The sequence below is a fragment of the Chiloscyllium punctatum genome, chromosome 24 (genome assembly GCF_047496795.1).
Source record: "Chiloscyllium punctatum isolate Juve2018m chromosome 24, sChiPun1.3, whole genome shotgun sequence".
In the NCBI taxonomy this organism is placed as follows: domain Eukaryota; kingdom Metazoa; phylum Chordata; class Chondrichthyes; order Orectolobiformes; family Hemiscylliidae; genus Chiloscyllium; species Chiloscyllium punctatum.
Genome location: NC_092762.1, coordinates 24,915,435 through 24,987,523, shown reverse-complemented (window position 1 = coordinate 24,987,523; position 72,089 = coordinate 24,915,435).

Sequence of the window (72,089 nt, the reverse complement as noted above, 5' to 3'; positions counted from 1 at the left end):
AACTGTGAATTGGAGTGTTTCTTGTAAGTGGAAGGCTGAGGCTGATATCAGAGAAAGGAATTCTCAAGTAAAGGATAGATCAAATACACGTACAACCACCAGTGCCCATGTGGGAAACAACCTAACGAAGCTGTACAGTGTCTGAAATCTGTTTCAGACCCTGACCTTGATGACTTCCCTCCGAGACCTGCCCTCCTCCCCCCCCCCCTCCCCCCCCCCCCCCCGCCACGGGATCCGCCTGGTGAAAGTTCCACGTCAACGACCACCGTCTCAGGGCCTGCTAGATTACCGAGAGCACACCATACCCACATCAGACCGAAGCAAGAAGGCCAAAAGAAGGACGACCACTCCAAGGTGGAAAGGCATCCAAGGCCTATCCATGATCACTCCCCGACGGATGATGAGTCTCACGGTGAGGGTACTGGTGTACGATCATCTAACCAGGTCGTTCTGCAAGACCCAATGGGTGAAGTTGCAGGTCCAGAAGGGCGCCCAGTGTTGGCCCACCAGCCATGGACCATGAAGGATCTGGAAAGTGCCTGTGGGTAGTTGCCTGACCCACGCGAGGTTGGAGCTAATAAGAAGTGACAAAGTTCTGTACTGAATTCCGTCCCATGTCACAAGAGATAAGACGTCTCCTGGGATGAAAACTAGGTGCCAATGTCACCGAACACAAGGATACCTGGCCAGCTGCAAACGTCCATGCCAGAGCAGCCAACCCGCAAGTGGAAGAGAAGGGAGACTTTAATGCTTTTGTTGCAGCGCTGGGAACCGCCTGTAGGGAGGCATTCCCAGTGCGAATGGACATGACCAAAACAGCAATGTGAAAACAATGGGAATGTGAGAGAGTGTCCCAGTACCTTACGCACCTCACTGAAGTCCATAACACCCATAGTGCACTGAGACGACATGAGGACATGACGACGGCAGAAATCACACTGTATGAGGCACACCTGAGGAACAGCTTCATCAATGGAATGAAGGAAGAAATAGCGAAAAAGGTAAAAGACACATGTATTACCTGGACACGGGAAAGCTGAATTTGATAGAACAACATGCAATACATGCTGAAATATTGCTTACCCAAGGGAAGGATAAGCGGAAATTAAGATGGAACAGCAAACACATAAAGCTCAGCTTACTCTGATGCAAATGGTCACCCAGCTGTTGGAGGGAGGTGCTGCAGGAAGAGAGAGAGGCAGAGGGGGAGTTCGCGGAAGAGGAAGAGGTCAGAAAAGAGGCACTGATAGATGGAGATCTGGTGGGTGCTTTGTTTGCAGAGCAATGGACCACTGGGTGAGACGGTGCCCACACAGACAGCCTCACTCGTCCCTAGAGGTGGGACATGAGGGTGACTAACAGGGGAAGGCTGAGGTGGAGGTGGGCAGCCCACAAGGTACAGGTAAGCCTCTTTCCTTTATGCTTGGCAATGAAGACTTGCTTATGCTAATCTCTTCTATTAACCTTTCGCACACTGAGACATATCTCACCTCAATGTTCAGCACTGAGATTGCAAAGTGTGGATGGTATGTCCAATATCACAATGATGTGTATAAGTTGATGCCCACCTCTATATTATATGTGAACGTACATCAGTTACCTTTTTGGTAAAACAGGGGCAACATACTCAGTCCTTACATTAGGCCCGTTTAGACAATCAACACAAATAAAGATGAGTGAAAGGTTCCTGAACACAATGGGTGCATCAGGAGTCATGGTGCGGGAGAGATTTTCTGCACCTCTAGTAAAAGGGAAACATTCTAATTCTCCTTCTTGTTATCGGAATTTTGTCCTTTAAATTTGATGGGCCGGGATCTCATACGGAGACTGGGATTGGATTTGATCAGTACTCCGACGGGCTTGTAGATAATTCAAAGAAACGATTTACCAGTGCAGGCTGTAAAATATGACCTACGACCCCTGATGTATGTCTATGTGTTGCTATTAATCCAGAGAGCGAGAAGTTCAGTGAGCAATTCATTCACCCTGGAAGCAAGTAACTATGTTAATCCTACTAACATTGATTTTCTTGCTGGAGACATGCTGCACTGCACAGCACATATACATCACGTTGGCCCTGACGAACCACATGAGAAGGATTGGTTCAGGAGATTGGTTAAACCAGATCAGTTGTTAATGTCTGAATTTTATTGGAACTTATCTAAAGTATCTGTGACGGCAAGTCGACCCTATTTTGTTGATGTGGAAGGTTCTGCTCTCACGTGTCACTGGTGAAGGTGTCCAGTGACAGGTGGTAGGATTTAGGAGCATGGGTGCTAAAGGCACAAAGAATGAAAGGTTGGGTCTTCAGGGACGATGTGGGTATCTGATTAAATGCAGATATGCGGACATATAAGAAGAAACTAAATTGGTTACCCAGGCAGATAGGACAGTCCAGGTAACGCCCGCTAGTTCTGAGAAGCCTAGGGGGATAGCCTGGCGTTTCCCGAAGATAGAAGTCTCAAACCCAAGATTAAAAATGGTCCCTACTGAGTTGTGGACAAAGGGCAAACATGATATGGGGCTTATATGGGGTTGTGAGCCCATAAGGATAACCCCGAAGTCTGAGGATCGTCCTCGCAGAGCACAATACCTGTTAAAACCCGAAGCCAAAGAAGGAATTACTGCAGTCTTTGAATCCCTCCTAAAGGCTGGAGTGATAATCCCCTGTGAAAACTCACCGGTGAGAACCCCCATTTTTCCGTTCAAAAAGACAAACATTCCCGGTGAACCAGAGGAATGGAGGTTTGTTCAAGACCTTCTGTCAATGACGCTGTTATTCCTCGTGCCCCAAATGTTCCCAAACCCTATACTATACTGGCTCAAATTCCACCGGACAGGAAATGGTTCTCTGTTGTGGATTTAGCAAATGCCTTCTTTACTGTAATGTTAGGCGTCTCCAATAACAAAGTATTGTATCGGAGCCAACGTGCTGCTATCTGGTGCACCCAGATAGTCAATTCTGGTTCGCTTTTTCATTCAAAAGGAAATCATATACCTTCACGCGAGGTTACTGTGAGTCTCCCACCATATATAATGTGGCTCTACGCAGGAGTCTGGAGACTCTTGTTCAAACCCCGGGGTCAGTGCTGCTGCAGGATGGAGATGATTGCTTGACTGCGGCACCAACAAAGGAACAATGTGGAAGTAGACCCTTCCGTTGCTCTGCCATCTAGCGGGGGAAGGGTACAAAGCCAGTCTCGCAAAGCTACAATTTGTGCAACAACATGTGACGTTCTTATGTCACCTAATATCTGAATAAGGGAAGGCTATTGGTCAAGACAGAGTTCAAGCAATCCAGCAAATATTCCAAAGCCTCACACGAAGAGACAATTTCTATCCTTTTTGGGTATGTGCTCCTACTGTAGGATGTTTAACACACATTACACAACCCTTGAGGGTCTCCTAAGTGACATAGCCCATGGAAAAGAGTTGCAGATCCAGAGTCCATTACAGTGGACCCCAGAGGCCGAGAGTGCCTTTGTTGAATTAAAAAGGGGCGCTCCAAACTCCACCTACACTGGGGATTCTGAACCCAAACCAGCCTTTTGTACAAACGGTAGATTATTAGCGTGGCTGCATGACATCTGTGCTGTTCCAGGATCATTGGGGAAGATTGAGGCCGGTAGCATATTTTTCAGCTAAACCTGGCCCCGTAGTGGCAGGATTGCGTCAATGCCTGTGAGCTGTGGCTGCAGCTGAAAAGGCTGTTGTAGCATCCAGGGATATAGTCGGCTGTGGTGAATTAACCCTCCTGATCCCACATGCAGGATCCTGACTGCTTTACACACACATGTCAGCAGCACGTTGGCTCCAATACAATACTGTGTTATTGGAGACGCCTAACATTATAATAAAGCGATGTAACGCCCTTAACCCTGCTAGCCTTCTCCCCACAGAAGGAGACAGAGACACACACGATTGTGTTGCTGTAACTAATGAAATTTGCAGCCCCCGACCAGATTTGCAGGATTGACCATGTCAGAATCCAGAGATGGAATTTTTTGTGGATGGGTCAGCATTCAGGAGCAAGGGGACAGGCCAGAATTGTGTTGGGTATGATGCAGTGACTATCTACGAGGTAGTCAAAGTGGGATCACTCCCTTCTCATCTGTCAGTGCCAGCAGCGGAGCTGATTGCCTTGACTGAGGCCTGTAAGTTGGCTGAGGGAAGGACAGTGAATATTTACACCGATAGCAGATATGCCTTTGGGGTCGTACATGATTTTGGAACCCTGTGGAAACACAGGGGATTCTTGGCCTCCACCAGAAAGCCCATCACACACCGCGACCTGATTTCGGACCTCCTGGAAGCAGTCCTGTTGCCTAAATCAATCGCTGTGTGTAAGTGTGAAGCTCACACAAAAAATAATGATCTTATTTCCCAAGGCAATGCGAGGGCAGACTCAGCAGCAAGAACAGCAGCCCAGCAGCTGCCAACTGAGCAGATTGACATGTGTCTGATAAAAATTTGTACTCCAACAGCAGATGTACGGGAGTTACAGTCACAGGCCACACCAGAAGAAAAGTGTGAGCGGACGAAAGCAGGATGCAGTGTGGGGGAAGGAGTATGGGGTGGTCCCAATGGGAAACCCTGTCTACCACCATCATTATTTCCATTATATGCCAAACTGACACACGGTAAGGACCATGTGTCAAAAGGGTGGGCGTACGACTGTATTTTGACACACTGGTACACTAAGGGATTTACTCATTAATCCCAGAAATATTGTTTTATCTGTGTCACTAATAATATGGGAAGGGGAATACAGATAATTCATGCAGCACACCCCCAACCCCAAAAACCTTTTGAACATTTACAGATGGATTTCATTGAGCTAACACCCAGCGAAGGGAAAAGGTATTGTCTGGTAATAGTCGATATGCTTTCCAAATGGGTGGAAGCCGTTCCCCACGTCTAACCAGGATGCCAGTGCAGTAGCCAAGGCTTTGCTCACTGAGATAATTCCGAGATGGGACATCCCTGAAAGGATCAATAGTGACAATGGGACACCATTTGCCAATAATGTCTTACAGCAGATCAGTGATTATTTGGTAAAATATATGAGACAACCCTGTGTCTACCACCCAGTGAGTAGTGGGGCAGTGGAAAGTGAAAATGCTCCCCTAAAAAAATAAATGGACAAAATGTTGTGAGGAACTCAGGGTGACATGGACAAAGGCACTTCCGATTGTGCTAGTGTGTATGAGATCGAGGAGGAGAGGAAGAGTTAATCCTAGCCCGTTTGAGATTTTGTTTGGTAGACCGTCCAACACAGGAATGGGCCCAAGACCTAAGGTAACACAGATAACAGGCCGCTGTGAGGATGAGATGTTGTGTTACTGTATAAAACTCTCTGCACTTTTGTCTCAAATACAGAATCAAGTGAAAGCAGCACTACCCCAACCAGCAGGAGGGAAGCTGTATGATCTAGAACCTGGAGACTGGATAGTGGTGAAAGACTTCAGGAGGAACAACTGGAAGGCGAAGATGTGGCTTGGACCATTTCAAGTGCTCCCCACAACAGAGACAGCAGTTAAGATCGCAGAAAGAGCCACGTGGGTACACACCAGCCTTTACAAGTGTGTAGCTGGACCCGAGGAGATATCGGACAGCACCAGAACCAATTAAGGGCAAGTAGTGATTAGAAGTCTCATACGGTTATGGGGCTGCCGCAGCTCACAGACGGGCTGTGTACAGGGTACACCAGAGCAAGGGAAGGTACCACCGCAAAGCTGTGTTTCGGGGAGGTGGTATCTGAGGAAAGGCCTGGTGTTTCCTCAACATTTTTTGATGTATAGCTATTACGGCTCTGTATTTCTTTGTAGTTGTTGCTGTTGGTGGGCTTGATGTCATAAAATGACAAAAAGGGTGAAAATGAAATGGGAAATTATCCATTTACTGTGAAATTAATTATCCATTTGCTGTGAAATTTAAAGAGAATGCTTTTCTTTAATGCAATTCTGTGCTGATCTTTGCAAACGATGCTTTGATGAAGGGTTGCAGTCAGCTTAACTCTGTGTGAATTCTGTAAACATTCTACTTGACCTTGCGATAGTCGAACTTAGCGAAGGCTGAAGAACCATTATATCTGAAAGACCAGGGAGTTGCCCTTGAGAGTGTGATAAGGAACACTATACGGCAAGCATCTGTACAATGTTTCAGCGCTCTTTGCATTAAGGCATCTGGCGTAGTGAGTCAATCCTGCAGGATTCAAAATAAAGATCCTTTCTTTGCTCATGCTAATAGTTGAGGAGATTTAATTTCCATGACAATGACTCTTGATTGTATTTTTGTTGAGAAAATCTACAGGACCATCTTCATTGATCTGCTCTGATACTAGCTTAATAAACTGTCCTTTCTTTTCTATACATGTGTTTTCCATTTGCGTCACTATTCTAGTTGCTTTGTGTAAATCCAATGTTTCTGAGGAACAGATTATTCTCCCCAAATTGTAGACTCTGGAAGTATCCTCAATATTTTCATTATGTTATATTGGCTATTCTTTATTACAGGGTTTGTCTCTGCTTTTATGAAAAGAGATGGTAATTGAAAACTCTTCAGTCCTCTGACTACACTTCCATATCTATGGAGCATTAAATAGTTAAGATCAATCACTTTGCTGTTGTGTCCATTGCTCAGAAACACTCAGACATCCCATCCAGACTGAGCAAATGTATTAATTTACCATGGTATAGAACAAATTGGTTTGAATGGGGTTACGTGAACCTGCTCGTTCAGTGATTGTAGTTAATGTCAGTCTCCATGCATCAAATTATTTCACTAAAAAGTTTACTTCCTATTAATAAGGGGCTCTTACAATATTATCACATAGTATTAGTAGGAACTTAACTTGCAGCACTAACCAGTATCAACAGTTCAAGAATGAGGGACAGAAGAGATCAGGGTCTGAGAACAATGCACGAGAGTGTTCCAACAATGGACCAGAATATGGGAACAGTAGACTGGAATGTTTCAATACTGACCAGGGGTTTTCATTTGGGTCTTCACAATCTTCCTCAAGATTGGGTGGACCTTAAGAGTGCTTTGGCTGATTCAAGCTGATTTCTATCCTGTCCTCACTATTATTCCTGGTAAGTCTTTCCATCTGACTATGAATTCAATAAACTTTGTTGAACTAACTTACTGTCCTCATAACTTAAATACTGAAAAAAAAGGAAGCTGTTGCCATGAATTCTGTCCTCAAACTCCATTCCTAACCAAACAATTTTAATGCCAATATCTGAAGTGGAATCAAACTGCGTATAACTACAACGTGTACTTCGGCTCGAAGCTGATATCTATTTCCATATTCTCTCCAGCACCAATCCTGTTCACTATCAACTCCGCAATATCTCAGGTCTCCCATTTTGTCTCAGTCTAGCTGCTGAATAAACCATCATCTGCACCTTTGTTATATCCAGATTCAACTGTTCCTATTCTCTTCCTGCCACAAATAATTTGACTAGAAATATTGTGTGTTCTCCCTGAAAGGTGCTGACTTCAGGAGAGTCAGTGGGATTGTGATAATATCACTACACTTGCAATCAGAGCCCCAGGCTATTACTGTGGATAGTCAGAGCCTTTTTCCCAGGATACTAATCTCAATTACAATGGGACATAGTTTTAAGGTAAGAAAGGAAAGTTTAAAGGAGATGTGAGACAGCTTTTTTATACCGATGGTGATAAGTACCTGAAATGTGCTTCTGAAAGGTAATGGTGGAGGTGGATACAATAGCAATTTCTTGAATAGGTGGGGAATCAAGGGATATGGACCATGAAAAGATAAATGGTTTTTCATTTGGGAAGGCATCAAGTGTGAGCACAGTCTTGGTGGGCCGAAGGGCCTGTTCCTGTGCTGTACTGTTCGTTATTCATTATTCTCTGTTTCCTCTATAGTTTAGATTAGATTAGATTACTTACAGTGTGGAAACAGGCCCTTCGGCCCAACAAGTCCACACCGACCCATTCCCCTACATTTACCCCTTCACCTGTTTGAGGTTTGGGAGTTCTTTAAAGACGAGCAACAACTGCCAATTTCCGAGCACCGTCCTACAACTCATACGCTTTATCCTCAATTATAATGTCTTCACCTTTGACAACAGGTTCTTCATCCAGACACACGGTTCAACCACGGGGACCAAATTTGCACCCCAATATGCCAACATCTTTAGGCACATGTCTGAACAAGACTTCTTCTCTACGCAGGACCTCCAACCAACACTATACACCAGGTACATCAACGACATTTTCTTCCTCTGGACCCATGGCGAGGAGTCACTGATAAAACTACACAGTGATATCAACAAGTTTTATCCCACCATCAAACTCAAAATGGACGACTCTCTATTGTCTCATTCTTGGACAACTGTATCTCCATCAAGGATGGGCACCTCACTCTACCGCAAACCCACAGATAACCTCACAATGCTCCACTTCTCCACCTTCCACCCAAAACATATTAAAACAGCCAGCCCCTTTGGACAAGCCCTACGCATACACAGAATATGTTCAGATGAGGAGGAGTTGTTTAAAAGAGTTAAATCATCTCCTTGGTACACTGTGCAGTATGTTCTAAGTGCTGAATACAAGTTACTATGCAACTCTTTAGAGGGGCTGAATGGTTTATTTCTGTGCCTCAGTAATAGCCTTGAGAAATTCTGTCAGAGACGTGTTGTGTGACATTACACGGGAGGTACGAGCACCAGTTGGCCATTCGGTCTCTGATTCACCATTCAGACAGATCAGAGCTGATCTGAATGTGGCTGAACCCCCTGTCCATCTCTGTTCCCAATAATCACGGGCTCCCTTTACTATCAAGGAGCTACTGAGCTCAGCCTTGAGTATCTTCACTGCTCCCTGCAGATGAGAATGCCACAGTTAGCACATCCCTCAGGACAAAGGAGCATCCTCATCTCAATCTGAAATGGGAGCACCCTTACATTTAAAGTGATTGCCCTTGGACCAAATCACCTCCTATTTGTGACATGATGCACAACAAATCAAAACAGACGTAGACCATTCAACCCCCTCAAACCTGGCCCCCATAAGCACTGGCTGTCTAGTTGATCAAATATCTATCAAATTCAGCCTTCAATGCTCTCTGGGCAACACATTATCAGATATATCCTTATCTCAGTCTGAAATGGAAGAGGCTACATTTTCAAACATGCTCCAGTTCCCCTCGTTCGACACAACATCATGTGGGGAGCCATCCTCTCAGCATCCAGCCTGTGAAGTCCTCTCAGGGTCAGTTATGTCTCAATATGATCATGTCTGTTTCTGCTGAACTTCAAAGGGTATACATTCCAAACTGCGCATGGGATGAACTCGTCATCCCAGGAATCAACCGAGTGAGCTGTGTCCATACACTTTCTCATGTAATTAAATTCTTTCTGAGGCAAAGAGATAAAAACAGTCTCATACAGTCTTCCAGCTGCGATCTCAGTAAAACTGGGAACAGCTACAGCAACGCTTCCTTCATGGGTGACTCCTTGCAAGAAACACTAAAATTGTGACAAGAGCTAGAGGGCACTTGTTGTTTTCTCTGAAATTAGGCAACTTTGATTGGCTACAGAGATGAAGAGATTTTTCTCCTTTTCTCAATGTGCTGTGAGGCATAGAGTTACAGAATAGAATCCTTACAGTGCACAAGATGCCATGTTGCCCCTCAAGTTTGCACTGACCTCAAGCCCAGCACCCCATCCTATCCCTGCATTTCCCAGAGCTAATCCAATGAACCTGCACAATCCTGGTCACTCGAGGACAAATGTACCATGGTCAATCATCTAACCTGCACATTTTCGGACTGGAGTACTGAGTAGAAACCCATGCAGACACAGGGAGAATGTGCATACTCCACACAGACTGTTGACCCAGACTGGAATCAAGACCATGTCCCTGGCGCTGTGAGGCAGCAGTACTAACCATTAAGGTACTGTAACCTTACCTCCAAATTAATGTATAATTTGTTTGCTTGCCTTCCTCACAGTTAATGTAGTGATGATCTTCATGCTGCTTGATAAAGACAGTGGATTGTCTCGATGTGATACCCATTACTTGGTGGCCATGGGAGTGGCAGGTCGACTGGTCGTTATTCTCAACCTGATCCTGAGACACATTCGGATTGTTTATTGAAAACACCACAGTTTCCTCTTGGGCGTCCCGATGTGTAATATTTATGCTGTAATGCTTTATATCTGGGCGGACGGTCCTGTCTGGTTTGCCATCACTTTCACCTGTGATTGATTTGTGGCCATTTGTTGCCAGAAGCTGAATTTAAATATTCCAGTTAGGAAACTGATCTGGGAACAGCGACTGTGCTGAGCTGTTTAAAGAACATCTTCTGGTATTTTATTCTCCCAGCTCAGTATTGGCTGGAGAACACCCCCTGTCTTTGTGATATAACAATCGGTGTTTATTACTCCTGAGTCTGGGTCATAATCGAGTTCTTCCACCACATTCTAACCCGACTTTCCAATTTCCCCTGATTCTGCTGCTCAATGTTTTCATCATCAGACACATGTTAATGTCCAGCAGAGCCCACAGGAGACCAGTGGAGAGTCTCACAGAGACACCGAAATGCAAAGCTGAAGTAAATCTATCTTGTTACTGTTCGTGTTAACAATGTATTCAAGATGGAGCCAAATGTTTGTGATAGGGTATTGGTCTACGTATCAACATGAATTGTGCTGGAATTGGGATTCATGATGCAGTTTCTCAGTTGCTGCATGGTATTTTTGCCTTTACCCTGACAAAGTTGAGGCAGCAACTGAAGAAGGTGCTGAAATATGCCTTCACTCTAATCAATGAGTGAATCAATTAAATTCATTTGGTGTGTACTTATTGGGCCGAACTGCCTGTTTCCGCACTGTAGGGATTCTATGAGGACAGAGATGTGTCAGTGTTGGACTGGCCAAAGTTAAAAATCACACAACACCTGGTTATAGTCCAACTGGTTTATTTGGAAGTATATTAGCTTTCGAGAGCTTCATTGGGTAGTTCGTGGGGCAAGATCATGGAACACAGAATTTACTATAAATTCGGTGTCGTGTGATCCTGCCCCACTCCCTACCTGATGGAGGAGCAGCTTCCAGTCAGTCCAGGTTTTTCTCATTTTAATTCAAATTCACAGCAATGAAGCAGCCTATTACAATGGTAACAGACTGAGGATAGGTGACTGAGGTGTCAGTGGGGGAACACTTTGGGGCCAGTGACCAAAGTTTGATTAATTTTAAAGTAGCAATGGTTTTGCGTGTGGGAAATCCTGTCACACAAACCTGACTGATTGTTTTGAAGAAGTAACAAAGAGGATTGATGAGGGCAGAGCGGTGAACGGGATCTGTATGTACTTCCGTAAGGTGTTTAACAAGGTTTCCCATGGGATACTGGTTAGCAAGGTTACATCATATGGAATACAGGGAGAAATAGCCATTTGAATTGTCTCGAAGGCAAGAGGTGGTGGTGTAAGGTTGCTTTTCAGTCTGGACGCCTAAGCCCACTTATGTGCTCCAAGGATCGGTGTTGAGTCCACTGCTTTTCATCATTTATATACATGATTTGGATGCAAACGTAGGAGGTATAGTAAGTAAGTTTGCAGGGGGCAACAAAATTGGGGGTGCAGTGGACAGTGAAGAAGGTTACCTCAGAGTACAATGGGATCTTGATCAAATGGGCCAATGGGCCGAGCAGTGTCTGTTGGAGTTTAATTTAGATAAATACGGGGTGCTGCATTTTGGAAAAGCAAATCAGAGCACGTCATATCCACTTAAAGGTAAGGGTGTGTTGCTGAACAAAGAGACATTGGAGTGCAGGTTCATAGTTCTTTGTAAGTAGAGTTGCAGGCAGATAGGATCGTGAAGAAGGCATTTGGCATGCGTTCCTTTATTGGTCAGATGATTGAGTATCGGAATTAGGAGGTCATGTTGTGGCTATACAGGACATTGGTTAGGCCACGTGCAATTCTGGTCTCCTTCCAAACGAAGAATGTGGTGAATCTTGAAAGGGTTCAGAAAATATTTACAAAGATATTGCCAGGGTGGAGGATTTGAGCTGTAGGGAGAGACTGAAATAGGCTGGGGCTGTTTTCCCTGGAGTGTTGGAGGCTTCTCAAGTTTCATAAAATCATGAGGGGCATGGATCGGACAAAGTCTTTTCCCTGGGGTGAGAGAGTCCCAAATTGGAGGGCATAGGCTTAGAGTGAAAGGGAAAGATATAAAATGGACCAAAGGAGACAACTATTTCACATAGAGGGTGGTGTGTGTATGGAATGAGCTACCAGAGGAAGTAGTGGAGATTGGTGCAATTGCAGCATTTAAAAGGCATCTGGACGGGTATATGAATAGTAAAGTTTAGAGGGATACAGGCCAGGTGTTGGCAAAAGAGACTAGATTAGGTTAGGATATCTGGTTGGCATGAATGAGGTCGACCAAAGGGCTTGTTTCCATGCTGTACATCTCTATGACTAAGTGCAGTATATCAAAGCATTCAGGGCTCCCTTAGTGACAACAAGGGAGTATTTGCACTGTGGTGCTATTTACACTCTAAATCTACACATCTGTACATGGCAAACACCTCAACGTACAGAGACCAGGAGGGCAATCTGTCAAGACTTGAATTCTCTAACCAGAGACTGTGAGAACGAGAACATTTCTGGGGGGCATGGTAGATGGATGTCGCTTCACAAATCAAAATACGTGTATCCTTCAGTTCCTTTGTTTAAAAAAAACTTCCTCATTTAAACTGACTAACAGTTCCAGAATCCACTGTCGTTTGTGGAAGAGAGTTCCAAACCTCTCCCATCCTTTGTGTATAGATGTGCATCCTAACATTTCTCCCGAACGGTCTGGCTCTCATTCTCAGACTGTGCCCCCTCGTTAGAGAATTGCCAGCCAATGGAAATCATTTATCTTTTTCTGTTAATGTCTTGGAGGACTTCACTCAGATCAGCCCTTAACCTTCAAGATCCTTGTGAACACAGGCTTCGTTTGTATATCAAAAAACAGAAATTGATCAGCAGGTCTGGCAACCATCTGTGAGAGAGAAAGTAGAGTAAATGTTTCAAGTCCGGAGACCCTTCTTCAGAACTAAGTTGCATGATTTCTCTTCATACCTTCAGAACATATGAAACCAGAACAGATGAGAGAATACTGAAGTCAGGACATTCTGCAGCAGCAGTGACTTTGGGAGTCTCTGTCAATGGAAAATTGTACCATGAATGCTGCTCATTGGATTGTTATCACTGTTCTGGGGTCTGGATATGGCTGACCAGTCAATTAGATGGTGACGTTGTTGTTCAAAAGGTAAAACCAGAGAGCAGATCAGCAGCAGATTAAAGTAAGTCCAAATGTCTTTATGCCACACCAGGAAAACCAATAATAACAAGGATGGTGTTGAATACCTTCTCCACCTGCTGAGTTGGTGGATGCATGTTTCCATGTGAGGTGGTCTGTCCCTTCAGGCAGCTGACAAGCTCCTTGTTTGAAACTCTGGGCTGATGCATTCCCAGAGATGCTGCCTTATACTGTCTGAAAGCTCCTTTGGGAGATTGACACGACAGCATTGCTCAGCTTTGTGTCAAAACTCTGACAATGAACAAACTCATTACAATAACAAGTTTAATCCCAATTATGAAGGAGTGTTGCTGTTTAGTATATCATAATGAAATAACAAAAAACAGAACCTGGGATCTCTCAGCAATAATGCTGCCCACTCAAATACCATGAGCCCCATCACGAGATCACAAATAATTTCAACCAATGCTGCATCGAGCCAGTTTATTCCATGTATGAAAATATATCTCAGAGCTGTTCTTCTGTTCTCTAGAGCAGGAGCTGCCCTCTTTAAACAAGAGCATTTCACTCACTGATTGAAATGTGATTCTTCATACACACTGAATGTGTGCATTACTGCTGAGGTCAGCATTTATTCCCCATCCCTAATTGTCCAGGTTCTGGAGGAACATGAAGGGCTTTCCTGGTGGAAAGGGATTGAGTGAACAAGATGGGCTTCCAACAATGGAGGCATTACTGATGTCACTCTTATTGTCATTCTTCATCCTTCCCAAAGGGGCAACTAGGGACGAGTAATAAACACTGGCCCAGCCAGTGATGCCCACATCTCATCAATGGATAAGAATAAAGTGATAACCCTGGAGGTTCCATCTACCTTATAGCCCTGGTCTGTATTCATCAGGATCATACCCATGTGTGGGGATAGGTGCCTTTTCCAAACTACAATCATAGCCAACAGTATCCCGAGATATATCATGGGGAGTGCAGTTAGGACCACAGCTTGATGTGAGAGGAGCCGAATTCATAGACGACAGGCTATGGGCATGTGATCATATGGCCTGTTCCTTCACATTTACTTAAGGGTGGTCCCTGTCAATGTCCCCTCTATCTCCACAGTATGTGGGAGGAAGATATGATAAGCCATCTAAATACATTTTAAATATAATTCCGTTAATTTGGACATCATCCTAACTTCGTCACTTGGGATAATTGGAATCCCGAGCACTGAGAGTGCCCTTGCATTTGCCATTAAACCAGACCTTGGTGAGCTGCTGTAATTGGGGTGGATGGTGGCTCAGTGGTCAGCATTGCTGGCTTACAGCACCAGCGACATGGCTTCATTTCCAGCCTTGGGCGACTGTCTGTGTGGAGTTTGCACATTCTCCCCGTGTCTGCGGGGGTCTCCACCCACAGGCCAATGATGTGCAGGTTAGGTGAATTGGCCATGCTAAATTGCCCACAGTGATAGGTGCTTTGTCAGGGGTAAATATAGGGTGGGGAAATGGGTCTGAGTGGGTTCCTTTTCAGTGGGCCGGAATGGACTTGTTGGGCTGAAGAGCCTGTTTCCATATTCTAGGGAATGTAATTTAAACTGACAGTGAGAGATATTGGGGTGGGTCTTCTCCTGGAACAAATGTTTACACTGTGACTTACAAATTTGCTGTTGGGCTTTCCCTTGGCTGGCCTGTCTGAACTCCTCCCTCATCCTGTTCCTGCAGATACTGCACAGGGTGTCCCAGCAATAATGACGGTGGGCAACAAAACTGCATTCTGTGCTGGATCTACAGCACAGAGACCCAGAGATGGAGAGCAGAAGGAAGTCTGTGATTTTGCTCCTCACTATGTCTTGGAGCTTCATCCTCCTGTTGTTCATCTGTGTTTTAAGTGTCTTACATTATGTTATTCAAGGAGTCCAGCCTGAAGATGACTTGCTTTTCCTGCATAACTTCACAAAACTTGGTTAAATGCTGCAGACCCTAAGTTGGTGCACAAACAGGTTCATTTATGCGGCAACATTATCTCAGTACAGAGTCAAGATCACTAACACAGCACAGTAGCGAGTTACACAAATTCCTTGCATAATGAATAAATAAAACTCCTCAGTTAAGCCACAGGAGGGTCCTGTTGTTCCCGACATGAAACAATTTTTCAAATTCATTCATGGGATGTTGGCGTCACTGCCCAGGCCCAGCATTTATTACCCATCCCTAGTTGGCCCTTGAGAAGTTGGTGGTGAACTGCCTTCTTGAACTGCTATTGTCCATGTAGGTCAACCCATAACGTTGTTCGGGAAGGAATTCCAGGAATTTGACACAGGGATATATTTCCACTTCAAGATGGTGAGAATCTTGGAAGGCAATTTACACGATATTGTGTTCCCATGTATTTGTTGCCATTATCCGAAATGGAAGTGGCTGTGGGTTTGGAAGGTGCTGTCTGAGGATCTTTGGTGTATATCTGCACTGCATTTGTAGGTGGTACCAACTGCTGCTACTGAGCATCTTTGGTGGAGGGAGTGGATATTTGTGGTTGAGGTGCCAATCAAGCAGGTTGCTTTGTCCTGGATGGTGTCAAGTTTCTTGAGTGTTTATTGGAGCTGCATTCATACAGGCAAGTGGAGCATATTCCATCACATCCTACAGAGAGTCCTTATCCCAGTGTAGAGGCAGGTTTGAGCTGGGAACCGGCAGATTCCCCAATTTAGCATAATCCAAAGGAATTGTCGAGGAAAGTGGAATTTCCTACTGGGTAAGTCCTATCAGCTTGGAACCCTCTAAGTGTCCATCAAAAATCAAATTCTTCAGCCGGTACTGATACAGTTAAACAGACGAGTTAATCTGTAAATACTCCACGTCAACCAATCCTTTTCTAATGTCCTAAATAGCGATCTATGAGCTGTTTTGAAGTGAGAAATCGTGGTAGGTGATTACATGAAATTATCAGAACCCACTCACCAAAGAAATGGCTGGCCTCGATTTTTCAGCATCAAGCTTTCAGTTTCTTTGGGCTGCTTATCCATTTCAGTCTCATCTGAAATTTCCTGCCATTGATTACGATGCAGAGATCGAACCTCTCTTTTAATTAAACCAAACACCCAGAGAGTCTTGGTTCACTCTGTAATCTGTTAAAGTAATAAGGACAAAGAACTCTAAAATTCCAATACATTAAGAAAATTATAATTATTTACTTAAAATAATAGTGAACACTAAACAACAACTGTTCACAAATCCAAGTCCCCTTCTTTTACCTACTTATTATCTGACTCCAACTCCACAAAAGTACACTGTTCCAATTATTAAACTGGACACTTATTAAGTATTGCTTTAACTTAATCTCAAGACCAAACAGGTTCCTCTGAATTCAATCCTCTGGCTGCTGATCTCGCTGGGCCATCTTGTTTCTTTTTTTTAATGTGAGAAGGTTTCACATAAAAAGGTACTTTGGTTAAAATTGTTTTCTAATTTCTTTGAGAGGAAGATGTGAGATGGCCATTTAGCTCTTGGGCTCGACAGCAGTTGTTCGCTATTTGATGGCAGTTGCTCTCCCTCATACTTTCAAAACACCGGGTTTATATAACACCCACGACTCAATAAACTCTTATAATCAGTTTCAAGGTGTCAAAACGATCAAACCAAATTCCATTGGTTTCTGGTATCCTGGGCACAACTTAAACTAATTGGGTAAATTGGAATCGTGGTCAAAACAGCAGCCAAACCTCAAGTAATTGGAACATGCATCTATTTTGGAACAGCTGATCTCTCAGATGGCAGGTGTTGCTGTGCTTAAATTCAAAAAGCACTTTCGATCTTCCAGCCAACATACACTCTATTGGCTTTGGAACAATGTGGATTCGTTGGTTACAGTTCCAGATACAGACTGTACATCCATCTGTACTGTTACCAAAAAACCAGATTCACCAACACTGCAGTCACCCCCCTCCCCCCGACTGATCCCTACCCAACACTGCAATCACCCCCTCTCTGACTGATCCCTACCCAACACTGCAATCACACCCTCCTTGACTGATCCCTACCCAACACTGCAAATACCCCCCTCCCTGAATGATCCCTACCCAACACTGCAATCTCCCCCTCCCTGACTGATCACTACCCAACACTGCAATCTCCCCCTCCCTGACTGATCCCTACCCAACACTGCAAATACCCCCTCCCTGAATGATCCCTACCCAACACTGCAATCTCCCCCTCCCTGACTGATCCCTACCCAACACTGCAATCTCCCCCTCCCTGACTGATCACTAACCAACACTGTAATCTCCCCCTCCCTGACTGATCCCTACCCAACACTGCAATCATTCCTTCTCTGATTAATTCCCAGACAACACTGCAATCACCAAATCCATGTCTGGAACCGATCCAAAACTGTAATCTCCCCCTCCCTGACTAATCCCTATTCAACATTGCAATAGCCCCCTCCCTGAGTATCCCTAACCCAACACTGAAATCACCCCCTCCCTGACTGATCCCTATCCAACACTGCACTCACCCTTCCCTAAATGATCCCTACCCAACACTGCAATCTCCCCCCCGACTGATCCCTACCCAATACTGCAATCTCCCCCTCCCTGACAGATCCCTACCCAACACTGCAATCACACCCTCCCTGACTAATCCCTACCCAACACTGCAATCACCCACTCCCTGACTGATCCCGACCCAACACTGCAATCTCCCCCTCCCTGACTGATCCCACCCCAACACTGCACTCACCCACTCCCTGACTGATCCATACCCAATACTGCACTCACCCCCTCCCTGACTGATCTCTACTCAACACTGCAATCTCCCCCTCCCTGACAGATCCCTACCCAACACTGCAATCTCCCCCTCCCTGACTGATCCCTACCCAACACTGCAATCTCCCCCTCCCTGACTGATCCCTACCCAACACTGCACTCACCCCCTCCCTGACTGATCCATACCCAATACTGCACTCACCCCCTCCCTGACTGATCTCTACTCAACACTGCAATCTCCCCCTCCCTGACTGATCCCTACCCAACACTGCACTCACCCCCTCCCTGACTGATCCCTACCGAACACTGCACTCACACCCTCCCCGACTGATCCCTACCCAATACTGCAATCTCCCCCTCCCTGTCTCATCCCTACCCCACACTGCAATCACCCCCTCCCTGACAGATCCCTACCCAACACTGCAATCACCCCCTCCCTGACTAATCCTTACCCAACACTGCAATCTCCCCCTCCCTGACTGATCCCTACCCAACACTATAATCACTGACTCCCTGACTGATCCCTACCCAACACTGCAATCTCCCCCTCCCTGACTGATCCCTACCCAACACTGCAATCACTGACTCCCTGGCTGATCCCTACCCTACACTGCAATCTCCCCTTCCCTGCCTGATCCCTACCCAACACTGCAATCACCCCCTCCATGACTGATCCCTCCCCAATACTGCAATCTACCCCTCCCTGACTGTTCCTGACCCAACACTGCAATCTCCCCCTCCCTGACTGATCCCTACCCAACACTGCAATCTCCCCTCCCTGACTGATCCCTACCCAACACTGCAATCTCCCCCACCCAAGGAAAAAGGCACACCTAGAGAGAAAATAGGACCCTTCAAGGACCAATGTTGACATGTGTGCGCAGAATCGCAGGAGATCTTTCTCCTCTGTGTTGACCTTGGAGAAAGACATGAAGGCTTGGGAACTTGGGGAAGTTAGTGATGATCTCTTGGTGTCAGACCATATCACAGGAGAGGATGTGTTGAATGCATTAGAATGTATGAAGGTGGATAAATCTCCTGGACCTGACCAAACATATCCAACGGCACCTCAAGAGGCGAGGGAAGTACTTGTGGGGTCCCTGCTGATCTTTTTGCGGGTGAGGTCCTGGAAGACTGCAAGACAGCATATGTTATTCAAGAATAGCTGCAAAGATAAACCTGGGAAGTATAGATCAGTAAACGTAACATCTGTGGTAAGTAAGTTACTTGAGAAGATGCTGAGAGATTAGATAGACATGCATTTGGAAATACAACATTTGATTGGGAGTAGTCAGCAAAGCCTTGTGCATGGGAGACCATGCCTCACAAATTTGGCAGCGTTCTTTATTGAAGTGATCAATAAGTTTGACGAGGACAGGCCAGTCCATGTAGACTCTACAGATTTCAGGAAGGCCTTTGATAAGGTTCCACATGATAACTTGCTCTGGAAGGTTAGATCGCATGGAATCCAGGGAGCGTTGGCAAGCTGAGTACACACTTGGCTTGATGGTAGGAAGCAGAGAGTAACAGTCAGACTGGAGGCCTGTGACTAGTGGTGTGCCTCAGCGGTCATAGAATCATAGAATCCCTCCTCTGTGGAAACAGGCCCTTCGGCCCAACAAGACCACTGGTCCTCTGAAGATTATTTCACTCAAATCCATTCCCCTACTTTATTACTCTACATTTACCCCTGAGTAATGCAACTTACTTACACATCCATGAACATTCTCGGCAATTGAATATGGCCAATTTACTTGACCTGCAGATCTTTGGATTGTGGGAGGAAACCGGTGCACCCAGAGGAAACCCACGCAGACATGGGGAGAACGTACAAACTCAGTTGGTGTGGCATGGTGGCTCAGTGGTTGGCACTGCTGCCTCACAGCGCCAGGGACCCGGGTTCGACCCCAGCCTCGGGTGACTGTGTGGAGTTTGCACATTCTCCCTGTGTCTGTGTGGGTTTTCTTTGGGTGTTCTGGTTTCCTCCCCATTCCAAAAATGTGCAGGTCAGATGAAGTGGTCAGGCTAAATTGCCTATATTGCTAGGTGCATTCGTTAAGGGTAAATGTTGGGTCGGGAGAATGTCTCTGGATGGGTTACTCTTCAGCAGGTCGGTGTGGACTTGTTGGGCCAAATGACCTGTTTCCATACTGTAGGAAATCTAACCCTAACAGGATCTAACCCACACAGACCATCCTGTGAGGTTGGTTTTGAACCCAGATCCACCGTGCTGTGAGGCAGCAGTGCTAACCACTGAGCCATTGTGCCACTGAGCTGGTCAGTGCTAGGCCCATGGCTGTTTGTTATCTATATCAGTGATTTGGATGAGGATGTTTAAGGCATGATTAGAAAGTTTGCAGATTACACTAAAATAAGTGAGAAAGGTTCTCAGAAATTGCAACAGGGCCTTGATCAGCTGGGAAATTGGGCTGAGAAATGGCAAATGGAGTTTAATACAGACAAGGGCAAGATCTTGCATTTTGGAAAGTCACATCAAGACTGGGGTTTCATGGTGAATGGTAGGGCGTGAAGGAGTGTAGTGGAACAGAGGGACCTTGGATTCCAGGAGCACGGTTCTCCGAACTCAGGGAGACAGGGCAGTGAAGAAGGCTTTTGGCACACTGGGCCCTTCATCAGTCAGGGCATGGAATATCGAAGTTGGGACGTTCTGTTGTATTTGTGCAGGATGTTGGTGAGGCCGCACTTGGAATATTGTGTTCAGTTTTGCCCACCTTGCGATAGGAATGATGTTATTAAACTGGAAAGAGTGCAGAAGAAACTTACAAGGATGTTGCCAGAACTCAACTAGAGTTATAGAGAGAGGTTGGACAAGCAGGGACATTTTCTTTAGTGTGTAGGAGACTGAAGGGTGTCCTTATAGAGGTGTATAAGATCATGGGAGGCATGGATAGGGTGAATGCACTCAGTCTTTATCCAAGGCTTGGAGAATCAAGGATGAAAGGGCATCAGTTTAAGGTGAAAGGGAAGATTAAAAGGGAAGCTGAGGGACAATGCTTTTCCCCAGAGGGTGGTACATATACGGAATGAACTACCAGTGCAAGTGGTCGAGGAGGATGCATTTAATAACATTTAAAATGCACTTGGACAAATACATGGAGAGGAAAGTATTGGAAGGATATGGGCCAAGTGCAGGGAAACGGGGTTAGTGTGGATGGACCAGTTTGGGCCAAAGAGCCTGTCTCCATGCTGTCGAACTCTATGAACATACCGAAGTGTCCCATCATCCAGAAGCGTCCAAAGCAACACGAACACGAGCCGGTACAAATGTGAAACAGTCCTGCAGAATTTCACAGGAAGCCAGCCTGGCCTTGCAGTGAACGATTCCTGGTCCAGGAGCTGTGGTGAGATGGCCATAGAGAACTGGGGAAGGAAGCTGGAAAGCTCACTCCACTGCCGATAGCCTAGAGGACCCCTGGCTGGGATAAGGCAGCTGGGATCCGGTCACCCCAGGGAAACCTACAGGTTGTGACAGAGCTAGGTCTCCAACACAATGAGCAGGACAGAAGGTTGCAGGATTCGACTCCAGTTACAATTGGGAAGAGCCCAATCCAGTGAAAGGAGGTTCTCTGGGGATGGGGAGGCAGCCTCAGGTTACATTGACAATCTGGAAGGACAGTGTATGAGCTCCAAGCAGCTGCATGGGTCCTGTACACCTGCAACACGGAGCTACACACATCAGGCCCTAGTAGGGGGTGTCAGGAGCAAATACAATCCCTAGGGAACCAGGACTCCTCCCAGAATGGGATAATGTGTGGCTTTGGTGTTCTACCTCCCCAGGGAGATAATGACAGGCCCCACTCTGACACATCCACACCCGCTCACAGATGGGGACTCCCACTGCCTGTCTCCCAGGTAACTGCACCTTTTGCCCCCAGCCCTGAGTCACAGCTGAACTCAGATTCCATGAATCCTGTGGTTACCCAGTGTAAAGCAGCTTATGGTGTCACTCCGTACACAACAGCCATTCCAGGCACCCAGCTGGTGGGCAGCACCAAAAAGGTCCCGTCTCTGGCACGGATACTGACTGACAGTCTGTCATACACAGAGTGGACGCTGAGGAGCAAACCAAATGAATCGCCATGTGCCTTAGTCCAGCAGGCCATTCAGCCCTCCCTGAGGGCCAACAGCTAGGGAGGGGCATCCATGATGAGATGAAGGCAGCGATCCTCACTGCTCGAGGGCAGGATAAGGCATATCCTGCAGAGGCGCTACATAACTGCAGAACAACAACCAGGGGAATGCTCCCCCCTCCCCCCGTCAGCTTCACCCGGAGACTCTGGGTCCAATTTGTCTGGATTTTTGGGGATATGATCTGCACCTCTCTTAGCGATGAGAAACTGGGCCCGACCCTTTGTCTCCCATGTCTCAGAAAGGAGGAGGGACACCTGGGATTCGACCCCTCAATCGCGCCCGTAATGAGGCTTGGGTTCTCTGCTAATTAATTGCTGAATACGAAATAGACTTTAGAGATTTCCACATTGTGTTACAGGAGCTCAGGGACCAGAAGCGATTGGTAGGGTTTCCCCGAGAATGGGTGCATGCTAGTAGTATACCAAGATCCCTGCCTGGACTAGGGGTCATTTTCGGACAGTGATATCCCAGGAAGCCCACCAGGGAGGATTCCTCAGAAACAAAATTAAAAACGGGCTGTGACCTGGAGGGAAGGATCCTCCCCCAGCTTGTCCCACACATACCAGGCTCTCACAATGGACTAGTCACTAAACTCACAGGGAATTCCTTGTTCACGAACATTTATCACAAACTGACACTAATCATAATGAATGTATCAGGGATACAGTAATCAGAGTGGTGTCCTTCCCCATTAAAATAATCATGTTCCCAACTGACCCACAGGATAATGGGACAATGGACAGGGAAATTTGAGGGAAAACACCGAACCCAGAAAAGTAATTAAGAGGCAAAAGAAAAGGGAACTCCTTAATGATTTAGCCACAGTATACGAGTCCACTCCCAGGGCAGGAGTGTTACTAGTCAGGACGCTGACTTGGCTAATTTGGAGAATAAATCAGGATCCTGACCGTCTAATGAGCCTGAGAAAGACTGAACACAGAAAACCCAGAGGAGACCATGGGACAATTCGTGGAGAATTAGGCTAACCATCACTTAGTGACCAGACTGGAGGGTCACGCCAACACGATTAACCAGATCATCCACGGCCCAATCAGAGATTATGGTGAGCAGTAAAACCACACCCTGTGCAGTAACGTGATGATGGAACAGCTGAGGGAGGATCTCAGGCAGGCCAACCAAGGGAAAGTCCCATCCCGGGTTAGTGACAAACAGCATCAATATTTGTTCCAGGAGAACACCCACACCAACATCTCTCACTGTCAGTGACAGCAGCTCACCAAGGGCTGGGTTAATAACAGCTGTAAGGACACTCTCAGTGGGACACCTGGGCTTGGTATGAGGGATTCCACTTAACCCAAGTGACCAAAGTTAGGATGAAGTCCAAATTATCGGAGTTGTATAAAAAAGGTATTTGGATGGGCGACCATGATTACCTCCCAGTTACTGTGGAGACAGAGGGAACATTGACAGGGACTATACTTACGTAAATGGGAAGGACCAGGTCATACCATGACATTCCCATAGCCTGTTATCCAAGAATTCGGCTCCTCTCACATCGGCTGTTGTCCTAACCGCACTCACCTTGATATATCTCGGGATACTGGTGGTTAGGATTGCAGGCTGTAACAAATGTGTACGATCATGGTGAATAATGCCTGGACACACCCTCCAGGGGCTGGAAGGTAGATGGAACTCCCCGGGTGATCACCTTAGTTTCATTCATTTGCAGTGTTTGAGTGTTCCTGGCTGGGCCAGTATTGATTGCCTGCCCATAGTTGCCATTACGACAGATTGGCCATATTAAATTTCCCATTGTGTCAAGGGATATTCGGGCCAGCTGGAATAGCCATCGGAAATGTAGGGTTTCAGGGATATCATCGAGGGAGTGGGTCTGAGTTGGATTCTCTTCAGAGGGTCATTGTGGACTCAATGGGCTGAACGGTCTGATTCTGTTCTGTCAAGATTTTATGATATCACTTATCAGCTATAAGACTTAGGGTGTAGGTTTGCTCGGTGATAGGTTTGATATCCAGACGTTTCGTTACCTGGCTGGGTAGCATCATCAGTGGCGACCTCCAAGTGAAGCGATAAGACCATCGGTTTGGAAAATGTACACAATGGCTTTTGCACAGACAGCTGGCTACTCTGACAACAAGCATAACCAGCTTTTAAAGTTAGGTTTGTAATTTATTGCATAAGATTCTTTTCTTTCCTTTCAAGTGGATGAGTTGGGGGAGATGTCACAAACTCCTGGCTAAAACACAGATAGACAGCCAAGGTTTATTGGCCAAGGAAATCTCCCAAATCACACCAGGCACGGCGCAAACACAGCATAATGTAAAAGGCAAAGGTTATTCTGGACAGACGTATACCCCAAACAAATGACGGCCCAGACAGGAAGGCACCGGGTCCTGCTACACAAAGAAACTAACAGCAACAAGCCATCCAAATGATTGGCAATGCTTCAAACTATTAACGGATTCTCCTAATTGGCCAGAAGGATAGAAAGTTCCTGAAAACCATCCAGAAATGAACAAAAACAGGGTTTATCTGCAGACTGATTGCCTGAATCTCTGGAGGCCTTCTGAGGAGACCAGCATGGCAAGAGACAGAGACCATCTGACCATCCAGAGAGAGAGAGGAAGAGAGAAAAGAGTTTCACAGACACAGAAGCAGAACCAGAGAGAGAGAGAGAGAGAGAGAGAGAGACAGGCTGAAGCAAAACCCAGGGGCATGGGAGAGAGGGAATGTGAAAATCCATTGAGAGAGAGAGTTGGAACCAACTGGAATAACAAGTATCACCCCTACAGTCTGTCCATGTTTTAACTCCTCAGTCTTAGTCTGACTTCCCCTTCTCTCCCCCTGTCTGTCCCCTCTCTCTCTGTCCTTCTGTCCCTCTCTCTCACACATACACACTCTTTCTCTCACTCTCTCTGACTCTCCCTGTCTCTCTCTGCCTCTCTTTCTCCCAACCCCCTTCTCCATCCCCACTCTCTCCATTTCTGTCTCTTTTTCTCACCCTCCCTTTCTATTTTTCGCTATGTCAGCCCGGAAAGATCTCACCCAATTTTGTACCCCCTCAAAAACAGTATGCCCTTCATTTTCATTGTCCTCCCCAATTTATTCCCGTTCCCGAATATCTTCCCTCCAAAATAATTGCCTCACCAAAGTAGCCCCCCTCAAATATTTTGCTGCCCCCAACATTGCTGTGAGCCCTGGGGCAGAGGGAAATGAGTGGAAAAGTGTGGAGCTGGAAAAGCCCAGCAGGTCAGTCCTGAACCATCGACTCTCCTGGCTGACCCGCTGTGCTTCCCCAGCTCCACAATTTGTAACTCTGACTTTCCAGCATCTGCAGTCCTCACTTTCTCACACAGGTAAATGAGTCTGGGCTGACTGACTGGCCTGTGGCTGTTTTAATGCACAGCAAGATCCCAGTCCCAGAATTATAGAAGGCATGTATCACAGATGGAGTCCTTTCTGCCCATACACCCCCCCAACCCCCCATTAAATGATCCTGGTCCTGTTCCAGATCCTCAGGATTGTCCCCTGAATGGCCTCATTGACTATCCTTTCTGTGGAGACCTCTTCTCCGTGTTGTGGTTCTGTTCGCTGAGCTGGGAATTTGTGTTGCAGACGTTTCGTCCCCTGTCTAGGTGACATCCTCAGTGTTTGGAAGCCTCCTGTGAAGCACTTCTGTGATCTTTCCTCCAGCATTTATACAGGTTTGTCTCTACCGCTTCCGTTTGTCAGTTCCAGCTGTCCGCTGCAGTGGCTGGTATATTGGGTCCAGGTCGATGTGTTTGTTAATCACATCTGCCTGGACTCAATATACCAGCCATTGCAGCGGACAGCTGGAAATGACAACCAGAAGCAGTAGAGACAAACCACTACAAATGCCGAAGGAACCAACACATAAGCGCTACACAGGAGGCTCCCAGGCACTGAGGATGTCACTGAGATAGGGGACGAAACGTCTGCAACACAAATTCCCAGCTCGGCGAACAGAACCATAACAACGAGCACCCGAGCTACAAATCTTCTCACAAACTTTGAACACCTCTTCTCCATCCTGTTTCAGCCTTTGCGTCTCATGCTGTCCCTCCCTCAATCTCTCTGTCTCTCACAGCAGCCCCTCCTTTCTCCACCAACCCCAAAACCCCATCAAACAGTCCCCCGTCTCTTTTGTCCCACTCCCCCCCGTCTCCCAATCTCCCCCTTCCCATGTAGACCCACAGCTCCTGGGCTGGAGGACATGATGCAGAGACTAACACACCTTTTGACTGACTGCTGTCATGCACAGAAAGATCCCACTATGCAACCATTCCCCATCCACACACACTGTCCTTCTCCCTCCATATGTGTCCTTCTTCCTCTCCCTGTTTCTCACTGCCCATCTCTCTCTCTCTCCTCAATTACTCCATCCCCACTCTCTCGATGTCTCTCTTTCTCCTTTTGTCACCCTCCCCTTCTCTTTTTCTTCATTTCAGACTCAATGAGAAAAGTACTTTTATGTCCCTTACACTAACCCCCTCCCCACAGTCGGGGTAACATTCGGGAGAGACCAGGAAAAGGTTGATCCCCCGCATTAACTGTACAGCATCCAGCGACACAGAGACAAACTCTTCCCATGTCCCTTCCCCAGTCACTGGGAGAGGGGTCTAGGGAGACAGAGGGAGAGAAACTACAAGAGAGAAAGAGAGATGGGTAGACAGACAGTGAGAGGGAGGGAGAGAACAAGAGAAATACGGGCAGGCAGAGTGTTGGAGAGAAAGTGAGAAGAACGGAAAAAGAGCAGGAGAGAGGCAGAGAGAGAAAGGGAGAGAGAGAGAGAGAGAAACCCCAGGAAGAGAAATACAATGTCAGACAGATACAAGGGGGAAAAGGGGAGGCAAAGACAGGGAGAGAAGGTCAGACAGACAGCAAGAGAGAAATCCCAGGGAGAGATATAGGACAGAGAGAGAGAGAGGAGTCGCAGCAGGAGCATAGAGCTGAGAGAGTGGAGTGGGGGGTGGGGGGGGGCTGCTACGATGCAACGAGAATGATTTACAGACAAGAATAGCAAGATCCCCCAGAGCTGAGAGAAAGATGCAGAGAGAGATGAGCAAGGTGTTGGTTTTGTGGAAGATTGAATGATTAAACATTCCTGAAAAACATGATGGGGTGTGAAAGGGGCAGAGTGTTGGAGGAAGGGAATCTTCAGGGAAATGGAAACAGGGCAGAGATATGAAGGATGTTGTGAGATAGGGATTGAAGGAAAGATGTGGGAGAGATACCTGGGAACACAGAAAGATACATAAGAGCTCTCATGGGAGTGGGAAGCAGTGAGATCAGTAGGATCAGACTGTGCAGCTGCCCTCTCTAGCATTTTGCGCCTTTGTCACTCCTCATTGTAGAGCTCGCCCCTTGTGGTAAAATTCCGACAGACAGCCTGAATCCCACAATGTGTGTGTGTGTGTGTGTGCGTGTGTGTCTGTGCGTGTGTGTGTGTTTGTCTGTGTGTGTCTGTGTGTATGTGCGGGTGTGTGTGTGTGTCTATGTGTGTGTCTGTGTTTGTGTGTGTGTGTGTGTTTGTCTGTGTGTGTCTGTGCGTGTGTGTGTGTTTGTCTGTGTGTGTCTGTGTGTATGTGCGGGTGTGTGTGTGTGTCTATGTGTGTGTCTGTGTGTGTGTGTGTGTGTCTGTGTGTGTGTGTGTTCACTCTCTCTGGTTCCACCCCCTGTCTGATGATCCCGTATAGCAGAATAATTTGATTCTCTGTCTCTGTACTGTCCGGGTTTCAGCTCCCAAATTAAATGTTGAATCATCCACGATCCTATTGAATAGCAGAGCAGGCTCAAGGGGCTGAATGGTCTCCTCCTGTTCCTATTTCGGATGGTCTTCTGTCCTTAACACTACCTCCCAGCTCTTGGCCCCCACACTGGAGGTTATGACTCCACAAGGCCCTGATCTGTAGAGTGCTGCACTCTTCCGTGAGTCTCGGAGGGAACCAGCCTGATTTGGATTGGAGTTGCAGCCTCTCAGTGAGAAGTGAAATCTCCTTGAGGTTCCCGTCAGTCTCTCACTGTAAGGTGGAGCAGGCCAGTCCCGGGGAAGCAAACAGCAGGCCAGGTCTGCAATGTCCTCCAGCTCCATTTCAGAAGGCCACATGGGAGGGGCTTGTTTTCTTCATCAGCTTCCCGTGCTCTCCCTTCTGGGTTAGGGTGGGGGCCGAATGGCCTTGCTCGTGGCTCCTATTGAGGTTCAGGCTGGCAATGATTGGGTTATACAGGGCATGCCCCTGGAGTGAGGTCGGTCAGCTCAGTTGGCTGGACAGTTGGTTTATAATACAGAGTAAAACCAATACCGTGTGTTCTCTTCCCACACCAGCTGGGGTTACTCTGAAGGACTCTCCTTCCCAACCTCTCCCCTCAGCTGGGCCCTGGTGACCCTCTGATCAAATCCCCACCAGACCCCGCTCTGTAATGAGGAGCTGTCCTGGAGCACTGTGTGCAGGACTAGTTACTGCATTGTCAGAGGAATGTTAGTGTGTGGGGAAGGTTTACTGCATGAATCCCCACTGGAATGAACAGCACTCTCTTTACCCCAGTTAAGCCACCCTGACAGATTTTGCGTCTTTGGAGACTGTAAATATATGGCTTACTCGACAAACAGAAGGCTGAGTGCGACTGTGAATGTATTCAGCATTCAGAAGCCTGTGGAGACACTGCGTAACTCATGCAAGGGGGCGGTCACGTGACGTTCCGTTTCGCGGCCGGAAGAGTGCGAGGCGGTCACGTGACATTCCGTTTCGCACCCCGAGGAGGTCACGTGATGCTCCGTTTCGCGGGCAAAAGAAGCTCACGTGGGGTCAGACATCCGGGAATGCGAGGAGGTGGGAAATGGAGTCAGATCAACAGCTAATCAGAAGATAATTCTACCTCAGCATTTGTATGACCTTTTTCATTGTATAAAAGATTGGGTCAGGGACAGAACGGGGTCTTACTTTTTGAACTGGCACACTGGGTAGTTTGTCAGGGACTAAAAGGTTTAGACCCAGAGCTCTGAATGCTTTATCCACTTACTACTTAAAATAAATTAAGATTATGAGACTGAATATCTTCTCCTAGTGCTTCATTTAAAAGAACACGCAGGACTCGACTCGGTTGGTAAGTTGGTAGATTTAGCCAAAAGTCTTACAAGACACAAGAACCAATTCACCTGCAACAGCAGCTGGATTTTATATTCATGAGCACCCAATAAGATTGGCGAGTTTACACACACACACACACACACACACACACACACACACACACACACACACACACACACAGGCATGGTCTCACTATCTCTCTCACACGCACAGAGGTATGGTCTCTCTCTCTCTCACACACACACACACAGAATCATTGTCTTATTCTCTCTCTCTCTCTCTCACACACACACACACAGAGGCATGGTCTCACTATCTCTCTCTCTCTCACACACACACACACACAAACACAGGCATGGTCTCTCTCTCTCTCTCTCTCTCACACACACACACACACGCACACACACACACACACACACACACACACAGAGGCATGGTCTCACTATCTCACACAAAGAGCAATGGTCTCACTCTCTCTCTCTCTCTCTCTCGCTCTCTCTCACACACACACACTCTCACACACACATACACAAAGGACCCTGCCACAAACAGGCTCTCTCATAAACACAGACACACGCTCTCTCAAACACAAACACAGACACACTCTCACACACATATACACACAGGCACAACTCTCTCACACAAAGACACACACAAGCACACGCTATATCTCTCACACACATACACACAAAGACACACGCTCCCTCAAACCCAAACACAGACACACTCTCACACACACATACACACAGGCACAACTCTCTCTCACACACACACAGACACTCTCTCACGCGCACACAGACACACTCTCTCTCACACAGACACACTCTCTCTCACACACACATACACACACTCCCTCTCATTTACACACGCACTCTCTCACACACACACACTCTTATTCTCTCACACACACACTCACTCTCATGCACACAGACACACTCTCTCTCACACACACACTCTCTGTCTCTCACACACTCGCAGACACTCTCTCTCACACACACTCTCTGTCTCTCACCCACACAGACATTCTCTCTCACACACATACTTACAGATGGACATACAGACACACGATCCCTCAAACACACACAGACACACTCTCTCACACACACACATAAAAACACAGTTACTCTCTCTCTCACACACATACACGCGCAGACACACACTCCCCCAAACACACATAGACACACTCTCTCTCACACACACACACGGACACACACTATCTCTCACACACAGACGCTCTCACTCACACAAACATAAACACATAGTTACACTCTCTCTCACACACACATACACACGCAGACACACGCTGCCTCAAATATGCATAGACACACTCTCTCTCACACACACGGACACCCACTCTGTCTCACACACACTGACACACACACTCTCTCTCACACACAGACACACTCACTCTCACACACATATGCACACAGACACACACTCTCTCACACACACATACAAACTCTTTCTCACACAAGACACACTGTCATACACACACAGGGAGACACACAGACACACACACACATAGACACACAGACACATTCTCTCACAAACACAGACACACTCACACACACATAAACACAGACACACTCTCTCTCACACACATACACACTCTCTCACACACACCCTCACTCACACACATGCACACAGAGACACACACACCCTCAAACACACACAGCCACACACTCTCACATGAACATTCACATTCTCTCTCATGCACATATACAGACACACAGAGATACACATGCATCCACTCTTTCACACACACAAACACGGGCAGTCTCTCTCTCTCTCTCTCTGTCTCTCTCTCTCTCACACACACACACACACAGACACACATATACACACACACACACACACACACACACACACACACACACATACACACACACACACACATACAGCTGTAAAGGCATGGTTGAGGTATTGCTGGAGAAATGATTTCTCCGAGGACTGAACCCTGATCTCACATGATGACTGCTCCAGGGAGACTGACAGCAGCTACAGATGGACTTGTTGGATCTTCCTGTGCACCATCACGTGCATCGACAGCATTAGTCTGTTTGGGTGCCTGCTTTTCTAAAATGTCTCCAAGCAACAAGTAACAATAGACTGATGAAAGTTTTTCCCCAAACCATGTTTCAGACACATGCTGCTGTTATTTTTCACGGATTGTTTAAAATGATCTGAATCTTCTGAAATGGGTAGTGGCTTCCATTTCAAATTACGACACCAGAGTGCCTCGGGGACACTGAGGAAATGATCAGGAAATAACATCTGTTCCTTTCAATTCTCTGCACTCTGTACCACCTCAGACAGTTCTCCCTCAATACTTCAGAAAGTGCTCCCTCAATATCTCAGAATGTGCTCCCTCAATACCTCAGGCAGTGCTCCCTCAATACCTCAGAAAGTGCCCCCTCAATAGCTCACCTAGCTATCCCTACGTACCTCAGATAGTACTCGCTCAATTCCTGAGATAGTGCTTCCTCAATACCTCAGAAAGGGCTACCTCAGTACCACAGATCGTGCTCTCTCAATACCTCAGAAAGTGCTCCCTCAGTACCACAGATCGTGCTCCCTCAATACCTCAGAAAGTGCTCCCTCAATACCTCAGAAAGTGCTCCCTCAGTAGCTCAGACAGTGCTCCCTCAGTACCTCAGAAAGTGCTCCCTCAGTAGCTCAGACAGTGCTCCCTCAGTACCTCAGAAAGTGCTCCCTCAGTAGCTCAGACAGTGCTCCCTCAGTACCTCAGAAAGTGCTCCCTCAGTATCTCAGAAAGTGCTCCCTCAATACCTCAAAAAGTGCTCCCTCAGCACCCCAAAAAGGGCTCATTCAATACCTCAGACAGTGCTCCCCCAATACCTCAGAAAGTAGGCTCTCAGTACCTCAGAAAGTGTTCCCTCAGTACCTCAGACAGTGCTCCCTCAATACCTCAGAAAGTGCTCCCTCAATGCCACTGAAAGTGCTCCCTCAATACCTCAGAAAGTGCGCCCTCTATACCTCACATATTTCTCCCTCAATACCTCAGAAAGTGTTTCCTCAATATCTCAGATAGTGCTCCCTCAATATCTAAGATAGTTCTCCCTCAATACCTCAGATAGTGCTTCCTCAGTGCGTCAGAAATTGCTACCTCAATACCTCAGAAAGTGCTCCCTCAATACCTCAGAAAGTGCTCCCTCAATACCTCAGAAAGTGCTCCCCCAATACCTCAGAAAGTGCTCCCCCAATACCTCAGAACTAGCTCCGTGCATACCTCAGAGATTTCTCCCTCAATGCCTCAGAAAGTGCTCCCTCAATATCTCAGACAGCACTCGCTCAATATCTCAGATAGTTCTTCCTCAATACATCAGATAGTGCTCCCTCAATACCTCTGAAAGTGCTCCCTCAATACCTCCAAAAGTGCTACCTCAATACCTCAGATAGTTCTCCCTTAGTACATCAGAAAGTGCTCCCACAATATCTCAGAAAGTGCTCCCTCAGAATCTCAGAAATTGCTCCCTCAGTACCTCAGATAGTGCTCCGTCAATACCTCAGATAGTTCTCCCTCTGTACCTCAGATAATGCTCCCTCAGTACCTCAGATAGTGCTTCGTCAGAACCTCAGAAAGTGCTGCCTCAATACCTCAGATTGTGCTTCCTCAATACCTCAGAAAGTGCTTCTTCAGTACCACCGATAATGCTACCTCAATACCTCAGAGTGTGATCCCACAATACCTCAGTTAGTGCTCCCCGATACCTTAGATAGTTCTCCCTCAATACCTCAGAAAGTGCACCCTCAATACCTCAGATAGTGCTCTCTCAGTTCCTCAGAGAGGGCTCCCTCAATACCTCAGATAGTGTTCCTCAATACCTCACAAAAATCTCCCTCAATACCTCAGAGAATGCTCCCTCAGTACCTCAGGCAAATGCTTGCTCAATACGTCAGAAAGTGCTCCCTCAGTACCTCAGAGTGTGCTTCCTCAGGACATCAGAAAGTGCTTCCTCAATACCTCAATAAGTGCTCCCTCAATACGTGAGATATTGCACCCTCAATAACTCAGAAAGTGCTCCCTCAATATCTCAGATAATGCTCCCCAATACCACAAATAGTGCTCCCTCAATACCTCAGATAGTGCTCACTCAATACCTTAGAAGGTGCTCCCTCAATATATCAGACAGTGCACACTCTGTACTTCAGGCAGTGCTTCCTCACTACTCAGACATTGCTCCCTCAATACGTCGGACAGTGCTTCCATAATACGTCAGAAAGTGCTCCCTCAGTACCTCAGATCGTGCTTCCGCAATACCACATTAAATCCTCGCTCAATACCTCAGAAGGAGCTCCCCCAATACCTCAGATAGTGCTCTCTCAATACCTCAGTAATTGTTCCCTCAATACCTCAGAAAGTGCTCCCTCAATACCCCAGAAAGTGCTCCCTCAGTACCTCAGATAATGCTCCATCAGTATGTCAGATAATGCTTTCTCAGTACCTCAGACAGTGCTTCCACAGTACCTCAGACAGTGCTCCCTCAATACCTCAGAAAGTGCTCCCTCAGTACCTCAGATCATGCTCCCTCAGTCCCTTAGAGAGTGCATCATCACCATCTCAAATAGAGCTTCCTCAATACCTCTAAAAGTTCACCCTTAATACCTCAGAAAGTGCTCACTCAATACCTCAGAAGGTGCTCCCTCAGTGCCACAGATAATGCTCACTCAATCGCTCAGATAGTGCTTCCTCAATATCTCAGAAGGTGCTCCCTAAATACCTCAGAATGTGCTGCCTCAATACCTCAGATAGTGCTCCCTTTAAACCACAAAAAGTGTTCCCGCAATACCTCCGATAGTGCTTTCTCAATACCTCAGAAAGTGCTCCCTCAGTACCTCAGATAATGCTACCTCAGTATGACAGATAATGCTCCCTCAATACCTCAGATAGTGCTCCCTCAATACCTCAGATAGTTCTCCCTCAGTACCTCAGAAAGTGTTCCCTCAGTACCTCAGATAGTGCCCCCTCAATACCTCAGAATGTGCTCCCTCAAAACATCAGATAGTGCACACTCTGTACTTCAGGCAGTGCTTCCTCACAACTCAGAAATTGCTCCCTCAATATGTCAGACAGTGCTTCCTTAATACGTCAGAAAGTGCTCCATCAGTACCTCAGATAGTGCTTCCTCAATACCTCAGATAGCACTCGCTCAATAACTCAGAGGGAGCTCCCGCAATACCTCAGATAGTGCTCTCTCAATACCTCAGTAATTGCTCCCTCAATACCTCAGAAAGTGCTCCCTCAATACCTCAGATAGTGCACCCTCAATACCCCAGAGAGTGCTCCCTCAGTACCTCATATAATGCTCCATCAGTATGTCAGATAATTCTTTCTCAGTACCTCAGATAGTGCTTCCTCAGTACCTCAGAAAATGCTCCCTCAATACCTTAGATAGTGCACCCTCAATATCTCAGAAAGTGCTTCCTCAGTGCCACAAAAAGTGCTCCCTCAGTACCTCAGATAATGCTCCATCAAATGTCAGCTAATGCTTTCTCAGTACCTCAGATAGTGCTTCCACAGTACCTCAGAAAGTGCTCCCTCATACCTCAGATAGTGCTCCCTCAATACCTCAGAAAGTGCTCCCTCAGTACCTCAGATAATGCTCCATCAAATGTCAGCTAATGCTTTCTCAGTACCTCAGATAGTGCTTCCACAGTACCTCAGAAAGTGCTCCCTCATACCTCAGATAGTGCTCCCTCAATACCTCAGAAAGTGCTCCCTCAGTACCTCAGATAATGCTCCCTCAGTACCTTAGAGAGTGCATCATCACCATCTCATATCGTGCTTCCTCAATACCTCTAAACGTTCACCCTTCATACCTCAGAAAGTGCTCCCTCAATACCTCAGAAGGTGCTCTCTCAGTGCCACAGATAATGCTCCCTCAATAGCTCAGACAGTGCTTCCTCAATATCTCAGAAGGTGCTCCCTCAATACCTCAGAATGTGCTCCCTCAATACCTCAGATAGTGCTCCCTTTAAACCACAAAAAGTGTTCACGCAATACCTCAGAAAGTGTTCCCGCAATACCTCCGATAGTGCACCCTCAATACCTCAGAAAGTGCTCCCTCAGTACCTCAGAAAGTGCTCCCTCAGTAGCTCAGACAGTGCTCCCTCAGTACCTCAGAAAGTGCTCCCTCAGTAGCTCAGACAGTGCTCCCTCAGTACCTCAGAAAGTGCTCCCTCAGTATCTCAGAAAGTGCTCCCTCAATACCTCAAAAAGTGTTCCCTCAGCACCTCAAAAAGGGCTCATTCAATACCTCTGACAGTGCTCCCCCAATACCTCAGAAAGTAGGCTCTCAGTACCTTAGAAAGTGTTCCCTCAGTACCTCAGACAGTGCTCCCTCAATACCTCAGAAAGTGCTCCCTCAATGCCACTGAAAGTGCTCCCTCAATACCTCAGAAAGTGCGCCCTCTATACCTCACATATTTCTCCCTCAATACCTCAGAAAGTGTTTCCTCAATATCTCAGATAGTGCTCCCTCAATATCTAAGATAGTTCTCCCTCAATACCTCAGATAGTGCTTCCTCAGTGCGTCAGAAATTGCTACCTCAATACCTCAGAAAGTGCTCCCTCAGTACCTCAGAACTAGCTCCGTGAATACCTCAGAGATTTCTCCCTCAATGCCTCAGAAAGTGCTCCCTCAATATCTCAGACAGCACTCGCTCAATATCTCAGATAGTTCTTCCTCAATACATCAGATAGTGCTCCCTCAATACCTCTGAAAGTGCTCCCTCAATACCTCCAAAAGTGCTACCTCAATACCTCAGAAAGTGCACCCTCAATACGTCAGGAAGTGCTCCCTCAGTACCTCCGAGAGTGCTTCCTCAATACCTCAGATAGTTCTCCCTTAGTACATCAGAAAGTGCTCCCACAATATCTCAGAAAGTGCTCCCTCAGAATCTCAGAAATTGCTCCCTCAGTACCTCAGATAGTGCTCCGTCAATACCTCAGATAGTTCTCCCTCTGTACCTCAGATAATGCTCCCTCAGTACCTCAGATAGTGCTTCGTCAGAACCTCAGAAAGTGCTGCCTCAATACCTCAGATAGTGCTTCCTCAATACCTCAGAAAGTGCTTCTTCAGTACCACCGATAATGCTACCTCAATACCTCAGAGTGTGATCCCTCAATACCTCAGTTAGTGCTCCCCGATACCTTAGATAGTTCTCCCTCAATACCTCAGAAAGTGCACCCTCAATACCTCAGATAGTGCTCTCTCAGTTCCTCAGAGAGGGCTCCCTCAATACCTCAGATAGTGTTCCTCAATACCTCACAAAAATCTCCCTCAATACCTCAGAGAATGCTCCCTCAGTACTTCAGGCAAATGCTTGCTCAATACGTCAGAAAGTGCTCCCTCAGTACCTCAGAGAGTGCTTCTTCAGTACATCAGAAAGTGCTTCCTCAATACCTCAATAAGTGCTCCCTCAATACGTGAGATATTGCACCCTCAATAACTCAGAAAGTGCTCCCTCAATATCTCAGATAATGCTCCCCAATACCACAAATAGTGCTCCCTCAATACCTCAGATAGTGCTCACTCAATACCTTAGAAGGTGCTCCCTCAATATATCAGACAGTGCACACTCTGTTCTTCAGGCAGTGCTTCCTCACTACTCAGACATTGCTCCCTCAATACGTCGGACAGTGCTTCCATAATACGTCAGAAAGTGCTCCCTCAGTACCTCAGATCGTGCTTCCGCAATACCACATTAAATCCTCGCTCAATACCTCAGAAGGAGCTCCCCCAATACCTCAGATAGTGCTCTCTCAATACCTCAGTAATTGTTCCCTCAATACCTCAGAAAGTGCTCCCTCAATACCCCAGAAAGTGCTCCCTCAGTACCTCAGATAATGCTCCATCAGTATGTCAGATAATGCTTTCTCAGTACCTCAGATAGTGCTTCCACAGTACCTCAGACAGTGCTCCCTCAATACCTCAGAAAGTGCTCCCTCAGTACCTCAGATCATGCTCCCTCAGTCCCTTAGAGAGTGCATCATCACCATCTCAAATAGAGCTTCCTCAATACCTCTAAAAGTTCACCCTTAATACCTCAGAAAGTGCTCACTCAATACCTCAGAAGGTGCTCCCTCAGTGCCACAGATAATGCTCACTCAATCGCTCAGATAGTGCTTCCTCAATATCTCAGAAGGTGCTCCCTAAATACCTCAGAATGTGCTGCCTCAATACCTCAGATAGTGCTCCCTTTAAACCACAAAAAGTGTTCCCGCAATACCTCCGATAGTGCTTTCTCAATACCTCAGAAAGTGCTCCCTCAGTACCTCAGATAATGCTACCTCAGTATGACAGATAATGCTCCCTCAATACCTCAGATAGTGCTCCCTCAATACCTCAGATAGTTCTCCCTCAGTACCTCAGAAAGTGTTCCCTCAGTACCTCAGATAGTGCCCCCTCAATACCTCAGAATGTGCTCCCTCAAAACATCAGATAGTGCACACTCTGTACTTCAGGCAGTGCTTCCTCACAACTCAGAAATTGCTCCCTCAATATGTCAGACAGTGCTTCCTTAATACGTCAGAAAGTGCTCCATCAGTACCTCAGATAGTGCTTCCTCAATACCTCAGATAGCACTCGCTCAATAACTCAGAGGGAGCTCCCGCAATACCTCAGATAGTGCTCTCTCAATACCTCAGTAATTGCTCCCTCAATACCTCAGAAAGTGCTCCCTCAATACCTCAGATAGTGCACCCTCAATACCCCAGAGAGTGCTCCCTCAGTACCTCATATAATGCTCCATCAGTATGTCAGATAATTCTTTCTCAGTACCTCAGATAGTGCTTCCTCAGTACCTCAGAAAATGCTCCCTCAATACCTTAGATGGTGCACCCTCAATATCTCAGAAAGTGCTTCCTCAGTGCCACAAAAAGTGCTCCCTCAGTACCTCAGATAATGCTCCATCAAATGTCAGCTAATGCTTTCTCAGTACCTCAGATAGTGCTTCCACAGTACCTCAGAAAGTGCTCCCTCATACCTCAGAAAGTGATCCCTCAATACCTCAGAAAGTGCTCCCTCAGTACCTCAGATAATGCTCCCTCAGTACCTTAGAGAGTGCATCATCACCATCTCATATCGTGCTTCCTCAATACCTCTAAACGTTCACCCTTCATACCTCAGAAAGTGCTCCCTCAATACCTCAGAAGGTGCTCTCTCAGTGCCACAGATAATGCTACCTCAATAGCTCAGATAGTGCTTCCTCAATATCTCAGAAGGTGCTCCCTCAATACCTCAGAATGTGCTCCCTCAATACCTCAGATAGTGCTCCCTTTAAACCACAAAAAGTGTTCACGCAATACCTCAGAAAGTGTTCCCGCAATACCTCCGATAGTGCACCCTCAATACCTCAGAAAGTGCTCCCTCAGTACCTCAGATAATGCTCCCTCAGTACCTCAGATAGTGCTTCCTCAATACCTCAGAAAGTGCTCCCTCAGTACCTCATGGATTTATAGAGCAGCTGGTGCTGGAGCCGACCAGGGATAAGGCGATTCTGGATCTGGTATTGTGTAACGAGCCAGAATTGGTCAGTGACCTCGAAGTGAAGGAGCAATTGGGAAGTAGTGACCATAATACAATAAGCTTCAATCTGCAATTTGAGAGGGAGTGGGTACAATCGGAAGTGACAATATTTCAGTTGAATAAAGGGAGATATGGAGCTATGAGGGAGCAACTGGCCAAAGTTCAATGGTGCAATACCTTAACAGGGAAGACCGTGGAGGAACAATGGCGGATATTTCTGTGTATAATGCAGAAGTTGCAGGATCAGTTCATTCCTAAAAGGAAGAAAGATCCCAGGAGGAGACATGGGCGTCCGTGGCTGACGAGGGAAGTAAAGAAACATATAAAGTTAAAAGAGAAAAAGTATAACTTAGCGAAGATAAGTGGGAAAACTGAGGACTGGGAAGCTTTCAAAGAACAACAGAGGATTAGTAAGAAGGAAATACGCAGAGAAAAAATGAGGTACGAAGGTAAACTGGCCAAGAATATAAAGGAGGATAGTAAAAGCTTTTTTAGGTATGTCCAAGGCAAAAAAATGGTTAGGACAAAAATTGGGCCCTTGAAGACAGAAACAGGGGAATATATTACTGGGAACAAAGAAATGGCAGAGGAATTAAATGGGTACTTCAGATCTCTGTTCACTGGGGAAGACACAAGCAAGCTCCCTGAGGTAACAGTGGCTGAAGGATCTGAACTGAAGGGAATTTATATTTGCCAGGATTTGGTGTTGGAGAGACTGTTAGGTCTGAAGGTTGATAAGTCTCCGGGACCTGATGGCCTGCATCCCAGGGTACTGAAGGAGGTGGCTCGGGAAATCGTGGATGCGCTGGTGATTATTTTCCAGACTTCAATAGAATCGGGGTCGGTTCCTGAGGATTGGAGGGCGGCTAATGTTGTGCCACTTTTTAAGAAGGGTGGGCGGGAGAAAGCAGGAAATTATAGACCAGTTAGTCTGACCTCAGTGGTGGGAAAGATGCTGGAGTCTATTATAAAGGATGAAATTACGGCACATCTGGATAATAGTAACAGGATAGGACAGAGTCAGCATGGATTTATGAAGGGGAAATCATGCTTGACTAATCTTCTTGAATTTTTTGAGGATGTAACTCGGAAGATGGATGAGGGAGATCCAGTGGATGTAGTGTACCTGGACTTTCAGAAAGCTTTTGATAAAGTCCCACACAAGAGGTTAGTGAGTAAAATTAGGGCGCACGGTATTGGGGGCAAAGTACTAGATTGGATAGAGAATTGGTTGGCTAATAGGAAACAAAGGGTAGTGATTAACGGCTCCATTTCGGAATGGCAGGCAGTGACCAGTGGGGTACCGCAGGGATCCGTGCTGGGACCGCAGCTTTTTACAATATATGTAAATGATATAGAAGATGGTATCAGCAATAACATTAGCAAATTTGCTGATGATACAAAGCTGGGTGGTAGGGTGAAATGTGATGAGGATGTTAGGAGATTACAGGGTGACCTGGACAAGTTGGGTGAGTGGGCAGATGCATGGCAGATGCAGTTTAATGTGGATAAATGTATGGTTATCCACTTTGGTGGCAAGAACAGGAAGGCAGATTACTACCTCAATGGTATCAAATTAGGTAAAGGGGCTGTTCAGAGAGATCTGGGTGTTCTTGTCCACCAGTCAATGAAGGCAAGCATGCAGGTACAGCAGGTCGTGAAGAAGGCTAATAGTATGCTGGCCTTCATAGTATAGAAGCAAAGAGGTGCTTCTGCAGCTGCACAGGGCCCTGGTGAGACCACACCTGGAGTACTGTGTACAGTTCTGGTCTCCAAATTTGAGGAAAGACATTCTGGCTATTGAGGGAGTGCAGCGTAGGTTCACGAGGTCAATTCCTGGAATGGCAGGATTGCCTTACACGGAAAGACTGAAGCAACTGGGCTTGTATACCCTTGAGTTTAGAAGACTGAGAGGGGATCTGATTGAAACGTATTGGATTATGAAAGGATTGGACACTCTGGCAGGAGGAAACATATTTCCACTGATGGGGGAGTGCCGAACCAGAGGACACAACTTAAAAATACGGGGTAGACCATTTAGGACAGAGATGAGGAGAAACTACTTCACCCAGAGAGTGGTGGCTGTGTGGAATGCTCTGCCCCAGAGGGCAGTGGAGGCCCAGTCTCTGGATTCATTTAAGAAAGAATTGGATAGAGCTCTTAAAGATAGTGGAGTCAAGGGTTATGGAGATAAGGCTGGAACAGGATACTGATTGGGAATGATCAGCCATGATCATATTGAATGGCGGTGCAGGCTCGAAGGGCTGAATGGCCTACTCCTGCATCTATTGTCTATTGTCTATTGTCTCAGAAAGTGCACCCTCAATACCTCAGATAGTGCTCCCTCAATACCTCAAATAGTTCTCCCTTAGTACATCAGAAAGTGCTCCCTCAATATCTCAGAAAGTGCTCCCTCAGAACCTCAGAAAGTACTTCCTCAATACCTCAGATATTTTTCCCTCACTACCTCAGAAAGTGCTCCCTCAGTACCTCAGATAGTGCTCCTTCAATACCTCAGAAAGTGCTCCCTCAATACTTCAGATATTTCTCCCTCAATACCTCAGAAAGTGCTCCCTCAAAACATCAGATAGTGCACACTCTGTACTTCAGGCAGTGCTTCCTCACAACTCAGAAATTGCTCCCTCAATATGTCGGACAGTGCTTCCTTAATACGTCAGAAAGTGCTCCCACAGTACCTCAGATAGTGCTTGCTCAATACATCAGATAGCACTCGCTCAATAACTCAGAGGGAGCTCCCCCAATACCTCAGGTAGTCCTTCCTCAATACCGCAGTAATTGCTGCCTCAATACATCTGAAAGTGCTCCCTCAGTACCTCAGAAAGTGCTCCCTCAGTACCTCAGATAGTTCTTCCTTTAAACCACAAAAGGTGTTCACGCAATACCTCAGAAAGTGTTCCCGCAATACCTCCGACAGTGCACCCTCAATTCATCAGAAAGTGCTCCCTCAGTACCTCAGATAATGCTCCCTCAGTATGACAGATAATGCTCCCTCAGTACCTCAGATAGTGCTTCCTCAATACCTCAGAAAGTGCTCCCTCAATACCTCAGATAGTTCTCCCTTAGTACATCAGAAAGTGCTCCCTCAGTACCTCAGAAAGTACTTCCTCAATTCCTCAGATAGTTCTCCGTCAGTACCTCAGAAAGTGCTCCAACAGTACCTCAGATAGCGGTCCCTCAATACCTCAGACAGTTCTCCCTCAGTACCTCAGATAGTGCTTCGTCAGAACCTCAGAAAGTGCTGCCTCAATACCTCAGAATGTGCTCCCTCAATACCTCAGATAGTTCTCCCTTTAAACCACAAAAAGTGTTTACGCAATACCTCAGAAATTGTTCCCTCAATACCTCTGATAGTGCACCCTTAATTCCTCAGAAAGTGCTCCCTCAGTACGTCAGATAATGCTCCCTCAGTATGACAGATAATGCTCCCTCTGTACCTCAGATAGTGCTTCCTCAATACCTCAGAAAGTGCTCCCTCAATACATCAGATAGTGCACACTCTGTACTTCAGGCAGTGCTTCCTCACAACTCAGAAATTGCTCCCTCAATATATCGGACAGTGCTTCCTTAATACGTCAGAAAGTGCTCCCTCAGTACCTCAGATAGTGCTTCCTCAATACCTCAGTAATTGCTCCCTCACTACCTCAGAAAGTGATCCCTCAATTCCTCAGATAGTGCTCCTTCAATACCTCATATAGTGCTCCCTCAACACCTTAGCCAGCGCACCTTCAGTACGTCAGAAAATGCTCCATCAATACCTCAGATAGTACACCCTCACTACCTCAGAAGGTGCTCCCTGAATACCTCAGAAAGTGCTCCCTCCATACCACAGAAAGTGCTCCCTCAATTCCTCGGAAAGTGCTCCCCCAATACCTCAGAAAGTGCTCCCCCAATACCTCAGAAAGTGCTCCCCCAATACCTCAGAACTAGCTCCGTGAATACCTCAGAGATTTCTCCCTCAATGCCTTCGAAAGTGCTCCCTCAATATCTCAGATAGCACTCGCTCAATATCTCAGATAGTTCTTCCTCAATACATCAGATAGTGCTCCCTCAATACCTCTGAAAGTGCTCCCTCAATAACTCCGAAAGTGCTCCCTCAGTACCTCAGAATGTGCACCCTCAATACGTCAGGAAGTGCTCCCTCAATACCTCCGAGAATGCTCCCTCAATGCCTCAGATAGTTCTCCCTTAGTACATCAGAAATTGCTCCCTCAATATCTCAGAAAGTGCTCCCTCAGAACCTCAGAAATTGCTCCCTCAGTACCTCAGATAGTGCTCCGTCAATACCTCAGATAGTTCTCCCTCAGTACTCAGATAATGATCCCTCATTACCTCAGATAGTACACCCTCACTACCTCAGAAGGTGCTCCCTGAATACCACGGAAAGTGCTCCCTCAATACCTCAGATAGCACTCGCTCAATATCTCAGATAGTTCTTCCTCAATACATCAGATAGTGCTCCCTCAATACCTCTGAACTTGCTCCCTCAGTACCTCAGAAAGTGCACCCTCAATACCTCAGAAAGCGCTCCCTCAGTACCTCCGAGAGTGCTCCCTCAATACCTCAGATAGTTCTCCCTTATTACATCAGAACGTGCTCCCTCAATATCTCAGAAAGTGCTCCCTCAGAACCTCAGAAAGTACTTCCTCAATACCTCAGATAGTTCTCCCTCAGTACCTCAGATAGTGCTCCCTCAATACCTCAGAAAGTGCTCCCTCAATACCTCAGATATTTCTCCCTCAATACCTTAGAAAGTGCACCCTCAAAACATCAGATAGTGCACACTCTGTACTTCAGGCAGTGCTTCCTCACAACTCAGAAATTGCTCCCTCAATATGTCGGACAGTGCTTCCTTCATACATCAGAAAGTGCTCCATCAGTACCTCAGATAGTGCTTCCTCAATACCTCAGATAGCACTCGCTCAATATCTCAGAGGGAGCTCCCCCAATACCTCATGTAGTCCTTCCTCAATACCGCAGTAATTGCTCCCTCAATACCTCTGAAAATGCTCCCTCAGTACCTCAGAAAGTGCACCCTCAATACCTCAGAAAGTGATCCCTCAGTACGTCCGAGAGTGCACCCTCAATATGTCAGAAAGTGCTCCCTCAGTACCTCCGAGAGTGCTCCCTCAATACCTCAGGTAGTTCTCCCTTAGTACATCAGAAAGTGCCCCCTCAATATCTCAGAAAGTGCTCCCTCAGAACCTCAGACATTGCTCCCTCAGTACCTCAGATAGTGCTCCGTCAATACCTCAGATAGTTCTCCCTCAGTACCTCGGATAGTGCTTCGTCAGAACCTCAGAAAGTGCTGCCTCAATACCTCAGATAGTGCTTCCTCAATACCTCAGAAAGTGCTTCTTCAGTACCACCGATAATGCTACCTCAATTCCTCAGAGTGTGATCCCTCAATACCTCAGATAGTGCTCCGTCAATACCTCAGATAGTTCTCCCTCAGTACCTCAGATAGTGCTTCGTCAGAACCTCCGAGAGTGCTGCCTCAATACCTCAGATAGTGCTCCGTCAATACCTCAGATAGTTCTCCCTCTGTACCTCAGATAGTTCTCCCTCAGTACCTCAGATAGTGCTTCGTCAGAACCTCAGAAAGTGCTGCCTCAATACCTCAGATAGTGCTTCCTCAATACCTCAGAAAGTGCTTCTTCAGTACCACCGATAATGCTACCTCAATACCTCAGAGTGAAATCCCTCAATACCTCAGTTAGTCCTCCCCATACCTTAGATAGTTCTACCTCAATACCTCAGAAAGTGCACCCTCAATACCTCAGATAGTGCTCTCTCAGTTCCTCAGAGAGGGCTCCCTCAATACCTCAGATAGTGTTCCTCAATACCTCACAACAATCTCCCTCAATACCTCAGAGATTGCTCCCTGAGTACCTCAGGCAATGCTTGCTCAATACGTCAGAAAGTGCTCCCTCAGTACCTCAGAGAATGCTTCCTCAGTACATCAGAAAGTGCTTCCTCAATACCTCAATAAGTGCTCCCTCAATACGTGAGATATTGCACCCTCAGTACCTCAGATAGTGCACCCTCAATACCTCAGACAGTACTCCCTCAGTATCTCAGATAGTGCTTCCTCAATACTTCAGAAAGTGCTCCATCAGTACCTCAGAGATTGCTTCCTCAACAAATCAAATAGTGCTTCCTCAATACCTCAGAAAGTGCTCTCTCAGTACTTCAGATCGTATTCCCTCCATACCTCAGATAGTGCTTCCTCAGTTCCTCAGATACTGCACACTTAATACCTCAGAAAGTCCTCCCTCAGTACCTCAGAGCGTACTACCTCAATACCTCAGATAGTGATTCCTCAGTTCCTCAGTTCCTCAGATTGTGCACACCCAATACCTCAGAAAGGGCTCCCTCTGTACCTCAGATTGTCCGTCCCTCAGTGCCTCAGTAAGCGCTCCCTCAATACCTCAGATAATGCTCCCTGAATACCTTAGACAGCGCACCTTCAGTATCTCAGAAAATGCTCCATCAATACCTCAGATAGTGTTCCTCAATACCTTCAGATAGTGTTCCTCAATACCTCAGTGAGATCTCTCTCAATACCTTAGAGAGGCTCCCTCAGTACCTCAGATGGTGCTTCTTCAATACCTCAGAAAGTGCTCCCTCAGTACCTCAGAGAGAGCCCCCTCAATACCTCAGACAGGATACCCCAATACCTCAAATAGTGCTCCCTCAATACCTCAGATAGTGCTCCCCAATACCTCAAATAGTGCTCCCACAATACCTCAGAAAGTGTTACCTCAGTACTCATATAATGCTCACTCAATAGCTCAGAAAGTAGTCACTCAATTCCTCAGAAAGTGCTCCCCCAGTACATCAGAAAATTGCTTCCTCAATACCTGAGACATTGCTCCCTCAGTACCTCAGATAGTGTTTCCTCAATACGTCAGAAAGTTCTCTCTCAGTTACTCAGAGAGTGCTTCCTGAGTAAATAAAATAGTGCTCCCCCAATTCTTCAGAAAGTGCTCCCTCAATACCTCAGATATTATTCGTCAGTACCTCAGATAGTGCTTGCTCAATACCTCGGAAAGAACTCCCACAATACCTCAGAAAGGTCTCCCTCAGTACCTCAGATCCTGCTGCCTCAATACCTCTGATAGTGCATCATCAAGTATCTCAGAAAATGCTCCTTAAAAACCTCAGATAGTGCACCCTCAGTACAATAGACAATAGACAATAGACAATAGATGCAGGAGTAGGCCATTCAGCCCTTCGGGCCTGCACCACCATTCAATATGATCATGGCTGATCATTCCCAATCAGTATCCTGTTCCAGCCTTATCTCCATAACCCTTGACTCCACTATCTTTAAGAGCTCTATCCAATTCTTTCTTAAATGAATCCAGAGACTGGGCCTCCACTGCCCTCTGGGGCAGAGCATTCCACACAGCCAACACTTAATGGGTGAAGTAGTTTCTCCTCATCTCTGTCCTAAATGGTTTACCCCGTATTTTTAAGTTGTGTCCTCTGGTTCGGCACTCCCCCATCAGCGGAAATATGTCTCCTCCTGCCAGAGTGTCCAATCCTTTCATAATCCAATACGTTTCAATCAGATCCCCTCTCAGTCTTCTAAACTCAAGGGTATACAAGCCCAGTTGCTTCAGTCTTTCCGTGTAAGGCAATCCTGCCATTCCAGGAATTGACCTCGTGAACCTACGCTGCACTCCCTCAATAGCCAGAATGTCTTTCCTCAAATTTGGAGACCAGAACTGTACACAGTACTCCAAGTGTGGTCTCACCAGGGCCCTGTGCAGCTGCAGAAGCACCTCTTTGCTTCTATACTATGAAGGCCAGCATACTATTAGCCTTCTTCACGACCTGCTGTACCTGCATGCTTGCCTTCATTGACTGGTGGACAAGAACACCCAGATCTCTCTGAACAGCCCCTTTACCTAATTTGATACCATTGAGGTAGTAATCTGCCTTCCTGTTCTTGCCACCAAAGTGGATAACCATACATTTATCCACATTAAACTGCATCTGCCATGCATCTGCCCACTCACCCAACTTGTCCAGGTCACCCTGTAATCTCCTAACATCCTCATCACATTTCACCCTACCACCCAGCTTTGTATCATCAGCAAATTTGCTAATGTTATTGCTGATACCATCTTCTATATCATTTACATATATTGTAAAAAGCTGCGGTCCCAGCACGGATTCCTGCGGTACCCCACTGGTCACTGCCTGCCATTCTGAAATGGAGCTGTTAATCACTACCCGTTAATCAGTACCTCAGAAAATGCTCCCTCAATACCTCAGAAAATGTTCTCTCAATACCTCACATAGTGCACCGTCACTACCTCAGATAGTGCTTCCTAAGTACCTCAGAAGGTGCTCCCGCAGTACTGCAGAATGTGCTCCCTCAATAACTCTGATAATGCTCCCTCATTGCCTCAGAAAGTGCTCACTCAATACCTCAGACTCTGCTCCCTGAGTCCCTAGATAGTGCTCCATCAATACCTCAGATTGTACTCGCTCAATACCTCAGATAGTGCTCACTCAATACCTTAGAAAGTGCACGCTCTATATGTCAGAAAGTGCTCCCTCAGTACCTCAGATAGTGCTAACTCAGTACATCAGACATTGCTTCCTCAATACTTCAGATAGTGCACCCTCAATTCGTCAGAAAGTGCCGCCTCAGTACGTCAGATACTGCTCCCTCAATACCTCAGAAATTACTCGCTCAATACCTCAGAAAGTGCCCCCTCAATATCTCAGAAAGTGCTCCCTCAATACCTCAGATAGTGCTCACTCAATACCTTAGAAAGTGCACGCTCTATATGTCAGAAAGTGCTCCCTCAGTACCTCAGATAGTGCTAACTCAGTACATCAGACATTGCTTCCTCAATACTTCAGGTAGTGCACCCTCAATACGTCAGAAAGTGCCCCCTCAGTACGTCAGATACTGCTCCCTCAATACCTCAGAAATTACTCGCTCAATACCTCAGAAGGTGCCCCCTCAATATCTCAGAAAGTGCTCCCTCAATACATCAGAAAGATCTCCCTCAATACCTCAGATAGTGCTTCCGCAGTACCTCAGAAAGTGCTCCCTCAGTACCTCAGATAATGCTCCCTCAATACCTCAGATAGTGCTCCCCCATACCTAAGATAGTGTTCACTCAATACCTCAGAAAGTGTTCACTCAATACCTCAGCAACGGCTCCCTCAGTACCTCATATAATGATCCCTCAATATCTCAGAAAGTGTTCACTCAATACCTCAGAAAGTGCTTCCTCAATACCTCAGATAGTGGTCCTCAATATCTCAAAAAGAGGTCCTTCCATACCACAGAAAGCGCTCCCTTAATACCTCAGAAACTGTCCCCTCAATACCTCAGAAAGTGTTCCTCAATACCTCAGATAGATCTCCCTCAATACCTCAGAGAGTGCTCCCTCAGTACCTCAGGCAATGCTTCCGCAATACCTCAGAAAGTGCTCCCTCAGTACCTCAGAGAGCGCTTCGAAAGTACCTCAGATAGTGCCTCCTCAATACCTCAGAAAATAGTACCTCAAAACTTGAGAGATTGCTCCCTCAGTAGCTCAAATAGTGCTTGCTCAATACCTCAGATAGTGCTCCCTCAATAGCTCAAAAAGAGCTCCTTCCATACCTCAGAAAGTGCTCTCTCAATACCTCAGATAGTGTTCCTCAATACCTCAGATAGTGCACACTCTGCACCTCAGAGGGTGCTCCCTCAGTGCCACAGATAGTGCTTCCTCAGTACCACAGAAAATGCTCCCTCAATAACTCAGATAGTGCTTCCTCAATACCTCAGAAGGTGCTCCCTCAATACCTCAGATAGTGCTCCCTCAATATCCCAGATTGTGCTCCCTTTATTCCACAAAACGTGTTCACCCAATACCTTAGAAAGTGTTCCCGCAATACCTCACATAGTGCACCCTCAAAACCTCAGAAAGTGCTTCCTCATTACCTCAGTAATTGCTCCCTCACTACTTCAGAAATTGCTCCCTCAATTCCTCAGATAGTGCTTCCTCAATACCTCAGATAGTGCTCCCTCAATACCTTAGCCAGCGCACCTTCAGTACCTCAGAAAATGCTACGTCAATAGCTCAGATAGTACACCCTCAGTACCTCAGATTGTGCTCCCTCACTACCTCGGAAAGTGCTCCCTCAATACCTCAGGTAGTGCAGCCTCAATACCTCAGAAAAGGCTCCCTAAATACCTCAGATATTGCACACTCAATAACTCAGATAGTACTTCCTAAGTACCTCAGAAGGTTCTCCCTCAATACCACAGAAAGTGCTCCCTCAATACTTCTGAAAATGCTCCCACAATACCTCAGTAAGTACTCCCTCAATACCTCAGACAGTGCTCACTCAATACCTCAGAAGGTTCTCCCTCAATACTTCAGATAGTGCACACTCTGTACTTCAGGCAGTGATTCCTCAGTACTCAGACTGTGCTACCTCAATACCTCAGAAAGTGCTTCCTCAGTACCACACAAAGTGCTCACTCAGTACATCAGATAATGCTCCCTCAGTATGTCAGATAATGCTCCCTCAGTCCCTCAGATATTGCTTCCTCAATACCTCAGAAAGTGCTCCCTTTATACTTCAGATAGTACTTCCTCAGTACCTCAGATAGTGCTTGCTCAATACCACAGAAAGTACTCCTTCAGCACCTCAGAAAGTACTCCCAAAATACCTCATTTAGAGCTTCGTCAGTTCTTGAGATAGTACACACAAAATACCTCAGAAATGGCTCCCTCAGTACCTCAGATATTGCACCGTCATTACCTCAGAAAGTGCTCCCTCAATACCTGAGAAAGTTCTCCCTCAATAACTCAGATAGTACATCCTCAGTACGTCACATAGTGCTTGCTCAATACCACAGAAAGTACTCCCTCAGTGCCTCAGAAAGTACTCCGTCAATACCTCATTTATAGCTTCCTCACTTCCTCAGATAGTGCACACTCAATCCCTCAGAAATGGCTCCCTCAGTACCTCAGATAGAGCACCGTCAGTAACTCAGAAAATGCTCCCTCAATACCTCAGACAGTGCACCCTCAATAACTCAGATAGTGCTTCCTCAGTAACTCAGATAGTGCACCCTAAGTACTCTTATTGTGCTTCCTCAATACATCAGAAAGTGCTTCCTCCGTACCCCAGTTAGTGCACCCTAAATAATGCTCAGATAATGCTCTCTCAATACCACAGAAAGCACTTGCTCAATACCTCAGATAATGCTCCCCAATACCTCAAATAGTGCTTACACAATACCTCAGTAATTGCTCCCTAAGTACCTCAGAAAGTGCTTCCTCAATACCTCAGATAGTGCTCCCTGAATACCTTAGCCAGCGCACCTTCAGTACCTCAGAAAATGCTCCATCAATACCTCAGATAGTACAATACCTTAGAATATGCTTCCTCAGTACCACAGAAAGTGCACCCTCAGTTCATCAGATAATGCTCCCTCAGTATGTCAGATAATGCTCCCTCAGTACTTCAGATTTTGCTTCCTGAATACCTCAGAAAGTGCTCCCTCAATACCTCAGTAATTGCTCCGTCAATACCTCAGAAAGTGCTCCCTCAATACCTCAGATAGTCCTCACTCAATACCTTAGAAAGTGCTCCCTCAATACGTCAGATAGTGCACACTCTGTACTTCAGGCAGTGCTTCCTCACAACTCAGAAATTGCTCCCTCAATACGTCGGACTGTGCGACCTTAATACGTCAGAAAATGCTCCCTCAGTACCTCAGAAGGAGCTCCCCAATACCTCAGATAGTGCTCTCTCAATACTTCAAACAGTGCACCCTCAATACCTCAGAAAGTGCTTCCTCAGTACCACATAAAGTGCTCCCTCAGTACCTCAAATAACGCACCCTCAGTATGTCAGATAATGCTTCATCACTACCTCAGATAGCGCTTCTGCAATACCTCAAAAAGTGCACCCTTTATACCGCAGAATGTGCTCCCTCAGTACCTCAGAAAGTGCTCCCTCAGTACCAAAGATAATGCACCCTCAATAGCTCAGATAGTGCTTCCTCAATACCTCAGAAGGTGCTCCCTCAATACCTCAGAAGGTGCTCCCTCAATACCTCAGATAGTGCTCCCTTTATACCACAAAAGGTGTTCACGCAATAACTCAAAAATTGTTCCAGCAATAACTCCGATAGTGCACCCTCAATACCTCAGAAAGTGCTAATTCAGTAGTTCAGATAATGCTCCCTCAGTATGTCAGATAATGCTCCCTTAGTACCTCAGATAGTGCTTCCTCAATACCTCAGAAAGTGCTCCTTCAGTACCTCAGATAGTGCTTCCTCAATACCTCAGAAAATACTCTGTCAATACATCAGAAGGAGCTCCCCCAATACCTCAGATAGCGCTTCCTCAATATCTCAGTAATTGCTCCCTCACTACCTCAGAAAGTGCTCCCTCAATACCTCAGATAGTGCTCACTCAATACCTTAGAAAGTGCTTCCTCAATACTTCAGACAGTGCACACTCTGTACTTCAGGCAGTGCTTCCTCACAAATCAGAAATTGCTCCCTCAATACGTCGGACAGTGCTTCCTTAATACGTCAGAAAGTGCTCCCTCAGTACCTCAGAGAGTGCTTCCTCAGACCTTCAAAAATTGCTCCCTGAATACCACAGAGAGTGCTTAATCAATAACTCAGAAAGTGCACACTTAATACCTCAGAAAATGCTTCTTCAGTACCACAGATAATGTTCCCTCAAAACCTCAGAGTGTGATCCCTCAATACCTCAGATAGTTCTCCCACATACCTTAGATAGTGCTCCCTCAATACCTCAGAAAGTGCAACCTCAATAACTCAGATAGTGCTCTCTCAGTTCCTCAGAGAGTAGTCCCTTATTACCTCAGATGGAGTTCCTCAATACCTCACATAGATCTCCCTCAATACCTCAGAGAGTGCTCCCTCAGTACCTCAGGCAGTGCTTCCTCATTACCTCAGAAAACGCTCTCTCAATACTTGAGTTATTGCACACTCAGTACCTCACATAGTTCTTCCGCAATACCTCAGAAAGTGCTACTTCAGTATCTCATATATTTCTCACTCAATAGCTCAGAAAGTGCTCACTCAATACCTCAGAAAGTGCTACCTCAGTACATCAGACAGTGCTCCCTCAGTTCCTCAGATAGTGCTCCCTCAATACTTCAGATATTATGCCTCAATACCTCAGATAAATCTCCCTCAATACCTCAGAGAGTGCACCCTCAATACCTCAGGAAATGCTTGCTCAATACCTCAGAAAATGCTCCAGCTGTACCTCAGAGAGTGCTTCCTCAGTACATCAGATAGTGCTTCCTTACTACCTCAGAAAGTGCTCCCTCAATACGTGAGATATTGCACCCGCAGTACCTCAGATAGTGCTTGCTCAATACCTCAGAAAGTGCTCCCTCAGTACCTCAGAGAGTGCTTCCTCAGCAAATCAAATAGTGCTTCCTCAATATCTCAAAAAGTGCTCTCTCAATACCTCAGATAGTGCTTCCTCAGTACCTCAGATACTGCACTCTCAATACCTCAGAAAAGGCTACCTGAGTACCTCAGATAGTCTGTGCCTCATTACCTCAGAAAGTGCTCCCTCAATTCCTTAGATAGTGCCCCCTCAATACCTTAGCCAGCGCACCATCAGTACCTCAGAAAATGCTCCATCAATACCTCAGATAGTACGCCCTCAGTTCCTCAGAAAGTGCTCCCTCACTACCTCAGAAAGTGCTCCCTCAATACCTCAGGTAGTGCACCCACAATACCTCAGAAAAGGCTCCCTCAATACATCAGATAGTGAACCCTCAATAACTCAGTCAGTGCTTCATAAGTCCCTCAGAAGGTTCTCCCTCAATACCTCAGAAAGTGCTCCCTCAATACTTTTGAAAAACCTCCCACAATACCTCAGTAAGTGCTCCCTCAATACCTCCGATAGTGCTCACTCAATACCTCAGAAAATGCACTTTAATACTTCAGGTAGTGCATTCTTAGTACCGCAGGCAGTGCTTCCTCAGTACCTCAGATTGTGCACACTGAATACCTCAGAAAGTGCACCATTTATACCTCAGATAGTGCATGCTCAATACCACAGAAGGTACTCCCTCAGTACCTCAGAAAGTACTCCCACAATACCTCAGATAGTGCTTCCTCAGATCCTCGGATAGTGTACACACAATACCTCAGAAATGGCTCCCTCAGTACCTCTGATAGTGCACCAACAGTACCTCAAAAAGTGCTCCCTCAATACCTCAAATAGTGCACCGTCAGTATCCTCAGAAAATGCTCCCTCAATACCTAAGACAGTGCACCCTCAATAACTCAGATAGTGCTCCCTCAGTAACACAGATAGTGCTCTATCAACACTCTTATTGTGCTTCCTCAATACTTCAGAAAGTGTTTCCTCGGTACCACAGGTCGTGAACTCTAAATAGCTCAGATTGTGCTCCCTCAATACCTCAGAAAGCACTCGCTCAATACCTCAAAAGGAGCACCGTCAATACCTCAGAAAGTGCTCCCTCAATTCCTCAGATAATGCTCCCTCAGTACCTCAAATAGTGCACCCTAAGTACCTCAGATAGCGCTCCCTCAATACCTCAAGTAGTCCTCACTCAATACCTTAGAAAGTGCTCCTTCAATACGTCAGATAGTGCACACTCTGTACATCATGCAGTGCTTCCTCACAACTCAGAAATAGCTCCCTCAATACATCGGACAGTGCTTCCTTAATACGTTAGAAAATGCTCCCTCAGTACCTCAGATCGTGCTTCCTCAATACCTCAGAAAATACTCGCTGAATACCTCAGAAGGAGCTCCCCCAATACCTCAGATAGGGCTCTCTCAATACCTCAGTAATTGCTCTGTCAATACATCAGAAAGTGCTCCCTCAATACCTCAGATAGTGCTCCCTCAATAACTCAGATAGTGCACCCTCAATACCTCAGATAGTTCTCCCTCAATCCCTCAGAACGTGCTTCTTCAGTACCACAGAAAGTGATCCCTTAGTACCTCAGATAATTCTCCATCAGTATGTCAGATAATGCTTTCTCAGTACCTCAGATAGTGCTTCCTCAGTACCTCAGAAAGTGCTCCCTCAATACCTCAGATAGTGCACCCTCAATACCTCAGAAAGTGCTTCCTCAGTACCACAGAAAGTGATCCCTCAGTATCTCAGATAATGCTCCCTCAGTCCCTCAGATATTGCTTCCTCAATACCTCAGAAAGTGCTCGCTTTATCCCTCAGATAGTACTTCCTCAGTACCTCAGATAGTGCTTGCTCAATACCACAGAAAGTACACTCTCCGTACCTCAGAACGTACTCCCTCAACAGCTCATTTAGAGCTTCCTCAGTTCCTCAGATAGTGCACAAACAATACCTCAGAAATGGCTCCCTCAGTACCACAGATATTAAGCCGTCAGTACCTCAGAAAATGCTCCCTCAATACCTCACACAGTGCACCCTCAATAACTCAGGTAGTGCTTCCTCAGTAACTCAGATAGTGCTCCCTCAGTACTCTTATTGTGCTTCCTCAATACATCAGAAAGTGCTTCCTCGGTACCCCAGATAGTGCACCCTCAATAGCTCAGATTGTGCTCCCTCAATAACTCAGAAAGCACTCGCTCAATACCTCAGAAGGAGCACACTCCATACATCAGAAAGTGCTCCCTCAACACCTCAGGTAATGCTCCCTGAGTACCTTAGAGAGTGCTTCATCACTACCTCAGATAGCGCTTCCTCAATACCTCTGAAAGTGCACCCGTAATACCTCAGGAAGTGTTCCCTCAGTACCTCAGATAGTGCTCCCTCAGTACCACAGAAAGTGCTCCCTTAGTACCAAAGATAATGCTCCCTCAATAGATCAGATAGTGCTTCCTCAATACCTCAGAAGGTGCTCCCTCAATACCACAGAAGGTGCTCCCTCAATACCTCAGATAGTGCTCCCCCATAACTAAGATACTGCTCCCTTTATATCACAAAAGGAGTTCATGCCAGACCTCAGAAATTGTTCCGGCAATTCCTCCGATTGTGCAACCTCAATACCTCAGGAAGTGCTCCCTCAGTACCTCAGATAATGCTCCCTCAGTACGTCAGATAATGCTCCCTCAGTACCTCAGACAGTGCTCCCTCAATACCTCAGAAAGTGCTCCCTCAATGCCTCAGATATTTCTCACTCAATACCTTAGAAAGTGCTCCATCAATACGTCAGATAGTGCACACTCTGTACTTCAGGCAGTGCTTCCTCACAACTCAGAAATTGTTCCCTCAATATGTCGGACAGTGCTTCCTTAACACGTCAGAACGTGCTCCCTCAGTACCACAGATAGTGCTTCCTCAATACATCAGACAATACTCGCTCAATACCTCAGAAGGAGCTCCACCAATACCTGAGATAGTGCTTCCACAACATCTCAGTAATTGCTCCCTCAATACGTCAGATACTGCTCCCTCAATACCTCAGTAATTGCTCCCTCAATACCTCAGAAAGTGCTCCCTCAATAGCTCAGATAGTGCTCACTCAATAGCTTAGAAAGTGCTCCCTCAGTACATCAGAGAGTGCTTTCTCAGCAAATCAAATAGTGCTTCCTCAATACCTCAGAACGTGCTCCCTCAATACCTCAGATAGTGCTTCCTCAGTACCTCAGACAGTCCGTGCCTCAATACCGCAGAAAGCGCTCCCTCAATTCCTCAGATAGTGCTCCTTCAATACCTCAGAAAGTGCTCCCTCAATATCTTAGCCAGCGGACCAACAGTACCTCAGAAAATGCTCCATACATGCCTCAGAAAGTACACACCCAGTACCTCAGAAAGTGCTCCCTCACTACCTCAGAAAGTGCTCCCTCAATACCTCAGGTAGTGCACCCTCAATACCTCAGAAAAAGCTCCCTCAATACTTAAGATAATGCACCCTAAATAACACAGATAGTGCTTCCTCAGTCCATCAGAAGGTTCTCCCTCAATACCGCAGAAAGGGCTCCCTCAATACTTTAGAAAAAGCTCCCACAATACCTCAGTAAGTGCTCCCTCAATACCTCAGATATTGCTCACTCAATACCTCAGAAAGTGCTTCCTCAGTACCACAGAAAGTGCTCCCTGAATACCTCAGATAATGCTCCCTCAGTATGTCAGATAATGCTCCCTCAGTCCCTCAGATATTACTTCCTCAATACCTCAGAAAGTGCTCCCTTTATAGCTCAGATGTATTTCCTCAGTACCTCAGATAGTGCTTGCTCAATACCACAGAAAGTAATCCCTCAGTACCTCAGAAAGTACTCCCACAATACCTCAGATAGTGCTCCCTCAGTACCTCAGATAGTGCACACACAATGCCTCAGAAATGGCTCCCTCAGTACCTCAGATAGTACACCGTCATTACCTCAGAAAATGCACCCTCAATACCTCAGAAAGTGCTCCCTCAGTACCACAGAAAGTGCTCCCTCAGTACCTCAGATAATGCTCCCTCAGTAAGTCAGATAATGCTCCCTCAGTACCTCAGATAGTGCTTGCTCAATACCACAAAAAGTCCTCCCTCCGTACCTCAGAACGTACTCCCTCAATACCTCATTTAGAGCTTCCTCAGTTCCTCAGATAGTGCACAAGCAATACCTCAGAAATAGCTCCCTCAGTACCACAGATAGTGCGCCGTCAGTACCTCAGAAAATGCTCCCTCAATACCTCAGAAAGTGCAGCCTCATTACCTCAGTTAATGCTTCCTCAGTAACTCAGATAGTGCTCCCTCAGTACTCTTATTGTGCTTCCTCAATACATCAGAAAGTGCTTTCTCGGTACCACAGATAGTGCACCTTCAATAGCTCAGATAGTGCTCCCTCAATACCTCAGAAGGAGCACCCTCAATACCTCAGAAATTGCTCCCTCAATACCTCCGGTAATGCTCCCTCAGTACCTTAGAGAGTCTTCATTACTACCTCAGATAGCGCTTCCTCAATACCTCTGAAAGTGCACGCTTAATACCTCAGAAAGTGTTCCCACAGTACCTCAGATAGTGCTCCCTCAGGACCACAGAAAGTGCTCCCACAGTACCACAGATAATGCTCCCTCAATAACTCAGAAGGTGCTCACTCAATACCTCAGATAGTGCTCCCTTTATACCGCAAAAGGTTTTCACGCCATACCTCAGATATTGTTCCCGCAATACCTCCGATAGTGCACCCTCAATACTTCAGAAAGTGCTCCCTCAATACCTCAGATATATCTCAATCAATACCTTAGAAAGTGCTCCCTCAATACGTCAGATAGTGCACTCTCAGGACTTCAGGCAGTGCTTCCTCAAAACTCAGAAATTGCTCCCTCAATATGTCGGACAGTGCTTCCTTAATACGTCAGAAAGTGCTCCCCCAGTACCTCAGATAGTGCTTCCTCAATACCTCAGAAAATACTCGGTCAATACCTCAGAAGGAGCTCCCCCAATACCTCAGATAGGGCTTCCTTAATATCGCAGTAATTGCTCCCTCACTACCTCAGAAAGCGCTCCCTCAATACCTCAGATAGTGCTCCCTCAATACCTCAGTAATTGCTCCCTCAATACCTCAGAAAGTGCTCCCTCAATCCCTCAGATAGTGCTCACTCAATACCTTAGAAAGTGCTCCCTCAATACTTCAGACAGTGCACAATCTGTATTTCAGGCAGTGCTTCCTCACAACTCAGAAATTGCTCCCTCAATACGTCAGACAGTGCTTCCATAATAAGTCAAAAAGTGCTCCTTCTGTACCTCAGATAATGCTCCCTCAGTACCTCAGAGAGTGCTTGCTCAGATCCTCAAAAATTGCTCCCTGAATACCACAGAGGGTTCTTCCTCAATAACTCAGAAAGTGCACCCTTAATACCTCAGAAAGTGCTTCTTCAGTACCACAGATAATGCTCCCTCAATACCTCAGAGTGTGATCCCACAATACCTCAGATAGTGCTCCCCAATAACTTAGATAGTGCTACCTCAATACCTCAGAAAGTGCTCCCTCAATTCCTCAGATAATGCTCCCTCAGTACCTCAAATAGTGCACCCTAAGTACCTCAGATAGCGCTCCCTCAATACCTCAAGTAGTCCTCACTCAATACCTTAGAAAGTGCTCCTTCAATACGTCAGATAGTGCACACTCTGTACATCATGCAGTGCTTCCTCACAACTCAGAAATAGCTCCCTCAATACATCGGACAGTGCTTCCTTAATACGTTAGAAAATGCTCCCTCAGTACCTCAGATCGTGCTTCCTCAATACCTCAGAAAATACTCGCTGAATACCTCAGAAGGAGCTCCCCCAATACCTCAGATAGGGCTCTCTCAATACCTCAGTAATTGCTCTGTCAATACATCAGAAAGTGCTCCCTCAATACCTCAGATAGTGCTCCCTCAATAACTCAGATAGTGCACCCTCAATACCTCAGATAGTTCTCCCTCAATCCCTCAGAACGTGCTTCTTCAGTACCACAGAAAGTGATCCCTTAGTACCTCAGATAATTCTCCATCAGTATGTCAGATAATGCTTTCTCAGTACCTCAGATAGTGCTTCCTCAGTACCTCAGAAAGTGCTCCCTCAATACCTCAGATAGTGCACCCTCAATACCTCAGAAAGTGCTTCCTCAGTACCACAGAAAGTGATCCCTCAGTATCTCAGATAATGCTCCCTCAGTCCCTCAGATATTGCTTCCTCAATACCTCAGAAAGTGCTCGCTTTATCCCTCAGATAGTACTTCCTCAGTACCTCAGATAGTGCTTGCTCAATACCACAGAAAGTACACTCTCCGTACCTCAGAACGTACTCCCTCAACAGCTCATTTAGAGCTTCCTCAGTTCCTCAGATAGTGCACAAACAATACCTCAGAAATGGCTCCCTCAGTACCACAGATATTAAGCCGTCAGTACCTCAGAAAATGCTCCCTCAATACCTCACACAGTGCACCCTCAATAACTCAGGTAGTGCTTCCTCAGTAACTCAGATAGTGCTCCCTCAGTACTCTTATTGTGCTTCCTCAATACATCAGAAAGTGCTTCCTCGGTACCCCAGATAGTGCACCCTCAATAGCTCAGATTGTGCTCCCTCAATAACTCAGAAAGCACTCGCTCAATACCTCAGAAGGAGCACACTCCATACATCAGAAAGTGCTCCCTCAACACCTCAGGTAATGCTCCCTGAGTACCTTAGAGAGTGCTTCATCACTACCTCAGATAGCGCTTCCTCAATACCTCTGAAAGTGCACCCGTAATACCTCAGGAAGTGTTCCCTCAGTACCTCAGATAGTGCTCCCTCAGTACCACAGAAAGTGCTCCCTTAGTACCAAAGATAATGCTCCCTCAATAGATCAGATAGTGCTTCCTCAATACCTCAGAAGGTGCTCCCTCAATACCACAGAAGGTGCTCCCTCAATACCTCAGATAGTGCTCCCCCATACCTAAGATACTGCTCCCTTTATATCACAAAAGGAGTTCATGCCAGACCTCAGAAATTGTTCCGGCAATTCCTCCGATTGTGCAACCTCAACACCTCAGGAAGTGCTCCCTCAGTACCTCAGATAATGCTCCCTCAGTACGTCAGATAATGCTCCCTCAGTACCTCAGACAGTGCTCCCTCAATACCTCAGAAAGTGCTCCCTCAATGCCTCAGATATTTCTCACTCAATACCTTAGAAAGTGCTCCATCAATACGTCAGATAGTGCACACTCTGTACTTCAGGCAGTGCTTCCTCACAACTCAGAAATTGTTCCCTCAATATGTCGGACAGTGCTTCCTTAACACGTCAGAACGTGCTCCCTCAGTACCACAGATAGTGCTTCCTCAATACATCAGACAATACTCGCTCAATACCTCAGAAGGAGCTCCACCAATACCTGAGATAGTGCTTCCACAACATCTCAGTAATTGCTCCCTCAATACGTCAGATACTGCTCCCTCAATACCTCAGTAATTGCTCCCTCAATACCTCAGAAAGTGCTCCCTCAATAGCTCAGATAGTGCTCACTCAATAGCTTAGAAAGTGCTCCCTCAGTACATCAGAGAGTGCTTTCTCAGCAAATCAAATAGTGCTTCCTCAATACCTCAGAACGTGCTCCCTCAATACCTCAGATAGTGCTTCCTCAGTACCTCAGACAGTCCGTGCCTCAATACCGCAGAAAGCGCTCCCTCAATTCCTCAGATAGTGCTCCTTCAATACCTCAGAAAGTGCTCCCTCAATATCTTAGCCAGCGGACCAACAGTACCTCAGAAAATGCTCCATACATGCCTCAGAAAGTACACACCCAGTACCTCAGAAAGTGCTCCCTCACTACCTCAGAAAGTGCTCCCTCAATACCTCAGGTAGTGCACCCTCAATACCTCAGAAAAAGCTCCCTCAATACTTAAGATAATGCACCCTAAATAACACAGATAGTGCTTCCTCAGTCCATCAGAAGGTTCTCCCTCAATACCGCAGAAAGGGCTCCCTCAATACTTTAGAAAAAGCTCCCACAATACCTCAGTAAGTGCTCCCTCAATACCTCAGATATTGCTCACTCAATACCTCAGAAAGTGCTTCCTCAGTACCACAGAAAGTGCTCCCTGAATACCTCAGATAATGCTCCCTCAGTATGTCAGATAATGCTCCCTCAGTCCCTCAGATATTACTTCCTCAATACCTCAGAAAGTGCTCCCTTTATAGCTCAGATGTATTTCCTCAGTACCTCAGATAGTGCTTGCTCAATACCACAGAAAGTAATCCCTCAGTACCTCAGAAAGTACTCCCACAATACCTCAGATAGTGCTCCCTCAGTACCTCAGATAGTGCACACACAATGCCTCAGAAATGGCTCCCTCAGTACCTCAGATAGTACACCGTCATTACCTCAGAAAATGCACCCTCAATACCTCAGAAAGTGCTCCCTCAGTACCACAGAAAGTGCTCCCTCAGTACCTCAGATAATGCTCCCTCAGTAAGTCAGATAATGCTCCCTCAGTACCTCAGATAGTGCTTGCTCAATACCACAAAAAGTCCTCCCTCCGTACCTCAGAACGTACTCCCTCAATACCTCATTTAGAGCTTCCTCAGTTCCTCAGATAGTGCACAAGCAATACCTCAGAAATAGCTCCCTCAGTACCACAGATAGTGCGCCGTCAGTACCTCAGAAAATGCTCCCTCAATACCTCAGAAAGTGCAGCCTCATTACCTCAGTTAATGCTTCCTCAGTAACTCAGATAGTGCTCCCTCAGTACTCTTATTGTGCTTCCTCAATACATCAGAAAGTGCTTTCTCGGTACCACAGATAGTGCACCTTCAATAGCTCAGATAGTGCTCCCTCAATACCTCAGAAGGAGCACCCTCAATACCTCAGAAATTGCTCCCTCAATACCTCCGGTAATGCTCCCTCAGTACCTTAGAGAGTCTTCATTACTACCTCAGATAGCGCTTCCTCAATACCTCTGAAAGTGCACGCTTAATACCTCAGAAAGTGTTCCCACAGTACCTCAGATAGTGCTCCCTCAGGACCACAGAAAGTGCTCCCACAGTACCACAGATAATGCTCCCTCAATAACTCAGAAGGTGCTCACTCAATACCTCAGATAGTGCTCCCTTTATACCGCAAAAGGTTTTCACGCCATACCTCAGATATTGTTCCCGCAATACCTCCGATAGTGCACCCTCAATACTTCAGAAAGTGCTCCCTCAATACCTCAGATATATCTCAATCAATACCTTAGAAAGTGCTCCCTCAATACGTCAGATAGTGCACTCTCAGGACTTCAGGCAGTGCTTCCTCAAAACTCAGAAATTGCTCCCTCAATATGTCGGACAGTGCTTCCTTAATACGTCAGAAAGTGCTCCCCCAGTACCTCAGATAGTGCTTCCTCAATACCTCAGAAAATACTCGGTCAATACCTCAGAAGGAGCTCCCCCAATACCTCAGATAGGGCTTCCTTAATATCGCAGTAATTGCTCCCTCACTACCTCAGAAAGCGCTCCCTCAATACCTCAGATAGTGCTCCCTCAATACCTCAGTAATTGCTCCCTCAATACCTCAGAAAGTGCTCCCTCAATCCCTCAGATAGTGCTCACTCAATACCTTAGAAAGTGCTCCCTCAATACTTCAGACAGTGCACAATCTGTATTTCAGGCAGTGCTTCCTCACAACTCAGAAATTGCTCCCTCAATACGTCAGACAGTGCTTCCATAATAAGTCAAAAAGTGCTCCTTCTGTACCTCAGATAATGCTCCCTCAGTACCTCAGAGAGTGCTTGCTCAGATCCTCAAAAAATGCTCCCTGAATACCACAGAGGGTTCTTCCTCAATAACTCAGAAAGTGCACCCTTAATACCTCAGAAAGTGCTTCTTCAGTACCACAGATAATGCTCCCTCAATACCTCAGAGTGTGATCCCACAATACCTCAGATAGTGCTCCCCAATAACTTAGATAGTGCTACCTCAATACCTCAGAAAGTGCAGCCTCAATAAATCAGATAGATCTCTCGCAGTTCCCCCGAGAGTAGTCCCTCAATACCTCAGATAGTGCTTCCTCAATACCTCAGAAAATACTCGGTCAATACCTCAGAAGGAGCTCCCACAATACCTCAGATAGGGCTTCCTTAATATCTCAGTAATTGCTCCCTCACTACCTCAGAAAGTGCTCCCTCAATACCTCAGTAATTGCTCCCTGAATACCTCAGAAAGTGCTTCCTCCGTACGACAGAAAGTGCGTCCTCAGTACATTAATTAATGCTGCCTCAGTATCCAGATAATGCTCCCTCAGTACCTCAGATAGTGCTTCCTCAATACCTCAGAAAATGCTCCCTTTATACTTCAGGTAGTACTTCCTCAGTACCTCAGGTAGTGCTCGCTCAATACCACAGAAAGTACTCCCTCAGTACCTCAGAAAGTACTCCCACAATAATTGAGATAGTGCTTCCTCAGATCCTCGGATAGTGTACACACAATACCTCAGAAATGGCTCCCTCAGTACCTCAGATATTGCACCAACAGTACCTCAAAAAGTGCTCCCTCAATACCTCAAATAGTGCACCGTCAATATCCTCAGAAAGTGCACCCTCAATACCTCAGATAGTGCTCCCTCAATAACTCAGATAGTTCACCCTCAATACCTCAGATAGTTCTCCATCAATCCCTCAGAAAGTGCTGCCTCAGTACCACAGAAAGTGATCCCTTAGTACCTCAGATAATTCTGCATCAGTATGTAAGATAATGCTTTCTCAGTACCTCAGATAGTGCTTCCTCAGTACCTGAGAAAGAACTCCCTCAATACCTCAGATAGTGCACCCTCAATACCTCAGAAAGTGATCCCTCAGTACCTCAGATAATGCTCCCTCAGTATGTCAGATAATGCTCCCACAGTCCCGCAGATATTGCTTCCTCAATACCTCAGACAGTGCTCGCTTTATCCCTCAGATAGTACTTCCTCAGTACCTCAGATAGTGCTTGCTCAATACCACAGAAAGTACACCCTCCGTACCTCAGAACGTACTCACTCAATACCTCATTTTGAACTTCCTCAGTTCCTCAGATAGTGCACAAACAATACCTCAGAAATGGCTCCCACAGTACCACAGATAGTGCGCCGTCAGTACCTCAGAAAATGCTCCCTCAATACTCAGACAGTGCACCCTCAATAACTCAGGTAGTGCTTCCTCAGTAACTCAGACAGTGCTCCCTTAGTACTCTTATTGTGCTTCCTCAATACATCAGAAAGTGCTTCCTCGGTACCCCAGATAGTGCACCCTCAATAGCTCAGATTGTGCTCCCTCAATAACTCAGAAAGCACTCGCTCAATACCTCAGAAGGAGCAGACGACAAACATCAGAAAGTGCTCCCTCAACACCTCAGGTAATGCTCCTTCGGTACCTTAGAGAGTGCTTCATCACGACCTCAGATAGTGCTTCCTCAATACCTCTGAAAGTGCACCCTTAATACCTCAGGAAGTGTTCCCTCAGTACCTCAGATAGTGCTCCCTCAGTACCACAGAAAGTGCTCCCTTAGTACCAAAGATAATGCTCCCTCAATAGATCAGATAGTGCTTCCTCAATACCTCAGAAGGTGCTCCCTCAATACCACAGAAGGTGCTCCCTCAATACCTCAGATAGTGCTCCCCCATACCTAAGATACTGCTCCCTTTATATCACAAAAGGAGTTCATGCCAGACCTCAGAAATTGTTCCCGCAATACCTCCGATAGTGCAACCTCAATACCTCAGGAAGTGCTCCCTCAGTACCTCAGATAATGCTCCCTCAGTACGACAGATAATGCTCCCTCAGTACCTCAGACAGTGCTCCCTCAATACCTCAGAAAGTGCTCCCTCAATGCCTCAGATATTTCTCACTCAATACCTTAGAAAGTGCTCCATCAATACGTCAGATAGTGCACACGCTGTACTTTAGGCAGTGCTTCCTCACAACTCAGAAATAGCACCCTCAATATGTCGAACAGTGCTTCCTTAACACGTCAGAAAGTGCTCCCTCAGTACCACAGATAGTGCTTCCTCAATACATCAGACAATACTCGCTCAATACCTCAGAAGGAGCTCCTCCAATACCTGAGATAGTGCTTCCTCAACATATCAGTAATTGCTCCCTCAATACGTCAGATAGTGCTCCCTCAAAACCTCAGCAATTGCTCCCTCAATACCACAGGAAGTGCTCCCTCAATACCTCAGATAGTGCTCACTCAATACCTTAGAAAGTGCTCCCTCAATACTTCAGACAGTGCACACTCTGTACTTCAGGCAGTGCTTCCTCACAACTCAGAAATTGCTCCCTCAATACCTCAGAGTTTGATTCCACAATACCTCAGATAGTGCTCCCCCATAACTTATATAGTGCTCCCTCAATACCACAGAAAGTGCAACCTCAATAACTCAGATAGTTCTCTCTCAGTTCATCACAGTGTAGTCCCTCAATACCTCAGATAGAATTCCTCAATACCTCACATAGATCTCCCTCAATACCTCAGAGAGTGCTCCATCAGTACCTCAGGCAGTGCTTCCTCAATACCTCAGAAAGTGCTCCCTCAATACCTCAGATATATCCCACTCAATACCTTAGAAAGTGTTCCCTCAATACGTCTGATAGTGCACTCTCTGTACTTCAGGCAGTGCTTCCTCAATACTCAGAAATTGCTCCCTCAATATGTCGGATAGTGCTTCCTTAATACGTCAGAAAGTGCTCCCTCATTACCTCAGATAGTGCTTCCTCAATACCTCAGAAAATACTCGGTCAATACCTCAGAAGGAGCTCCGCTAATACCTCAGATAGTGCTCCCTCAATACCTCAGATAGTGCTCACTCAATACCTTAGAAAGTGCTCCCTCAATACTTCAGACAGTGCACACTCTGTACTTCAGGCAGTGCTTCCTCACAACTCAGAAATTGCTCAAACAATACTTCGGACAGTGCTTCCATAAGACGTCAGAGAGTGCTTCTTCTGTACCTCAGATAATGCTCCCTCAGTACCTCAGAGAGTGCTTGCTCAAATCCTCAAAAATTGCTCCCTGAATACCACAGAGATTTCTTCCTCAATAACTCAGAAAGTGCACCCTTAATACCTCAGAAAGCGCTTCTTCAGTACCACAGATAATGCTCCCTCAATACCTCAGAGTGTTATCCCACAATACCTCAGATAGTGCTCCCCCATACCTTAGATAGTGCTCTCTCAATACCTCAGAAAGTGCAACCTCAATAACTCAGATAGTTCTCTTTCAGTTCCTCAGAGAGTAGTCCCTGAATACCTCATATAGAGTTCCTCAATACCTCACATTGATCTCCCTCAATACCTCAGAGAGTGCTCCATCAGTACCTCAGGCAGTGCTTCCTCAATACCTCAGATAGTGCTCCCTCAGTACCTCAGGCAGTGCTTCCTCAATACCTCAGAAAGTGCTCCCTCTAGACCTCAGAAAGTGCTACTTCAGTATCTCATATCATGCTCACTCAATAGCTCAGAAAGTGCTCAGTCAATACCTCAGAAAGTGCTACCTCAGGACATCAGAGAGTGCTCCTTCAATTCCTCAGATAGTGCTCCCTCAATACTTCAAATATTGTTCATCAATACCTCAGATAAATCTCCCTCAATACTTCAGAGAGTGCTCCCCCATACCTAAGATAGTGCTCCCTTTATACCACAAAAGATGTTCACGCCATACCTCAGATATTGTTCCCGCGATACCTCTGATAGTGCACCCTCAATACCTCAGAAGGTGCTCCCTCGGTATCTCAGATAATGCTCCCTCAGTATGTCAGATAATGCTCCCTCAATACCTCAGAAAGTGCTCCCTCAATACCTCAGATATATCTCACTCAATACCTTAGAAAGTGCTCCCTCAATACGTCAGATAGTGCACTCTCTGTACTTCAGGCAGTGCTTCCTCAAAACTCAGAAATTGCTCCCTCAATATGTCGGACAGTGCTTCCTTAATACGTCAGAAAGTGCTCCCTCAGTACCTCAGATAGTGCTTCCTCAATACCTCAGAAAATACTCGGTCAATACCTCAGAAGGAGCTCCGCCAATTCCTCAGATAGGGCTTCCTTAATATCTCAGTAATTGCTTCCTCACTAGCTCAGAAAGTGCTCCGTCAATACCTCAGAAAGTGCTTCCTCAATACCTCAGATAGTGCTCACTCAATACCTTAGAAAGTGCTCCCTCAATACTTCAGACAGTGCACAATCTGTACTTCAGGCAGTGCTTCCTCACAACTCAGAAATTGCTCCCTCAATACGTCGGATAGTGCTTCCATAATACGACAGAAAGTGCTCCCTCTGTACCTCAGATAATGCTCCCTCAGTACCTCAGAGAGTGCTTGCTCAGATCCTCAAAAATTGCTCCCTGAATACCACAGAGAGTTCTTCCTCAATAACTCAGAAAGTGCACCCTTAATACCTCAGAAAGTGCTTCTTCAGTACCACAGATAATGCTCCCTCAATACCTCAGAGTGTGATCCCACAATACCTCAGATAGTGCTCCCCCATTCCTTAGACAGTGCTCCCTCAATACCTCAGAAAGTGCAGCCTCAATAACTCAGATAGATCTCTCTCAGTTCCCCCGAGATTAGTCCCCCAATATCTCAGATAGTGTTCCTTAATACTTCACATAGATCTCCCTCAATACCTTAGAGAGTGCTCCATCAGTACCTCAGGCAGTGGTTCCTCAATACCTCAGAAAGTGCTCCCTCAATACCTCAGATATATCTCACTCAATACCTTAGAAAGTGCTCCCTCAATACGTCAGATAGTGCACTCTCTGTACTTCAGGCAGTGCTTCCTCACAACTCCGAAATAGCTCCTTCATTACGTCGGACAGTGCTTCCTTAATGGTCCCTCACTACCTCAGATCGTGCTTCGTCAATACCTCAGAAAATACTCGCTCAATACCTCAGAAGGAGCTCCCTCAATACCTCAGATAGTGCTCTGTCAGTACCTCAGGCAGTGCTTCCTCAATACCTCAGAATGTGCTCCCTCAGTACCTCAGGCAGTGTTTCCTCAGTACCTCAGAAAGCGCTCTCTCAATACTTGAGTTATTGCACACTCAGTACCTCACATAGTGCTTCCGCAATACCTCAGAAAGTGCTCCCAATAGACCTCAGAAAGTGCTACTTCAGTACTTTAAACAATGCTCACTCAATAGCTCCGAAAGTGCTCACTCAATACCTCAGAAAGTGCTGCCTCAGTTCCTCAGATAGTGCTCCCTCAATACTTCAGATATTGTTCCTCAATACCTCAGATAATTCTCCCTCAATACCTCAGAGATTGCTCCCTTAGTACCTCAGGAAATGATTGCTCAATACCTCAGAAAATGGTCCATCAGTACCTCAGAGAGTGCAACCTCAGTACATCAGATAGTGCTTCCTTACTACCTCAGAAAGTGCTCCCTCAATACGTGAGATATTGCACCCTCAGTACCTCAGACAGTTCTCCTTCAGTATCTCAGATAATGCTTCCTCAATACCTCAGAAAGTGCTCCCTCAGTACCTCAGAGAGTGCTTCCTCAGCAAATCAAATGGTGGTTCCTCAATACCTCAGAAAGTGCTTCCTCAGTACCTCAGATACTGCACATCCAATACCTCAAAAAAGGCTACCTCAGTACCTCAGACTGTCCGTGCCTCATTACCTCAGAAAGTGCTCCCTCCATTCCTCAGATAGTGCTCCCTCATTACCTCAGAAAGTGCTCCCTCTATTCCTCAGATAGTGCTCCCTCCATACCTTAGCCAGCGCACCATCAGTACCTCAGAAAATGCTCCATCAATACCTCAGATAGTACGCCCTCAGTACCTCAGATACTGCTCCCTCACGACCTCAGAAAGTACTCCCTCAATACCTCAGGTAGTGCACCAACAATACCTCAGAAAAGGCTTCCTCAATACATCAGATAGTGCACCCTCAATAACTCAGACAGTGCTGCCTAAGTCCCTCAGAAGGTTCTCCCTCAGTACCTCAGAAAGTGCTCCCTCAATACTTTAGAAAAACCTCCCACAATACCTCAGTAAGTGCTCCCTCAATACCTCCGATAGTGCTCACTCAATACCTCAGAAAATGCACTTTAATACTTCAGGTAGTGCACTCTCAGTACCGCAGGCAGTGCTTCCTTGGTACCTCAGATAGTGCAAACTGATTAGCTCAGAAAGTGCACCATTTATACCTCAGATAGTACTTCCTTAGTACCTCAGATAGTGCATGCTCAATACCACAGAATGTAATCCCTCAGTACCTCAGAAAGCACTCCCACAATGCCTCAGATAGTGCTCCCTCAGTACATCAGATAGTGCACACACAATGCCTCAGAAATGGCTCCCTCAGTACCTCAGATAGTGCACCGTCATTACCTCAGAAAGTGCTCCCTCAGTACCTCAGAACGCAATCCCTCAATACCTCATTGAGAGCTTCCTCAGTTCCTCAGATAGTGCACACACAATACATCAGAAAATTCTCCCTCAATACCTCAGACAGTGCACGCTCAATAACTCAGGTAGTGCTTACTCAGTTACTCAGATAGTGCTCCCTCTGTACTCGTATTGTGCTTCCTCAAGACATCAGAAAGTGTTTCCTCAGTACCACAGATAGTGCACCCTCAATAGCTCAGATAGTGCTCCCTCAATACCTCAGAAAGCACTCGCTCAATCCCTCAGAAGGAGCACCCTCAATACCTCAGAAGGTGCTCCCTCAGTACCTCAGATAATGGTCCACAATACGTCAAATAGTGCTCCCTCAATAACTCAGAAAGTGCTTCCTCCGTACGACAGAAAGTGCTTCCTCAGTACATTAATTAATGCTGCCTCAGTATCCAGATAATGCTCCCTCAGTACCTCAGATAGTGCTTCCTCAATACCTCAGAAAATGCTCCCTTTACTACTTCAGGTAGTACTTCCTCAGTACCTCAGGTAGTGCTCGCTCAATACCACAGAAAGTACTCCCTCAGTACCTCAGAAAGTACTCCCACAATAGTTCAGATACTGCTTCCTCAGATCCTCGGATAGTGTACACACAATACCTCAGAAATGGCTCCCTCAGTACCTCAGATAGTGCACCAACAGTACCTCAAAAAGTGCTCCCTCAATACATCAAAAAGTGCACCGTCAATATCCTCAGAAAGTGCTCCCTCAATACCTCAGATAGTGCTCCCTCAATAACTCAGATAGTGCACCCTCAATACCTCAGATAGTTCTCCCTCAATCCCTCAGAAAGTGCTGCCTCAGTACCACAGAAAGTGATCCCTTAGTACCTCAGATAATTCTGCATCAGTATGTAAGATAATGCTTTCTCAGTACCTCAGATAGTGCTTCCTCAGTACCTGAGAAAGAGCTCCCTCAATAACTCAGATAGTGCACCCTCAATACCTCAGAAAGTGCTTCCTCAGTACCACAGAAAGTGATCCATCAGTACCTCAGATAAAGCTCCCTCAGTACCACATAAAGTGATCCCTTAGTACCTCAGATAATTCTGCATAAGTATGTAAGATAATGCTTTCTCAGTACCTCAGATAGTGCTTCCTCAGTACCTCAGAAAGTGCTCCCTCAATACCTCAGATAGTGCACCCTCAATACCTCAGAAAGTGCTTCCTCAGTACCACAGAAAGTGATCCCTCAGTACCTCAGATAATGCTCCCTCAGTATGTCAGATAATGCTCCCACAGTCCCTCAGATATTGCTTCCTCAATACCTCAGAAAGTGCTCGCTTTATCCCTCAGATAGTACTTCCTCAGTACCTCAGATAGTGCTTGCTCAATACCACAGAAAGTACACCCTCCGTACCTCAGAACGTACTCACTCAATACCTCATTTAGAAGTTCCTCAGTTCCTCAGATATTGTACAAACAATACCTCAGAAATGGCTCCCTCAGTACCACAGATAGTGCGCCGTCAGTACCTCAGAAAATGCTCCCTCAATACCTCAGACAGTGCACCCTCAATAACTCAGGTAGTGCTTCCTCAGTAACTCAGATAGTGCTCCCTCAGTACTCTTAGTATGCTTCCTCAATACATCAGAAAGTGCTTCCTCGGTACCCCAGATAGTGCACCCTCAATAGCTCAGATTGTGCTCCCTCAATAACTCAGAAAGCACTCGCTCAATACCTCAGAAGGAGCAGACGACAAACATCAGAAAGTGCGCCCTCAACACCTCAGGTAATGCTCCCTGAGTACCTTAGAGAGTGCTTCATCACAACCTCAGATAGCGCTTCCTCAATACCTCTGAAAGTGCACCCTTAATACCTCAGGAAGTGTTCCCTCAGTACCTCAGATAGTGCTCCCTCAGTACCACAGAAAGTGCTCCCTTAGTACCAAAGATAATGCTCCCTCAATAGATCAGATAGTGCTTCCTCAATACCTCAGAAGGTGCTCCCTCAATACCACAGAAGGTGCTCCCTCAATACCTAAGATAGTGCTCCCCAATACCTAAGATACTGCTCCCTTTATATCACAAAAGGAGTTCATGCCAGACCTCAGAAATTGTTCCCGTAATAGCTCCGATAGTGCAACCTCAATACCTCAGGAAGTGCTCCCTCAGTACCTCAGATAATGCTCCGTCAGTACGTCAGATAATACTCCCTCAGTACCTCAGACAGTGCTTCCTCAATACCTCAGAATGTGCTCCCTCAATGCCTCAGATATTTCTCACTCAATACCTTAGAAAGTGCTCCATCAATACGTCAGATAGTGCACACTCTGTATTTCAGGCAGTGCTTCCTCACAACACAGAAATTTCTCCCTCAATATGTCGAACAGGGCTTCCTTAACACGTCAGAAAGTGCTCCCTCAGTACCACAGATAGTGCATCCTCAATACATCAGACAATACTCGCTCAATACCTCAGAAGGAGCTCCTCCAATACCTGAGATAGTGCTTCCTCAACATCTCAGTAATTGCTCTCTCAATACGTCAGATAGTGCTCCCTCAATACCTCAGTAATTGCTACCTCAATACCGCAGGAAGTGCTCCCTCAATACCTCAGATAGTACTCACTCAATACCTTAGAAAGTGCTCCCTCAATACTTCAGATAGTGCACACTCTGTACTTCAGGCAGTGCTTCCTCACAACTCAGAAATTGCTCCCTCAATACGTCGGACAGTGCTTCCATAATACGTCAAAATGTGCTCCATCTGTACCTCAGATAATGCTCCCTCAGTACCTCAGAGAGTGCTTTCTCAGATCCTCAAAAATTGCTCCCTGAATACCACAGAGAGTTCTTCCTCAATAACTCAGAATGTGCACCCTTAATACCTCAGAAAGTGCTTCTTCAGTACCACAGATAATGCTCCCTCAATACCTCAGAGTGTGATCCCACAATACCTCAGATAGTGCTCCCCCATACCTTAGATAGTGCTCCCTCAATACCTCAGAAATTGCAACCTCAATAACTCAGATAGTTCTCTCTCAGTTCATCACAGTGTAGTCCCTGAATACCTCAGATAGAATTCCTCAATACCTCACATAGATCTCCCTCAATACCTCAGAGAGTGCTCCATCAGTACCTCAGGCAGTGCTTCCTCAATACCTCAGAAAGTGCTCCCTCAATACCTCAGATATATCTCACTCAATACCTTAGAAAGTGCTCCCTCAATACGTCAGATAGTGCACTCCCTGTACTTCAGGCAGTGCTTCCTCAAAACTCAGAAATTGCTCCCTCAATATGTCGGACAGTGCTTCCTTAATACGTCAGAAAGTGCTCCCTCAGTACCTCAGATAGTGCTCCCTCAATACCTCAGATAGTGCTCACTCAATACCTTAGAAAGTGCTCCCTTAATACTTCAGACAGTGCACACTCTGTACTT